This window comes from Oncorhynchus clarkii, chromosome 1 (genome assembly GCF_045791955.1).
Source record: "Oncorhynchus clarkii lewisi isolate Uvic-CL-2024 chromosome 1, UVic_Ocla_1.0, whole genome shotgun sequence".
Classification (NCBI taxonomy): domain Eukaryota; kingdom Metazoa; phylum Chordata; class Actinopteri; order Salmoniformes; family Salmonidae; genus Oncorhynchus; species Oncorhynchus clarkii.
Window position 1 is genome coordinate 11251662 of NC_092147.1, and position 72089 is coordinate 11323750.

Here is a 72089-nt window from a genome sequence, read left to right on the forward strand (position 1 = left end):
TTTTGTGCAAATTTAAACTTTTCTGGGATCTTTTATTTCAGTAGTAAAAAAAATCATAAACAAGCTGCTTTTGACACAGAACATACAGGGTTTTTGCTGCATTTCACCATGCTATCATGTACAAAGCCAGAGCCAGCCTCTCTATAGTCTAGGAAACAGTCGTCTTGCCACGCCCAAGATTTAAATGACTGGAGTGGCAAGGGGTGGAATGTAATAGCTGAACAGAGACGGCAAGCAGGCAACCGAAGGTAGCCATGATTGTCGTTGACGGGGAAAATGGCGGAAGTGGATGTTCTGTTTCAATCATATGGCATGTCGAGTGGAAAGGAGATTGAGAAGAATTGGATTACAATGGCAAATGAAAAAAGAGATGTATTGTGGTAGTGGTAACTAGTAAATCCAAACTTAGTTCTGAGTCTTTTTTTGTTGCAATAACGGTTTTGGATCGATGTTTTTAACTGGGAGATCCATTTGAAGTGTCTATTAAAATTGTGGATGTGTTGGATGAGGTGGCATCGATGAGAATAACAAAAAGTAGGCTTTTTTTCTTCTTTTTTCTTCTTCTATGGAACGGAAGGAGTATGGTTTGCGCCTCAAGAAGATGTTGGATTGGAATGTGTCATGTGTGGATCTTCGAAGCAGGGTGCCTATCAAGGGTGTTATCTCTGGGTTGACACTAGTAAGTAAATTCAAAGGATATACAGTACCAGTCAAAAGTTTGGACACACCTACTCATTCATGGGTTTTTTATTATTTTAATATTTATTTTAAAACTATTTTCTACATTGTAGAATAATAGAGAAGACATCAAAACTATGAAATAACATATCGAATCATGTAGTAACCAAAAAAGTGTTAAAAAAAATCGAAATATATTCCATATTTGACATTCTTTAAAGTAGCCCCTCTTTGCCTTGATGACTGCTTTACACACTCTTGGCATTCTCTCAACTAGCTTCATGAGGAATGCTTTTCCAACAGTCTTGAAGGAGTTCCCACAAATGCTGAGCACATGTTGGATGCTTTTCCTTCACTCTGAGGTCAAACTCATCCCAAACCATCTCAATTGGGTTGAGGTCCGGTGATTGTAGAGGCCAAGTCACCTGATGCAGCACCATCACTCTCCCTCTTGGTCAAATAGCCCTTACACAGCCTGGAGGTGTGTTTTAGGTCATTGTCCTGTTGAAAAACAAATGATAGTCCCACTAAGCGCAAACCAAATGGGATGGTGTAACGCTGCAGAATGCTGTGGTAGCCATGCTGGTTAAGTATGTCTTGAATTCTAAGTAAATCATTGACAGTGTCACCAGCAACGCACCCCAACACCATCACACCTCCTCCTCCATGCTACACGGTTGTCACGCCCTGACCTTAGAGATCCTTTTTATGTCTCTATTATGGTTTTGTCAGGGCGTGAGTTGGAGTGGGCATTCTATGTTTTGTGTTCTATGTTTTCTATTTCTGTGTGTTTGGCCGGGTGTGGTTCTCAATCAGAGGCAGCTGTCTATCGTTGTCTCTGATTGAGAACCATACTTAGGTAGCCTTTTCTCACCTGTGTTTTGTGGGTAGTTGTTTTCTGTTTTTGTGTCTTTCTGCACCTGACAGGACTGTTTCGGTTTTCGTTAATTATCTGTGTTATTTTTGTTATTTCAGTGTTCAGTTCTAATAAAAAGCATGAACACGTACCACGCAGCACCTTGGTCCTCTCCTTCCAACAGCCGTTACAACGGTGTGAAGTAATAGAGATGGATTAGGGGCTTGATGGCACACAGTGTGTTGTGAAATCTGTGAATATGTTGTAATGTTTTAAAATTAAAGTTAGATTTACCTGAGTCACAAAGACATGGCGGTTGGAACCAAAAATCTCCAATTTGGACTCATCAGACCAAAGGACAGATTTCCACCAGTCTAATGTCCATTGCCGTGTTTCTTGGCCCAAGCAAGTCTCTTTTTCTTATTGGTGTCCATTAGTAGTGGTTTCTTTGCAGCAATTTGACCGTAAAGGCCTGATTCACGCAGTCTCCTCTGAACATTGGCTGTTGAGATGTGTCTGTTACTTGAACTCTGTGAAGCATTTATTTGGGCTGCAATCTGATTTTGCGACTGCACTTGAAGATACTTTCAAAGTTCTTAATTTCTGTATTCACTGACCTTCATGTCTTAAAGTAATGATGGACTAATTTGTCTTGGTTTATTTGAGCTGTTATTGCCATAATATGGACTTGGTCTTTTACCAAATAGTGTTGTCTTCTGTATACCAACCCTACCTTGTCACAAAACAAATGATTGTCTCATTAAGAAGGAAAGAAATTCCACAAATTCACGTTTAACAAGGCACACCTGTTAATTGAAATGCATTCCAGGTTACCTTATGAAGTTGGTTGAGAGAATGCCAAGAGTGTGCAAAGCTGTCATCAAGGCAAAGGGTGGCTACTTTGAAGAATCTCAAATATAAAATATATTTTAACACTTTTGTTTGGTTACTACATAATTCCATATGTGTTGAATAGTTTTGATGTCTTCATTGTTATTCAACAATTTAGAAAATTGTTTTTTTTTAAATGGGAAAAAAATGGAATGAGTAGGTGTGACAACTTTTGACTAGTACTGTACCTGAAGAATTGGATCAAGCGGTTGGTGCACAATGACTGACCTGCATGGTAAATTGAGTGCTGAAGCCACTCCATCCATTCTATTGTTTTTTGATGAAGCATCTCTCCCATCTCACATGTATTTGGGTTATATGAGATTCCCTGTGAGAGCCTTCATGCCCAAACCTATGCAGTGTGATAAATGTAAATTATCATGTGTCAAGTGTACACAGTAGAAGTATTATATGTCAGCTGAGCCTAAATCCTGCAATTGTGGTGGTGAACATGCACCCTCATTTCTGAAGTGTCCTGTTAAGGTGAAGGAGACGGAGGTGGCAAGAATAAGGGCTGTCCAGCATGTCTCCTATCTGGAGGCGTTGAGAAGAGTGTAAGAAAGGAGTGAAGTTGAAGTAAGACACAAGATGGTTCCTTGTCAACAGAGGGATCCTGACATGTTGCACGAAGGTGGACGTATTACTTTGGTTATCAACTGCACAGTGCATACAGAGAGGACATTTTAGAAAATAGGTGGCATTGTGAGTGTGGCTGAGCGTTTTTTGGGACTCAGGGACTTCTGCAGAGGCATTACAAGGAATACTGTCGATGAATGAACCGCTTCCCGTTACAGTAGGTGGCGGCAATACACCAATAGGTATAGTCTGCCATAAAACATTGAAGAAGAAGAAGAAGCGGAAGCAGGAGGCATGACGCATGACGAAGCCTATCTTGGTCCAGCAACACGCATGCACTGTAACCATAGAAACAGACCATACTGTTAATTATTATCGTTGTTCTATACTGTGCTGTATGTAGCCTGTCGCTAGCTGGTTAGGTAGCTAACATTTTTTTTGTGGGGGAATTTGTCGTTGATGCCACAAGTTATGGTTGTACGAGTAGAAGAAGTTGCTGCATCGCTTGTGCGAGAATTTCTCAGTCGGAAGGTAGGTGGAGAGCTGTTCACATTTGTAATTGGAATAAAATGAAAACGCTATCTTTCAGCTGGCTAGACTGGCTGAGTAACGTTACTAACGTAAAGCTACAGTAGAACGCACTACCGTTCAATCTGTGATGGTAAAGATGTCCTTTCAGACAGAGAACATTAACACAGATCTTTGACATTAACGTAGCATTATTAGTAACAACTTGAAGTCAGTTCAGCGTATTGATAGAATCTTGGATGTTTTAACTTTACGTTAGCTATACCTTACAGGTAGCAAACGTTACATTTCGCTAGCTAGTCTGATTGTGTTACAGGCTAAGTCAATGTTTGTTTACCTGCACACACTACAGGGACTCAAGAGAACGATTGCCTGCATGGATGAAGAGCATCCCCGTACAGATGCCAGCATCAACAATAGATCCGATCTGCGACAAATTCTTCATTTGGAAGGTCTATATAAAAAGAACAAGGTAGCCTAATCAAAGAAGAGGCAGATGAGTTTGAATGCATTGAAAGTAAAGTGCCCCAGCTTTCATTTATTAACACACAGATGCTTGTTATGTTTTCGTGATAGGCCCAAGACTGTCCCCTGAAATCAATGTTGGAAATCATTGTAAGACATCACATTGAAGGACATAAAGAGGACAGGCCAGGCTTCAACAGTGATGTCATCCAGACCGTATCAACTACACAGAAGTTGGTGACAAACTCTCCAATATTGACACCAACAGTGTATGACCACAGCAGGGCAGAAGATAACACTACTGGATTTATTTTCAACAAAACTGACATGTCAAGGCTTTCATCATAATCATCTAAATATGATTCATGTCAGGTTATTTTCAAAAGGCTTGTTTTGATGTGTATTGTGAATTATTTCTGTTCCAGGTCACTTTCAGAGGTTGTCTGTCCACCTCATGGTACATTGTCATCATTTGAAGTGTCAGATACTCCCCAGAGAAGTTTCTGGAGCCATAGCCTTTCCTCAGAGGGCCAGCAGGACCGACAGCCTGTACCCTCCTCCCTAGACAATGACAGCGCCGCTAAACGGGAGTCCTTTTCAGACAAAAACACGGTCGTCACCACAGAGAGTACTCATAAGAACAAAACAAGTCGCCTCAGACGAGGCATGATGGCAGGTCCCATAGCTAGTTCCCCCCAGGTACAGTTTGACTCAATGAAACTGGTGTCGTATTCATTCGTACACACTGTAGTAAAACACTTCTCAATGTATTTTTATTTTTTTGGACAAGCTCAGATCCCTGTTTGGTGCGGAATGAATACGACCCTGTATTGTTATGAGAGATGTTATATTCATAGTCATGGATACAAGATCTTCACTAAGCTGACTCTTGTGGTACATACAAATGAACAGCTCGCTTTGTTCCCTTATTTGGTGATGTGAATTGTGTTCTCTCTAAGGAATCGAATAGAAAACGTCAGACTCGACGGTTGGGAGGCCCTAATCTTCTCCTGGCAAATAATGAAAACCACAAAAACATCAGCGATGGGCCTCTGTTGACTACTGTCCAGTCACAGAGAATGGTTAAAGGGTTGACAGAGCTCTCCACTGCTGACCCCATGAGAGAAAGCCAACAGCCGCGGCGCAGCACACTGGGAAAAGGATTTGATGAAGATGGCTATGGGTTTGAGAGAGTAGGAAAAGACAAGCACAAGACCAGCAGGTAAGTAGAGTTGAGTTTCCTTCAACCATTTTACTGACTAGGGAATTTCTGATTTCTTACTGTAACCTATTTATTTATTTAATTTATTTAATATATATTTATTTTATTGATGTATATTTTTTTTAGAACAAAATTAATGACCAATCAAAATGTTGATCTGCACATGTCGGAGATGATTTTGGGTAATTATTACATTTTATCAAGCTGAATGCAACATTCACTCAATGTCTATAATTGTTATCATTATGACACCTCTTTTGCAGTATTGGATGACATGGACCATGTACTTTGTTGCAGATGACATTGATGATGATGAGGAGTTGCGTGAGCTCTCCAGAGTGTCCTGCCACTCCTCCAGTTTGCCTCCAACCAATTCTGATAGTCAACCCATGGATCAGCATACTGCCATTGTACGTTTTTAGATGTGTCAAACTCTAGTGTCGGCCCTCCTTGGATTGAGTTGAAATGGGGCACTCCGTGAATGAAAAGTAGTGCACTATATAGGGAATAGGGTGCCATTTGTGACTCCGCCATGATTACTGAAGCTCAGATATTTTGCCTGGTTTGAGTTAAAATGCTGTGATGTCCTGTGATGTCTGTGTGTTTTTACCAGGCCCTGAAAGAGCTCATCCTTGGCTCCAGCACCAGTTGTTTCAGTGCCGAGTGGAGGAGTCAGAGTTTCACTTTCTCCGATGCACCTGATCTGAGATATGGGCTTGTTCAGAAGAAGGTAGGGCCAATACACCTGATCTGAGATATGGGCTTGTTCAGAAGAAGGTAGGGCCAATACACCTGATTTGAGATATGGGCTTGTTCAGAAGAAGGTAGGACCAATACACCTGATCTGAGATATGGGCTTGTTCAGAAGAAGGTAGGGCCAATACACCTGATCTGAGATATGGGCTTGTTCAGAAGAAGGTAGGGCCAATACACCTGATCTGAGATATGGGCTTGTTCAGAAGAAGGTAGGACCAATACACCTGATCTGAGATATGGGCTTGTTCAGAAGAAGGTAGGACCAATACACCTGATCTGAGATATGGGCTTGTTCAGAAGAAGGTAGGGCCAATACACCTGATCTGAGATATGGGCTTGTTCAGAAGAAGGTAGGGCCAATACACCTGATCTGAGATATGGGCTTGTTCAGAAGAAGGTAGGACCAATACACCTGATCTGAGATATGGACTTGTTCAGAAGAAGGAAGGATTGGATCACCTTTGAAATGCTGTTGTTGTACCAGTCTGCAGAGACTAAAACATCAATCACACAGGAGCTGAGTCCTAAATGGCCCATAGGGCCCTGGTCAAAAGTAGTGAATTATGTAGGGAATAGGGTGCCAATTTGGGATGCATTTAGGCTCTAGAGCTCCATCCCTTGGAACAAATCATTATAATCATGATAATATTGGTTATCTTGGTTGTTATGTTCAGGTGTATGGTCATGTAATTTAGCAATGTCACTGTATTGACTTCCCAGGGTGGTCCTTGTGGAGTTCTGGCTTCAGTCCAGGCTTGTATTCTGCAGAAACTTCTATTTGAGGGGACCGGCAGCGACGCAGGGCACCAGTAAGCAGAGCATTCATTCATGTTTCTCTGTCAGATTGCCCACATGTACTAGGCTGTGTCCCAAATTGCATCTTATTCCATATTTAGTGCACTAATTTGGAATAGGGTGCCATTTGTGACGCAGTCTTTATTATGAGAAATTAAATGTTCTTCACAAACCATTAATTCACATCAATGAGTGCTTTCTTGATTTACATAAGTGAGTATTAAGTAATGGAACGTTCTGTAAGTTCCAGTGTTTAATTCCGTCTTGACTTCAGATGACTTCCATTGACTTCACATGGCATTTTGTCACCAGGAAATTAAGACCCTCTGGTGCTGTGAGAACAAAGTGCCTCACTTTAGCCACTGCTGAGATCCTGTGGAGGGCTGGGGAGGGGAAAAAAGCCACCATCGCCATGTAAGTTATAAACTCTCTCTGTTCCTTGTTGGGAACCACTTTGTAGAGAATGTCAACATGAAAATACAGGGTCATATTCACTAGGCAGAAAACGGACTGAAACAAGGAGGGACTACCCAAACTTGTCCAATAAGAAACCCTTGTTTTCCGTTGCAAAATGTTTTGGTACGGTGTGCACAAATGAATACTACCCTTGTTTTAAAAGATGTAAGCCAAGGTTATCCTATTATAAACCTTTCTGTTACAAATGTTGTCTTGCAGAACATCAAGAAGAAATCATTTCACCCCTATAGGACACCATAGATCTGAAGGAGTACTAGAAAAGGTACAGTAATGTTAGGGATAGTCTCTACCCTCGTCATCTATTTTTTGCCCTTATTTTAGCAATGACCTGGGGAATAGTTACAGGGGAGAGGAGGGGGGATGAATGAGCCAATTGGAATCTGGGGATGATTAGGTGGCCATCATGGTATGAGGGCCAGATTGGGAATTTAGCCAGGACACCAGGATTAAAACCCCTACTCAGCAATGGGATCTTTAGTGACCACAGAAAGTCAGGACACCAGTTTAACGTCCCATCCGAAAGACGGCACCCTACACAGGTCAAGGGGGATGTCAGGGGGGGGTGTCAGACAGCATCTGGTCTCCCATCCAGGGACCGACCAGGACCAACCCTGCTTAGCTTCAGCCATCTACTGTACAGTATGTAGACAGTGTGTTTTTCTAGGAGAAATTATAACATTTTAAAACATTTACTCTAATCCAATTACATTATTATTGTTCCCAGATATCTATATAATGTGACCATCAGTTATGAACTAGGTTTGAAGATGAGGTTCATGATATCTTTGATGCAATTTGTACAAATGTCTTTCCTAAAACTCTTTTGTTGTAGATTACATGTATTGATGTTGACAATCTAAAGGACCTTCAGTTGCTTGTGGAACAGCATATTCAACAGGTGAGATTACTCTATATGTATTATGTGGTCAATATCCTTATGTGTCCATGTCAAATGCCAAAGCATGCACTCTTGTCTACTTTGAGGGTTTCGGTTAGATATTTCTGTTCGATTATTTTTCTCACACTTGACTAAACTGGTGATTTCTTTCTTTGTAGTTTGAGTCGGGAGCCTTAGGGTGTATATTGCTCACCATCTCTGCTATTCTCTCCAGATCTATTGACCGGTACGATGGTAGTGTACATTCAACACATATGAACAGACAGAAAATGTATGCATGCCATATAAAGTAGCTGTTGTGATTCTGTTCCCCCTTTTCCTCAGGGTTAGAGAGGATATGGATGTCCCCAACACCACACTCATCGGAGCCCATGGCTACTGCACACAGGTATGTGTCAAATGGCACCTTATCTCCTGTATAGTGCACTATGTAGGGAATAGGGTAATATTTGGGCTCCTGAGTGGCACAGCGGTCTAAGGCACTGCATCTCAGTGCTAGAGGCGTCACTACGGACACCCTGGTTCAAATCCAGGCTGTATCACAACCGGCCGTGATTGGGAATCCCATAGGGTGGTGCACAATTGGCCCAGCGTCGTCCGGGTTATGCCAGTGTAGGCTGTCAATGTAAATAAGAATTTGTTCTTAACTGACTTGCCTAGTTAAATAAAGGTTACGTTTAAAAAATAAAATAAAATTGGGATGCACTAGGTAGGCCACCAAAAACATAGCACTGTGCCAAGTAGAATCTCCAATTCTGTTGAAAGACACTCTTCAAATTCATCAATAGCTCTTTTGGATTAATCTTGGACAATGTGGTTTTGCTCATGGGGAATAATATTAGTAAAGGAGAAAAAAATGTATACTATTTTTTTTCTTGATTTAATATCCATACTGGTAATACATTTTAAAAAGTTCACGTTAGCTAGCGGTAGTCGGCTGTACCTGCGCCAAAACTCTGGTATTTCCCATGTTCTCCATCTTCTTTTTAAATGGTGAGCCAACATCAGCACTTTTATCTCAAATGCGTTTTCTCATGGCTCTCAGCAGACATATAAACTCAGCAAAAAAAGAAATGTCCCTTTTTCAGGACACTGTCTTTCAAAGATAATTCATAAAAATCCAAATAACACAGTTTAAACACTGTTTCCCATGCTTGTTTAATGAACCATAAACAATTAATGAACATGCACCTGTAGAATGGTCGTTAAGACACTAACAGCTTACAGACGGTAGGCAATTAAGGTCACAGTTATGAAAACTTAGGACACTAAAGAGGCCTTTCTACTCACTCTGAAAACCCCCAAAAGAAAGATGCCCAGGGTCCCTGCTCATCTGTGTGAACGTGCCTTATGCATGCTGCAAAGAGGCATGAGGACTGCAGATGTGGCCAGGGCAATAAATTGCAATGTCCGTACTGTGAGATGCCTAAGACAACGCTACAGGGAGACAGAACGGATCGCTGATTGTCGAAGGAATGAGCGTTTCACCGAGGCCTGTACTCTGGAGCGGGATCGAGGTGGAGGGTCCGTCATGGACATCATCGGACTGAGCTTGTTGTCATTGCAGGTAATCTCAACGCTGTGCGTTACAGGGAAGACCTCCTCCTCCCTAATGTTGTTCATCCTGACATGACCCTCCAGCATGACAATGCCACCAGCCATACTGCTCGTTCTGTGCGTGATTTCCTGCAAGACAGGCAGGCTCATCCTGACATGACCCTCCAGCATGACAATGCCACCAGCCATGCTGCTCGTTCTGTGCGTGATTTCCAGTGAAGAGCCTGGATCTCAATCCCATTGAGCACATCTGGGACCTGTTGGATCGGAGGGTGAGGGTGAGGGCTAGGGACATTGCCCCCAGAAATATCCGGGAACTTGCAGGTGCCTTGGTGGAAGAGTGGGGTAACATCTCACAGCAAATCTGGTGCAGTCCATGAGGAGGAGATGCACTGCAGAACTTAATGCAGCTCGTTACTTTTGATTTTGACCCCCCCTTTGTTCACATTATTCCACTTCTGTTAGTCAAATGTCTGTGGAACTTGTTCAGTTTATGTCTCAGTTGTTGAATCTTGTTATGTTCATACAAATATTTAGAAGAAAAAGAAACGCACACCTATTTAGGCGAGGTGCTGGCTAGCGGAGTATAAAACTGAAAATAAAATACAAATATATAATATCCAACGTTTCTTCATCAGGGTATAATGACAAATATTTACACATGTTAAGTTTGCTGCAAATAAAAGCAGTTGTCAGTGAGTGGACGTTTATATAGTGAGCAATATGTTTGGAACATCAAATCGCATTAAAATGGCAACATCGAATCGCAATACATATTGAATCGTGATACATTCTTGTACATATTGTATTGGCACCTACAGTTGAATTTGGAAGTTTACATACACCTTAGCCAAATACATTTTAACTCAGTTTTTCACAATTACTAACATTTAATCCATATAAAAATTCCCTGTCTTAGGTCAGTTAGGATCACCACTTTATTTTAAGAATGTGAAATGTCAGAATAATAGTAGAGAGAATTATTTATTTCAGCTTTTATTTCTTTCATCACATTCCCAGTGGTACAGACTTTTACATACACTCAATTAGTGTTTGGTAGCATTGCCTTTAAATTGTTTAACTTTGGTCAAACGTTTCGGGTAGCCTTCCACAAGCTTCCCACAATAAGTTGGGTGAATTTTGTCCCATTTCTCCTGACAGAGCTGGTGTAAACGAGTCAGGTTTGTAGGCTTCATTGCTCGCACAAGCTTTTTCAGTTCTGCCCACAAATGTTCTATTGAGGTCAGGGCTTGTGATGGCCACTCCATTACCTTGACTTTGTTGTCCTTAAGCCATTGTCCATTTGGGTCTTCCAAATGGACAATGATCCCAAGCATACTTCCAAAGTTGGAAGGTTGCTTGGGATCATTGTCCATTTGGAAGACCCATTTGCGACCAAGCTTTAACTTCCCGACTATTGTCTTGAGATGTTGCTTCAATATATCCACATAATTGTCCTACCTCATGTACCTCATGATGCCATCTATTTTGTGAAGTGCACCAGTCCCTCCGGCAGCAAAGCACCCCTACAACATGATGCTGCCACCCCTGTGCTTCACGGTTGGGATGGTGTTCTTCAGCTTGCAAGCCTCCCCCTTTTTCCTATAAACATAATGATGGTCATTATGGCCAAAGAGTTCTATTTTTGTTTCATCAAACCAGAGGACATTTCTCCAAAAAGTACAATATTTGTCCCCATTTGTCCCCATGTGCAGTTGCAAACCATAGTCTGGCTTTTTTATGGCGGTTTTGGAGCATTGGCTTCTTCCTTGCTGGGCAGCCTTTCAGGTTATGTCGATATAGGACTCATTTTACTTTTGTACCTGTTTGTACTTCCAGCATCTTCACAAGGTTGTTTGCTGTTGTGCTGGGATTGATTTGCACTTATTGCACCAAAGTACATTATCTCTAGGAGACAGAACGCGTCTCCTTCCTGAGCGGTATGACGGCTGCGTGGTTCCATGGTGTTTATACTTGCACACTATTGTTTGTACAGATGAACATGGTACCTTCAGGCATTTGGAAATTGCTCCCAAGGATGAACCAGACTTGTGGAGGTCCACAATTTTTTTTCTGAGGTCTTGGCTGATTTCTTTTGATTTTCCGATGATGTTCAGCAAAGAGGCACTGAGTTTGAAGGTAGGCCTTGAAATACATCCACAGGTACACCTCCAGTTGACTCAAATTATGTTAGTTAGCCTATCAGAAGCTTCTAAATCCATTACATAATTTTCTGGATTTTTACAAGCTGTTTAAAGGCACAGTCAACTTAGTGTATGTAAACTTCTATTGTGAAACAGTGAATTAAGTGAAATAATCTGTCTGTAAACAATTGTTGGAAAAATGACTTGACATGCACAAAGTAGATGTCCTAACCGACTTGCCAAAACTATAGTTTGTTAACAAGAAATTTGCGGAGTGGTTGAAAAACAACTTTTAATGACTCCAACCTATGTGCATGTAAACTTCGACTTCAACTGTAAATATTGTGATATTATTGTATGGTGAGGCCACTGACAATCCCCAGCCCTAAATAATGTACAGTGCATTCGGAAAGTATTCAGACCCCTTGACTTTTTCTACATTTTGTTACGTTACAGGCTTATTCTAAAATTGATTAAATGTTTTTTTCCCCCTCATCAATCTACACACAATACCCCATAATGACAAAGCATAAACAGGTTTTTAGAAGTGTATTACAAATAACAAAAATATATTACATTTACATAAGTATTCAGACCCTTTACTCAGTACTTTGTTAAAGCACCTTTGGCAGCGATTACAGCCACCAACATGAATCATCTTAGGGAATGTGCCAGGTTTCCTCCAGATGTGACACTTGGCATTCAGGCCAAAGAGTTCAATCTTGGTTTCATCAGACCAGAGAATCTTGTTTCTCATGATCTGAGTCTTTTCGTTGCCTTTTGGCAGACTCCAAGCGGGCTGTCATGTGCCTTTTACTGAGGAGTGGCTTCCATCTGGCCACTCTACCATAAAGGCCTGATTGGTGGAGTGCTGCAGAGATGGTTATCCTTCTGGAAGGTTCTCTCATCTCATCAGAGGAACTCTGGAGCTCTGTAAGTGTGGCCATCAGGTTCTTGGTCACCTCCCTGACCAAGGCCCTTCTCCCCGGATTGCTCACTTTGGCCAGGAGGCGAGCTCTAGGAAGAGTCTTGGTGGTTTCAAACTTCTTCCATTTAAGAATGATGGTGCGGACTGTGTTCTTGGGGACCTTCAATGCTTCAGAAATGTTTTAGTAACCTTCCCCAGATCTGTGCCTCAAAGCAAACCTGTCTCGGAGCTCTCTAGACAATTCCTTCGACCTCATGGCTTGGTCTTTGCTGTGACATGGAAACAGGATGCACCTGAGCTCAATTTCGAATCTCATAGCAAAAGGGTCTAAATACTTGTGTAAATTAGGTATTTCTGTTTTTTATTTTTTATAAATGAACAAACATTTCTAAAACCTGTTTTCTCTTTGTCATTATGGGGTATTGTGTGTAGATTGACGAGGAAAATGTTTAATTTAATACATTTTAGAATAAGGCTGTAACCTAAGAAAATGTCTGAAGGCTTTCCGAATGCACTGTAAACTAAATGACCAAAAGTATGTGGACACCTAATCGTCCAACATGTCATTCCAAAATCCTGGGCATTAATATGGAGTTGGTCCCTCCTTTGCTGCTGTAACAGCCTCCACTCTTCTGGGAAGGCTTTCCACTAGATGTTGGAACATTGCTGCGGAGACTTGCTTCCATTCAGCCACGAGCATTAATGAGGTCTGACACTGATGTTGGGCGATTAGGCATGTCTTGCAGTCGGCATTCCAATTCATCCCAAAGGTGTTCGATTGGGGCTGAGGTCAGGGATCTGTGTAGGCCAGTCACGTTTTTCCAGACCAATCTCAACAAACCATTTCTGTATGGATCTCGCTTTGTACACGGTGGTTCTCATGCTGAAACAGGAAAGGGCCTTCCCCAAACTGTTGCCACAAAGTTGGAAGCACAGAATCGTCTAGAATGTATGCTGTAGAAATAAGATTTCCCTTCACTGGAACCAAGGGGCGTAGCCCGAACCATGAAAAACAGCCCCAGACCATTATTTATCTTCCACCAAACTTTACAGTTGGCACCTTGCATTCAGGCACGTAGCATTCTCCTGGCATCCGCCAAATCGTGATTCATCACTCCAGAGAACGCTTTTCCACTGCTTCAGAGTCCAATGGCGGCAAACTTTACGCAATTCCAGGCAACTCTTTCCATTGCGTATGGTGATCTTAGGCTTGTGTGCGGCTGCTCGGTTATGGAAACCCAATTCATGAAGCTCCTGACGAGCAGTTATTGTGCTGATTTTGCTACCAGAGGCAGTTTGGAACTCGGTAGTGAGTGTTGCATCCAAGGACAGACAATTTTTACGAGCTTCAGCACTCAGCGGTCCCGTTCTGTGAGCTTGTGTGGACTACCACTTTTCGGTTGAGCCTGTTGTTGTTCCAAGACATTCACATTTTACAATAACAGCACTTACAGTTGACCGGGGCAGCTCTAATTTTACGAACTGACTTGTTGGAAAGGTAGCATCCTATGACGGTGCCATGTTGAAAATCACTGAGCTCTTTAGTAAGGCCATTATACTGCCACTGTTTGCATATGGAGATTGCATGGCTGTGTAATGTATTGTATTTTATACACCTGTCAGTAATGCGTGTGGCTGAACTAGCCGAATCCACTAATTTGAAGGGGTGTTCACATACTGCTGGGTATATAGTGTATTACGTTATACTGTATGTTTACTGTATGAATTTAAACATAATCCACCCTGACATTTATTTTGGTTTATTATTATTCCTTAGGAGCTTGTCAATTTATTGCTGTGTGGACAGGCTGTGTCCAATGTCTTCAACAACAATATGGAGCTGGATTCAGGCAATGGAAACCTGACCCTTCTCAAGGGAATAAGAGATCGCAGTGACATTGGACTGCTGTCCTTATTTGAACATTATAATATATGCAAGGTAAAAACACATGGTTACATGACACATCACATGTGTCCCAAATGGAACCCTATTCCCTATATAGTGCACTACTTTTGATTGTAACCCTATGGATCATGGTTAAAGGTAGAGCACTATAAAGGGAATAGGGAGGGTTATTTTTGGGATGCAGACATCTGTTAAAATAGCCCAAAAATATTACAGATTGTGCCTTTTTAATCAATGTTTCTGCACTATTTTAGAACCGGAAGTAACTAGTTAGCTAGTAACATGTGCAGCACAGAGAAACACTAACCAACAATGCATATTTTAGTCAACTCTTTTTGACTCAATCGATGTCTACACTCAACCAAGACGCTCTATTTCCAGATACCTTTTGTTTCTAATGGTCATGTATGGTTTGATACATTTTGAAGGTTGGCTCCAACCTGAAGACTCCCAAGTTCCCTATCTGGGTGGTGTGCAGCGAGAGCCATTTCAGCGTGCTCTTTGGTGTGCAGGAGCTGCTGAGTGACCAGTGTGTGATCGGGGAGTTTGACCTGTACTACTACGACGGCCTAGCCAATCAGCAGGAGGAAATCTGCCTAACTGTCTGTACGTATGGATCACCGATGATGATGATCTGGGTTGGTTTGATCTGCTAGAGAACTAGACACAGATACATCCCTTTCCTATGTACTGTAGCTATTTGGGTAACTCTGTTATTGATGTGAAATGATCAGGCTCTATTCATTCATCTCATGTATAAATCGTATGTACAGTGCCTTGCGAAAGTATTCGGCCCCCTTGAACTTTGCGACCTTTTGCCACATTTCAGGCTTCAAACATAAAGATATAAAACTGTATTTTTTGTGAAGAATCAACAAGTGGGACACAATCATGAAGTGCAACGACATTTATTGGATATTTCAAACTTTTTTAACAAATCAAAAACTGAAAAATTGGGCGTGCAAAATTATTCAGCCCCCTTAAGTTAATACTTTGTAGCGCCACCTTTTGCTGCGATTACAGCTGTAAGTCGTTTGGGGTATGTCTCTATCAGTTTTGCACATCGAGAGACTGAAATTTTTTCCCATTCCTCCTTGCAAAACAGCTTGAGCTCAGTGAGGTTGGATGTAGAGCATTTGTGAACAGCAGTTTTCAGTTCTTTCCACAGATTCTCGATTGGATTCAGGTCTGGACTTTGACTTGGCCATTCTAACACCTGGATATGTTTATTATTGAACCATTCCATTGTAGATTTTGCTTTATGTTTTGGATCATTGTCTTGTTGGAAGACAAATCTCCGTCCCAGTCTCAGGTCTTTTGCAGACTCCATCAGGTTTTTTTCCAGAATGGTCCTGTATTTGGCTCCATCCATCTTCCCATCAATTTTAACCATCTTCCCTGTCCCTGCTGAAGAAAAGCAGGCCCAAACCATGATGCTGCCACCACCATGTTTGACAGTGGGTATGGTGTGTTCAGGGTGATGAGCTGTGTTGCTTTTACGCCAAACATAACGTTTTGCATTGTTGCCAAAAAGTTAAATTTTGGTTTCATCTGACCAGAGCACCTTCTTCCACATGTTTGGTGTGTCTCCCAGGTGGCTTGTGGCAAACTTTAAACAAAACTTTGTATGGATATCTTTAAGAAATGGCTTTCTTCTTGCCACTCTTCCATAAAGGCCAGATTTGTGCAATATACGACTGATTGTTGTCCTATGGACAGAGTCTCCCACCTCAGCTGTAGATCTCTGCAGTTCATCCAGAGTGATCATGGGCCTCTTGGCTGCATCTCTGATCAGTCTTCTCCTTGTATGAGCTGAAAGTTTAGAGGGACGGCCAGGTCTTGGTAGATTTGCAGTGGTCTGATACTCCTTCCATTTCAATATTATCGCTTGCACAGTGCTCCTTGGGATGTTTAAAGCTTGGGAAATCTTTTTGTATCCAAATCCGGCTTTAAACTTCTTCACAACAGTATCTCGGACCTGCCTGGTGTGTTCCTTGTTCTTCATGATGCTCTCTGCGCATTTAACGGACCTCTGAGACTATCACAGTGCAGGCGCATTTATACGGAGACTTGATTACACACAGGTGGATTGTATTTATCATCATTGGTCATTTAGGTCAACATTGGATCATTCAGAGATCCTCACTGAACTTCTGGAGAGAGTTTGCTGCACTGAAAGTAAAGGGGCTGAATAATTTTGCACGCCCAATTTTTCAGTTTTTGATTTGTTAAAAAAGTTTGAAATATCCAATAAATGTCGTTCCACTTCATGATTGTGTCCCACTTGTTGTTGATTCTTCACAAAAAAATACAGTTTTATATCTTTATGTTTGAAGCCTGAAATGTGGCAAAAGGTCGCAAAGTTCAAGGGGGCCGAATACTTTCGCAAGGCACTGTATTTCACTTCAAAAATTAATGACTTACAGCGCTAATCATAAGTTAATATCAAGTTAGTGTTCCTCATGAAGAGTTTGTATTCTTGTACTTATGTCCAGTTGTAGGTACCTCAGGAATATCTGCTGGCTGCCAAGGTGTGGACACTGATCTCATTCCTCCTCTTGAACACTGTATACGGACCAAGTGAGCCAGTTCATTTTTCTTGTTCAAACATGCATTAAAACCCCCAAGAGTCTATTGATGCACCGGTGCTTAAATATAAGTAACATAATACAATCATTCCCATCAAAATCCATCAGTTTATGCTAGTGACTTGTCTGAAGGTAACAAGTACTGGATAAAAGAGATTAATGGAAGTATGGAGCTTAGTTTTGTGCCTACTCCCCAAAAAGTGTTTAAATATGTGTAAAAAATGTGTGTATGTGTTTATATATATATATTAAAAAAAACAGGGAAAAAAATAAAGATGTGTGTGTGTGTGTATATATATATATATATATTATATATATATAATATATATATATATATATATATACACACACTGTTTTTTTTATTTTTTATATCTCCTATATATAGGACAGACACTTATTTTTGGACTGTCATTTTTGCCGTTTATGAATGTGTTAGTCAATGCGTTTCTGTGGGCTATAGTAGTAAAGACCAAATTCAATATGTTTTTATTTATCTTTTTTTTTATATACCTAAAGGGGTCCAAAATAGCTAAATAATCCATGATATGACCATCTTAAAACCTTTCCATATGTTAGCTTGAACCACTTCACTTGATTGATTGTAATTGCACTAGGATTACATTTGTATGTACTTTTATGTAAAGTGTCCTTGGGTATCTTGAAATGCCCCTGACAAATAAAACTGTGTTATCATTGTAGGATCTATACTGAGTATACCAAACATTAGGAACACCTTCCTAATATTGAGTTGCACCCCATGTTGACTCCAATGCTTCCCACAGTTGTCACGTTGGCTGGATGTCCTTTGGGTGGTGGACTGTTCTTGATACACATGGGAAACTGTTGAGCGTGAAAAACCCAGCAGCGCTGCAGTTCTTGACACATACCGGTGCGCCTGACACCTACTACCATACCCTGTTCAAAGGCACTTTAAGTCTTTTGTCCGGCCCATTCACCTTCTGAATGGCCCACATACACAATCCATGTCTCAATTGTCTCAAGGCTTAAAAATCCTTCTTTAACCCAGTCTCCTCCCCTTCATCTACACGGATTGAAGTGGATTTGACAAGTGACATCAGTAATGGATGATAGCTTTCACCTGGATTCATGTCATGGAAAGAGCAGGTGTTCATAATGTTTTGTGCACTCAGTGTATAATGCTGCCTATTTATATTGCAAGTGATACTTTGAACAACATTTGTAGTACAATGTTTTTATGGTACCGTATATACATTTTAGTTATTTAGCAGTCTTATCCAGAGCAACTTAAAATTATATCAACATTTGCATGCATTTACCATAGTCCACTCTTTGACTGTTTATTGTGTTTTGTTTTCCTAGATGGAAAGATGCCATTTTCAATTGGAATGACACCGAGCCCATACTTTGACTGGCTAGTGGATAGAAGGTGAGGACTGTAGAAGAGACTGGGCCTACCCCATGGCTGAAGACACAAAATATACTGCTTTCTTATTGCAAAATGTGCAATTTAGCAAACACGTTTATCCAAAGCGACTTATAGCCATGCATGCATTACAGATTAAATAGATTTACTTACAGTAGCTGTGCATGGGTAAAATCACTGGGGAAGCCAAGCCCCCCCCCCCAAAAGCCATATTACAACTTACTGTGTGTGTTGTGATAATTGCGTTGTTTGCTCTAGAACCTGTTAGTTCATATGCCTTGCCACTGTGATATATAGGCCTAAGGACGAGACAGTAAGAAGACATAGTGGCAGAATAAATTCAACCACACCTTTGTTTAGTCACAAAACCGGAGAGAAACCTCTGTCTGGTGAAGTCCACAAATCATATTGCTTGTAGCAAACAGTTATATGACCTACAGCATAATCAAGCAAGTTAATGTTTCTGGCTTTTTACTAAACAACTATTGATTTAGAACCACAGAGAGTTAACATAAGAAGCTGCCTCCACTATTCCATGCACCATTTCTACTTCAACATTTCAACATCATCAAGTCAAATCCCCTATGCTTGGTCTAATACAGTGACAACTAAAAGATACCAAAAACGATTTGGTCCAATCAACGTAAGCTAAATGTGATGTGGCTGTCCATGGTTCTGCTTTGTCTCTCTGTGTGTGCGCGCATTCGTGCAAGTAGAATTAACATGCTGACTCACCCTACTTGTAGAGAAACGCCAATGCCATCATCTCCTTTCATGTCGATGAAACGGTCTATGACTCTGTCATTCAGTACACACTTTTAGTTTTTGCTGTCCTAGGCTACCTGGCTAAAATGCTTGCTAGCTAGCTTAACTTACTTTCATGGGCAACAATGCGCCAGGCCAGCTTGTTAACATTAGTCTACTACGTCTAGCTACATATTGAACTTCCATCCTCTCAGGCCAGGGGCACAATGTATGAATTAATGGTTGGATCATTATCACCATTATAATCATTGGCCCGTACGGAGAATTAAAGCTGCATTGTGTAACTTTTTGGGCGTCCCAACCAAATTCACATAGAAATGGGAGTTATAGATCTGTCATTCTCATTGAAATCAAGTCTTAAGAAGTGGTAGATCTGTTCTATGCGCACATTTTTTATGCTTCCTGGTCTTAAGTTTGGTTTTTGTGTCTCTTACTTTCGGTTTTGTACACCAGCTTCAAATATCTGAAAATATTTTTGGTTATGGAAAATATATTTCATTGCGGTTTAGATAGTACAATGATCCTCTACACTATTCTTGCTTGTTTTGTCACATAAACTGAAATTAGGTCAACTATTAGACTTTTAACAACCTGGAAATGGCAGAGCGATTTCTGCATAGTGCATCTTTAAATAAAACCACAAATCCAAATCCCTATCTCCATCCATGGCTAATTTAGGAAAGGGACCAATTTACCTAACTAGCTAGCTAGCCACCGGAGGACAACAACATAACGAGATGCAACAATTCAGCAATTCAATATTAGGAAGGTATTGTTAAAGTTGCACTATGCAAAAATCGCTCCGCCATTTCCTGTTTGATAATTCTAATAGTTAATCTACTTTTAATCTATGAGACAAAATAAGATGGTACAGTGTAGAGAATCATTGTACCGTCTAAACCACTGTGAAATATATTTTCCATAACCCCAAATATTTTATTTTCAGGTGTTTTGAAGCTGGTGTACAAAACCAGAAGTAAACAATGCAAAAATAAAAGTTAAGAATGGAAAGCATAGAAGCATAGACTTGTTGTCAAGTTGAATGATAGATTTATAACCCACATTTCTATGTGAATTTGGTCAGGTCGCACAAAACGTTACATTTTGGCACTTTTAATGTAAGTTACATATTGGCACTTTTACTGTTTTGGACAGTCAGTGTATTTGTATTGTATAAAACAGGGTTCTCCAACCCTGTTCCTGGAGAGCTTCCATCCTGTCGATTTTTGCTCCAACTCTGTTCCTGGAGAGCTTCCATCCTGTCGATTTTTGTTCCAACCCGGTTCCTGGAGAGCTTCCACCCTGTCGATTTTTCTCTCCAACCCTAATCTAGCACACCTGAATTGGGTTAGAGCGAAATGGGGTCGCTCTCCAGGAACAGGGTTGGAGACCAATGGTGGTATATATATTATTTGTATGAATATTATTGTATTTCATCAACAACCACGTGTTGACACGATCATGGAGGCCGCTTTGTACATGTAATTTACATTTTAATCATTTAGCAGATGCTCTTATCCAGAGTGACTTACAGGATCAAGTAGGGTTAAGTGCCTTGCTCAAGGGCACATTGACAGGTTTTTCACCTAGTCCGCTCGGGGATTTGAACCTAGCGACTTTTCGGTTACTGTCACTTAACCACTAGGCTAGTCGCTGCCCCCAGGTAGCCTAATTGTTTTTGAATGCCTGAAGATGTTCTTTTAAGTGGTGCAGGAAATGTTGATTCATACGTCTTAAAACAAGTCTTTACCTCATCATTTTGTACATGGACATGCCCAATATAAAGAGGAGCGCCTTGCATTTGTTGTAGCCTATGACATGCAGCTTTCATGACCATCAGTCTTAAAGGTAGAGTCAGCGGTTATTTCTGCAACAGCTAAGAGCATCTTGCATCTCGCTCTTCACAATATTATCTGTGCTGCTTGTGGCAATGTCATTTAGCTCACTCTACCTTTTAACGTATGACAATATCCATAAGGTATTAATATATTTCAAACATTATTCTATTACATGCCGTATACACTACATATCTAACCATTTGATGTTATTTGTGAAATGAACGTGTGTATTTTTGACTGTAAAACATTTTTGACTGTAGATGTTTTATTTGAATGGTCAGAGTTGTCAAATAATTAGTTTTATTATTTTAAAAGTTGTGGATCACCTGTACCTTGCCTTTTTGTCTTCTGTGAATGACTGCACTTGGACACATGCAATGCCTTGATTGTCCTCTTGCTGCCACTGTTGAGTTGTATATGGATCCTGAATGTAGTCAACATTGCTCACTCTTGGTTTCCTTGACAGAAGAGAAGATATATGAAATGTTCATGTTTGCCAAATCAAAATCGAATAAAATTGTATTGGTCGCATGCACATATTTAGCAGATGTTATTGCGAGTATAGAAAAATGTGTTCCTAGCTCCAACAATGCAGTAATAATCTAACAATATACAACAATACACACAAATCTAAAAATAAAAGAATGGAATTAAGAAATATTAGGATGAGCAATTTTGGAGTGTGTGTGTGCGCGTGGGATGTATAGACATTAATGTTTTTATGAAGTTTATTTTTTCCACCAGAATATTCATTCAAGTGTTTTTTTACGTGAAGTAAATGTCAAGTTTTTAGATTGTGTAACTCCTGTAGTGCATCGACACTGCCTTTGGAAAGTATTCAGACCCCTTCCTTTTTTACACATTTTGCTACGTTACAACCTTATTCTAAAATGGATTAAATAAAGAATGATGAGCAACAATCTACTCACAATACAAATGGAAAAAGTTTGGAACTACCAAGACTCTTCCTAGAGCTGTCCAGCCAGCCAAACTGAGCAATCAGGGGAGAAGGGCCTTGGTCAGGGAGGTGACCAATAACCTGATGGTGACTCTTGACAGAGCTCCAGAGTTCCTCTGTGAACACTCCACCAATCAGGCCTTTCTGGTAGAGTGGTCAGACCGAAGCCACTCCTCAGTAAAAGACACATGACAGCCCGGTTGGAGTTGGCCACAAGGCAACTGAAAGACTCAGACCATGAAAAACAAGATTCTCTGGTCTGATGAAACCAAGATTGAACTCCTTGGCCTGAATGCCAACTGTCACATCTGGAGGAAACCTGGCACCATCCCTATTGTGAAGCATGGTGGCATCATGCTGTTGGGAAGTTTTTCAGCAGCAGTGACTTGGAGTCAGGGTTGAGGAAATGATGAACAGAGCTTGAGAGGATCTGCTGAGAAGAATGGGACAAACTCCCTTAAAGCTTGTAGCAGAAGAAGACTCAAGGCTGTAATTGCTGCCAAAGGTGCTTCAACAAGTACTGAGTATATGAATACTTGTGTAAATGTAATATTTCAGTTACATTTTTAAAATAAATTTGCAAAAAAATCCTGTTTTTGCTTTGTCATTTGTCATGTGTGTAGATTGATGAGGGGAAATAAACTATATAATCAATTTTAGAATAAGACTCTAATGTAACAAAATGTAGAAAAAGTAAAGGGGTCTGAATACTTTCCGAATGCACTGTATGTAGTTATTGTCAAGATAAGGAGCAAATAGTGGCACCACAACCAAATACAACAATATTTATGAATGTTGTGTTTCTTTCTCCATTTCGCAAGAACAATGCACAAAGGTTGAGCCCGGTTTTATTCCAATCTGATTGAATGGAAGTAAATCGCAGCTTCCCCAATCAGTTTACCACTGGCCATCTGTTGCTATGTATTTGAAGCTTGAGTGATTGCAGAAACATCTCCACCCACTCATGATAACGTTACATACTATTTGAGCATGAGCCTCTAGCCGAGGCCAAACATTTTATTTCATTGTTTTGGCTAGATTCGATTTATCCTTAACTTAGGGTCATAGTCATAGTGTTATTGAATTGCCAATGTGAGAGTGATGACTTGGTATTTTGGGCATTTTTGTAAACAATACTTTCACCTTAGCCTACATGGTTGCTTTTCCCAAATCCCTTTAAATGCATTTTCACACAGTAAATTAACATTTATTTGGGTAGCACTTTATTATAACTCGCCGTAATAAAGCATTTATAATGGGATTAGTAAATAGTTTATTCATAATGTATTAATCATTACTAATATAGGTTCAACGATGAGACAGCCTATAGGGAGTGATCAACGTGATCAAGACAAAGGAGATGATTGTGGACTACAGGAAAAGGAGGACCGAGCACGCCCCCATTCTCATCGAAGGGATTTTAGTGGAGCAGGTTGAGAGCTTCAAGCTCCTTGGCGTCCACATCACCAACAAACTTACATGGTCCAAGCACACCAAGACAGTTGTGAAGAGGGCAGGACAAAACCTATTCCCTCTCAGGAGACTGAAAAGATTTGGCATGGGTCCTCAGATCCTCAAATGGTTTTACAGCTGCAGCATCGAGAGCATCCTGACGGGTTGCATCACTGCCTGGTATGGCAACTGCTCGGCCTCCGACCGCAAGGCACTACAGAAGGTAGTGCATACGGTGCAGTACATCACCGGGGCCAAACGTCCTGCCATCCAGGACCTCTATACCAGGCGGTGTCATAGGAAGGCTCTAACAATTGTTGACGACTCCAGCCACCCTAGTCATAGACTGTTCTCTCTGCTACCGCATGGCGAGCGGTCCCAGAGCACCAAGTCGAGGTCCAAGAGGCTTCTTAACAGCTTCTACCTCCAAGCCATAAGACTCCTGGACAGCTAATCAAATGGCTACCCAGACTATTTGCATTTTTAGGCATTTTCTTAAAACTGAATTGTTGGTTAAGGACTTGTGAGTAAGCATTTCACAGTAAGGTCACCTGTCATACTCGGAGAATGTGACAAATAAAATTTGATTTTATTTAATCTTATAAACCTGAAGGTCTCAAAATGGCCCCTATAACATATGCATGGTTAAAGAATACGCACACAACACAGAATGTTATTAAAGGAAATATATTGAACATTTTGTTCACAAAAACTGTTGTGAAACAACTGTTACAAAGGACTTGAGGAAGAGCTGTAATGTGAATGTTCTGCTATAGTTGTCAACTTGGCAAATATTATTTGATCATAAAACATGGAGATGTAGACTACACACAACAGCTGGTCGGACCGGACAGTTGTTCTCTAGTGGATTTGAATTGTTTAAGGATTTGTATTCTTTCATTATTGAGTGCATTTGGAATGTTTTCAGTCCTTTTGACTTTTTCCACGTTTAGTTACGTTACAGCCTTATTCTAAAATGGATTACATTGTTTTTCCCCCATCATCAATCTACACACATTACCCCATAATGACAAAGCAAAAACTGGTTTTTAGATTTTTTTTTGCAAATGTATCAAATAAAAAAAACTGAAATATGACATTTACATAAGTATTCAGACCCTTTACTCAGTACTTTGTTGAAGCACATTTGGCAGCGATTACGGCCTCAAGTATTCTTGGGTTTGACGCTACCGGCTTGGCACACCTGTATTTGAGGAGTTTCTCCCATTCTTCTCAGCACATCCTCTCAAGCTCTCTCAGATTGGATGGGGAGCGTTGCTGCACAGCTATTTTCAGGTCTCTCCAGAGATGTTCGATCGGGTTCAAGTCCGGGCTCTGGCTGGGTCACTCAAGGACATTCATCGACTTGAACCGTAGCCACTCCTGCATTGCCTTGGTGATGTGCTTAGGGTTGTTGTCTTGTTGGAAGGTGAACCTTCACCCCAGTCTGAGGTCCTGAGTGCTCTGGAGAAGGTTGTCATCCAGGATCTCTCTGTATTTGCTCCTTTCATCTTTTCCTCGATCCTGACTAGTCTCCCAGTCCCAGCCATGGAAATCAATCAATCAAATGTATTATAAAGCCCTTTTTACATCAGCCGATATAACAACATGCTGTACAGAAACCCAGCCTAAAACCCCAAACAGGAAGCAATGCAGATGTAGAAGCACGGTGGCTAGGAAAAACTTCTTAGAAAGGCCAGACCCTAGGAAGAAACCTAGAGAGGAGCCAGGCTCTGAGGGGTGGCCAGTCCTCTTCTGGCTTTGCCGGGTGGAGATTATAACAGAGCATGGCCAAGATGTTCAAACGTTCAAAGATGACCAGCAGGGTCAGATAATACTAACTACAGTGGTTGTAGAAGGTGCAACAGGTCAGCACCTCAGGAGTAAATGTCAGTTGGCTTTTCATAGCCGATCATTCAGAGTTAGAGACAGCAGGTGCGGTAGAGAGAGAGTCGAAAACAGCAGGTCCAGGACAAGGTAGCACGTCCGGTGAACAGGTCAGGGTTCCATAGCCAGAATGTGCAGGAATGTGCAGGAAGAACAGTTGAAACTGGAGCAGCAGCATGACCAGGTGGACTGGGGACAGCAAGGAGTCATCCGGCCAGGTAGTCCTGAAGCATGGTCCAAGGACTCAGGTCCTCCGGGAGAAGAGAGAGAGAAAAAGAAAGAGCAAAAAGGAGAGAGAGAATTAGAGGGAACATACTTAAATTCACACAGGACATTGGATAAGACATGAGAAATACTCCAGATATAACAGACTGACCCTAGCTCCCCGACACATAAACTGTTAATACTGGAGGCTTAGACAGGAGGGGTTGGGGGACACTGTGGACCTGTCCGACGATACCGCCGGAAAGGGCCAAACACGCAGAATATAACCCCACCCACTTTGCCATGGCACAGCCCCCACACTACTAGAAGGATATCTTCAAACACCAACCTACTACCCAGAGACAAGGCTGAGTATATCCCATGAAGACCTTCCCCACGGCACGAACCCGAGGGGGGCACCAACCCGGACAGGAAGATCACGTCAGTGACTCAACCCACTCAAGTGACTCATCTCTCCTAGGGACGGCATGGAAGAGCACCAGTAAGCCAGTGACTCAGCCCCCGTAATAGGGTTAGTTGCAGTGAATCCCAGTGGAGAGAGGGGAACCGGCCAGGCAGAGACAGCAAGGGCGGTTCGTCGCTCCAGTGCCTTTCCGTTCACCTTCACACCCCTGGGCCAGACTACACTCAATCATATGACCCACTGAAGAGATGAGTCTTCAATAAAGACTTAAAGCTTGAGACCGAGTCTGCGTTTCTCACATGGGTAGGCAGGCCATTCCATAAAAATGGAGCTCGATAGGAGAAAGTCCTGCCTCCAGCTGTTTGCTTAGAAATTCTAGGGACAGTAAGGAGGCTTTGTAGCAGGAGGTGTTGTAACTGTAGCGTACGTATAGGTATGTACGGAAGGACCAAATCAGAAAGATAGGTAGGAGCAAGCCCATGTAATGCTTTTTAGGTTACCAGTAAAACCTTGAAATCAGGGTTAAGTAAAATGAAAACATTTGCCACCATCTACTTCCTTATGTCTGAAACACAGGCTTCCAGGGAGGGCAATTTTGGGGCTTTACCATGTTTCATCGAAATGTACAGCTGTGCATCGTCCGCATAGCAGTGAAAGTTAACATTATGCTTCCGAATGACATCCCCAAGAGGTAAAATATATAGTGAAAACAATAGTGGTCCTAAAACAGAACCTTGAGGGACACCAACATTTCCAGTTGATTTGTCAGAGGACAAACCATCCACAGAGACAAACTGATATCTTTCCGACAGATAAGATCTAAACCAGGCCAGAACTTGTCCATGTAGACCAATTTGGGTTTCCAATTTCTCCAAAATAATGTGGTGATCGATGGTATCAAAAGCAGTCCTAAGGTCTAGGAGCATGAGGACAGATGCAGAGCCTTGGTCTGACGCCATTAAAAGGTTATTTACCACCTTCACGAGTGTAGTCTCAGTGCTATGATGGGGTCTAAAACCAGAAGCGTTTTGTATACATTGTTTGTCTTCAGGAAGGCAGTGAGTTGCTGCGCAACAGCTTTTGAATTTTGTTACGAGAGGAATGGGAGTTTCGATATAGGCCGATAGTTTAAAAAATATTTTCTGGGTCAAGGTTAGGCTTTTTCAAGAGAGGCTTTATTACTGACACTTTTAGTGAGTTTGGTACACATCCGGTGGATAGAGAGAACTTTATTATATGGAAAAATAGGATGATCGAGCAGCTGAGGGCTCTTCGATACTGCTTTCCATGCTAGTCGGAAGACTTCCAGTTCAGTGTAGCACCATTTCCGTTCCAATTTTCTGGAAGCTTGCTTCAGAGTTCGGGTATTTTCTGTATACCAGGGAGCTAGTTTCTTATGACAAATGTTTTTAGTTTTTAGCAGTGCGACTGCATTTAGGGTATTACGCAAGGTCAAATTTAGTTCATCAGTTAGGTTGTTAACCTATTTTTGTACTCTGATGTCCTTGGGTAGGTGGAGGGAGTCTGGAAGGGCATCTAGGAATCTTTGGGTTGTCCAAGAATTTATAGCACAGCTTTTGATGATCCTTGGTTGGGGTCTGAGCAAATTATTTTGACATGTTGGACAAAACCCCCTGAGTTGATGATGGGTCCAAAAGCCTTTTGGAGTGGGTCTGTGGACTTTTCCATGTGAATATTAAAGTCACCAAAAATGTTAATATTATCTGCAATGATTACAAGGTCGGATAGGAACTCAGTGAGGAATGCTATATATGGCCCAGGAGGCCTGTAAACAGTAGCTATAAAAAGTGATTGAGTAGGCTGCATAGATTTCATGACTAGAAGCTCAAAAGACGAAAACGCAGTCTTTTTTTTGTAAATTGAAATTTGCTATCGTAAATGTTAGCAACACTTATGCCTTTGCAGGATGCGTGGGGGATATGGTCACTAGTGTAACCAGGAGGAGAGGCTTCATTTAACACAGTAAATTCATCAGGTTTAAGCCATGTTTCAGTCAGGCCAATCACATCAAGATTATGATCAGTGATTAGTTCATTGACTATAACTGCCTTGGAAGTGAGGGATCTAACATTAAGTACCTTATTTTGAGATGTGAGATATCACAATCTCTTTCAATAATGACAGGAATGGAGGAGGTCATAATTCTAGTGAGATTGCTATGGCGAACTCCGCCATGTTTAGCTTTGCCCAACCTAGATCGAGGCACAGACAATGGGGATAGCTCATCTGACTACACTGACTATGCCAGTGGCAGACTCCACTAAGCTGGCAGGGTGGCTAATAGCATCTCATTGCGGAGCTAGAGGAGTTAGAGCCCTGTTTGTGTTCAAAAGACATCCCCATAGCATGATGATGCCACCACCATGCTTCACCGTAGGATGGTGCCAGGTTTCCTACAGACATGATTCTTGACATTCAGGCCAAATAGTTCAGTCTTGGTTACATCAGACAAGTTTCTCAATGTCTGAGAGTCCTTTAGGTGCCTACCATAAAGGCCAGATTGGTGAAGTGCTGCAGAAATGGTTGTACTTCTGGAAGGTTCTCCCATCTCCACAGAGGAACTCTGGAGCTCTGTGAGAGTGACTATCTGGTTCTTGGTCACCTCCCTGCCCACTGCACTTCTCCCCAGATTGCTCAGTTTGGCCGGGCGGCCAGCTCTAGGAAGAGTCTTGGTGGTGCGAAACTTCTACCATTTAAGAATAATTGAGATCAATGTGTTCTTTGGGACCTTCAATGGGCCGGTTATTTTGTCATCTATTGTCGCCCTGGATGTCTGCCTAGTTGAGGGCCTCTCTTCAGACTACTCCTTTTACTTGCTGCACTGCTCCCCACTTGCCCTGGTCTGTCTCTCCCAATCTGGTACAGTTGACCCCGCCTACCCTGGTCTGTCTCTCCCAGTGTGGTACAGGTGCCTTTGCCTCTCTCTCTCTCCCAGTGTGGTACAGGTGCCTTCTCCTCTCTCTCTCTCCCAGTGTGGTACAGGTGCCTTCGCCTCTCTCTCTCTCTCTACCAGTGTGGTACAGGTGCCTTCTCCTCTCTCTCTCTCCCAGTGTGGTACAGGTGCCTTCTCCTCTCTCTCTCTCCCAGTGTGGTACAGGTGACCCACCCCTCTCTCTCTCCCTGTGTGATACAGGTGCCCCACCTCTCTCTCTCTCCCAGTGTGGTATAGGTGCCCCCGCCTCTCTCTCTCTCTCTCTCTCTCTCTCTCGCTCTCTCTTCCCCAGAGATTTGCTTGCCTACATCATACGCCCACATCACAGACTTGTTTACTGATCTGCTGTTGGACTATTTGATTAGTGATTCTTGCTGTGTTTTGTATTATTATTTAGGAATGTTTTTCATTTGAAGTTGTAGCTCATTTAATGAGGGTTTAGCGTTGTGTTTGCTACATGTCTTAGATTGTTCTGTTAACTTTGTGTGCTTAGTGCTGTGTTTTCTCTCATGGAAATTGATAGGGAAATAAACAAACATGCTGTTGTTGCTCATTTTGCTGTTGTCTACCCTTGGCTTTTACAATGTTGGCAATACTTTTAGAGCCGTTTTGCTCTGTATATTGGGAGAAACCACACGCTTGCTCCGTAAATGCACGTGAGAACTATGCACATTTCTCCCAAACAACATGGGAGAAATCGGACTCTTGCTCTTACTTGTCAGGATTGTTCTCTTGGTACTTAACCATGTATCTGGACTTCACACATCTACTGTAATATGTGACGTTAAAGACTCTGGTGACTATGGATTGTCCTTCAAGTGCTGTCTGTAAATCCAAATGTTGTAACCCCCGATCTAGACCTGCCATTATCTTGCTCCGTCTACTGTCTGGAAATGTGCAATCTAACTCAGGTCCTTACATGTTTACCCCTGCCAAATTAAGTAGTCAGCTCAAGAAATCTATTACAGACAAAAATATTGGCATAAATGGTAATAATGTTTTTAGTGCAGATGGTAAATCTAAGGGTGGTGGTGTTGCTGTATACGTAAAAGATAAGTTCTCGGCAGTCGTTCTGACTTCTGTTACTAAACATAAGCATTTTGAATATCTGTCTTTGAACATTAACCTCAGCTCCTCTTTAAATATTGTTGTATCTTGTAGTTGTAGACCTCCATCTGCTGCTGTTGGCTCTCTAGATTGTATTTTTGAATTGTTATCACAGCATGTCAACTCTGAGTTTGTCTTGATGGGTGATCTGAATCAGGATTGGTTAACATCTAGCTCTGATCAACTCAAAATTCTATGCAATACCTATAATCTCACTCAGATTGTCAACAGTGTCATTAGGTTGAATATGAAGTATCCTCTGAAATCCTCTTTGATTGATCTGATCTTAACCAATACTCTTCATCGTTTTAATGCTTCTGGTATTTTTGCAAATTATATTAGTGATCACTGTGCTATTGTCTTTGTGAGAGATGGTAAAATTCCTAAGCGATCTCCACGTGTCATTACAAAAAGAAACTGGAAGTAGTTTGATATTCAAGGTTTTTTTACATGATTTATCTGGCATTGCATGGAATATAATTTAATGAATCCCTGATATTGAACTAGCCATTTCTTACTTCCACAACACATTCCAGGATGTATGCAATAGGCATGCCCGTTTAAAAAAAAAAAGCCAGGATTAAGGGCAGAGAGAATCCTTGATTTACTGATTAACTTACTAAAATCATAGGGGAACGAAATGCTATGTGGGCTAAAGCAAGAGGGTCTGGTTCGGCGGATGATTGGATGGCAATTGGTAGACACACAGATTGTAACTGAGAGAACCTGTATTCTGAAAGCTTTAAATCAGCATTGTCGAGATGCAGGCAGTTTATTTGAAAAGGTCAAAGGTTTAATTGAGCCCCCTATGAATTTACCTGACACCCCTGTGCTCTCCTTCACTAGGTTCTCCTTCTCATCCTTATCTGTTTCAGAAGTGTGTAAATCCCTGAAACAAATTGCTGGAAAAAATCCCCTGGGCCTGATGAACTAGACCCCCGCCTCCTACACCTAGCTGCTGACATCATTGCTCCCCCTTATCATGTATTTTTAACCTCACGCTTGACGTTAAGGAAATCCCCAAGTTATGGAAATCTGCTTTTGTACAGCCTCTCCTGGAAGTTGGAGATCCTTTGCTACTTGACAACTATCCACCCATATAAACACTGTCTGTACTATCTAAGGTACTGGAGTCCTTAGTTAGTAGGCAGCTGAAGGCCTACCTCCAAGAAAACAACATATTAAATGGAATGCAATCAGGTTTTTAGGTCTGGCCACAGCACTGTTTCAGCAACGTTGAAGGTTTTTAATGACATCCACTGTGCTCTTGACAAGAAGTTACATTGTGTTGTCTGTCTTTATTGATTTGTCAAAGGCAAGGTTAAAATGCTGTGAAATTAGATTACCTATCAATAGAGTTGTGCTCAGGTGTTCCACAAGGTTCTATTTTGGTCCCATTGTTATTCATTGTGTATATCAACAACATTGGGGATCATATTGAAACAGCGGATGTTCATTTTTATTCAGATGAAGATGTTCTTTATTCAAGTGGTAGTAGTTTATCTTTAGCTTTTGAAAATGCCCAAAGAGCATTTAACACCATACTACAGAATCTGTATGATTTGAAGCTGTTTCTGAATTTGGGTAAAACAAAATGCATGGTATTTTCAAATGCCAGGCATGTTACTAATCATGCCATTGCTACATTGGATGGAAATACTAAAGATCAAGTTAAAGTGTACAAATATTTGGGACTGTGGGTTGATGACAAGCTGAGCTTCACTGTTCATGTGGAGAACTTGATAAGGAAGCTCAAACTGAGAATAGTTTTTATTGCCGCCATAAGGCTTGTTTTTCTCTGGTGGCCAGGAAGGAGCTGGTACGATGTACATTACTGGAGGTTTTAGATTTGAGGGAGGTTATATATATATACAGTTGAAGTCTGAAGTTTACATACACCACAGCCAAATACATTAAAACTCAGTTTTTCACAATTCCTGACTTTTAATGCTAGTAAAAATTCCCTGTCTGTCACGCCCTGGTCTTAATATTTTGTGTTTTCTTTATTATTTTGGTCAGGCCAGGGTGTGACATGGGTTTATTTATGTGGTGTGTTTTGTCTTGGGGTTTTCGTAGGTATTGGGATTGTGGCTTAGTGGGGTTCTCTAGCAAAGTCTATGGCTGTCTGGAGTGGTTCTCAATCAGAGGTAGGTGTTTATCGTTGTCTCTGATTGGGAACCATATTTAGGCAGCCATATTCTTTGAGTGTTTCGGGGGTGATTGTTTCTGTCTCTGTGTTTGCACCAGATAGGACTGTTTAGGTTTTCAATTTTCTTGTTTTGTAGTTTATTCATGTATAGTTTTTACTTTATTAAACAAACATGAATCATCACCATGCTGTGTTTTGGTCCGACTCTCCTTCACCTAAAGAAAAACGTTACACTGTCTTAGGTCAGTTAGGATCCCCACTTTATTTTAAGAATGTGAAATGTCAGAATAATAGTAGAGAGAATGATTTATTTCAGCTTTTATTTCTTTCCTCACATTCCCGTGGGTCAGAGGTTTACATAAACTCAATTAGTATTTGGTAGCATTGCCTTTAAATTGTTTAACTTGGGTCAAACGTTTCGGGTAGCCTTCCACAAGCTTCCCACAATAAGTTGGGTGAATTTTGGCCCATTCCTCCTGATAGAGCTGGTGTAACTGAGTCGGATTTGTATGCCTCCTTGCTCGAACACACTTTCAGTTCTGACCACAAATTTTCAGTAAGTCTGAGGTCAGGGTTTGTGATGGCCACTCCAATACCTTGACTTTGTTGTCCTTAAGCCATTTTGCCACAACTTTGGAAGTATGCTTGGAGTCATTGTCCATTTGGAAGACCCATTTGGGACCAAGCATTAACTTCCTAACTGGTGTCTTGAGATGTTGCTTCCATATATCCACATAATTTTCCTTCCTCATGTTGCCATCTATTTTGTGAAGTGCACCAGTCCCTCCTGCAGCCAAGCAACCCCACAACAATGCTGCCACCCCCGTTCTTCACGGTTGGGATGGTTTTCTTCGGCTTGCAAGCCTCCTCCTTTTTCCTCCAAACATGAAGATGGTCATTATGGCCAAACATTTCTATTTTGTTTCTTCAGACCAGAGACATTTCTCCTAAAATGACGATCTTTGTCCCCATGTGCAGTTGCAAACCGTAGTCTGGCTTTTTTTAATGGCGGTTTTGGAGCAGTGGCTTCTTCCTTGCTGGGCGGTCTTTCAGGTTATGTTGATATAGGACTCGTTTTACTGTGGATATAGATACTTTTGTACCTGTTTCCTCCAGCATCTTCACAAGGTCCTTTGCTGTTGTTCTGGGATTAATTTGCACTTTTCGCAACAAAGTACGTTAATTTTGTTAACGTTTGGAAATTGCACCAGACTTGTGGAGGTCTACAATTTTTTTTCTGAGGTCTGGGCTGATTTCTTTTGATTTTCCCATGATGTCAAGCAAAGAGATGCTGAGTTGAAGGTAGTCCTTGAAATACATCCACAGGTACACCTCCAATTGACTCAAATTATGTCAATTAGCCTATCAGAACTTCTAAAGCCATGACATAATTTTCTGGAATTTTCCAAGCTGTTTGAAGGCACTGTCAACTTAGTGTATGTAAACTTCTGACCCACTGGAATTGTGATACAGTGAATTATAAGTGAAATAATCTGCCTAACCAACTTGCCAAAACTATTGTTTGTTAACAAGACATTTGTGGAGTGGTTGAAAAATATGTTTTAATGACTCCAACCTAAGTGTATGTAAACTTCCAACTTCAACTGTATATATACAGTATATGCAGGCCTCAACCACTACCCTGAGAGCTCTTGATTCAGTATATCATGCGGCCCTCAGGTTCATTACCATTTAAAAACGTCATTATGATCTCTACAGCGCCTTAGGCTGGTCGTCATTGACCTTGCATATTGTAGGCTTAAACACGGGTATACACTGATTTGTAAGGCCATACTGGGTAAAATGCCACTTTATCTCTGTTCTTTTTTAATCAAGTCAGTAAATAAATATCAATCACGGTCCCATTCTCATTTGCTTTTAACAGTACAAAGAATTAGAACAGGTCATGGTCGAAATAGTTTTAGTTACCCAGCTCCGTGGTCCTCCATGGAATTCTCTCTTGAACAATTAAAAATGTGATGATCTAGTCACGTTGGTGGAGTTTAAACACTTGATCGTTGTAAATATCATAGAAGAGTGTAATTGTCTTTAGGACAGCTGTTTTTTAGTTATGACATTTGTGTTTTTTTAACGTAATATGTAATTGTTATACTGTATGTGTGTCTATAGTTTTGTTCAATGTTGTGTTAGTAAGTTGTTTTGTCTGAAACTTTGTTCCTGCTGCTGCTGTTGGACCAGGTCACTCTTGAAAAAGAGAGTTTATCTCAATGAGAAAAACCTGTATAAATAAACGTAAAATAAACAATAAAAGCTGCAGAAATGTTTTGGTACCTTTCTCACATCGGTGCCTCGACACAATCCTGTCTTGGAGCTCTACGGACAATTCCATCGACCTCGTGGCTTGGTTTTTGACATGCACTGTCAACTGTGGGACATTACAGGTGTGTGACTTTCCAAATCATGTCCAATCAATTGAATGTACCACAGGTGGACTCCAACCAAGTTGTAGAAACATCTCAAGGATGATCAATGGAAACAGGATGCATCTGAGCCCAATTTCGAGTCTCATAGCAAAGGGTCTGAATACTTATGTAAATAAGATTTTTCTGTTTTTTATTTTTAATAAGTTTGCAAAAATGTAAAAACCTGTTTTTTTATTTTTAATAAGTTTGCAAAAATATAAAAACCTGTTTTCGCTTTGTCATTATGGGGTATTGTGCTTCGACTGCTTCGTGGTGTGGTGAAATTAGGGGAAGGGGGATGGAGACTTCGCAAACCGGAATTTCTAACATGTATGGACCTAGAAATTGCCAAATGACGCAAGATTTTAGTCCTCGGTTAGCGATATTAGACAGCTCTAAGGAGTGACTGCAATCCACATTTTGGTTTTGGTAGAAAAGTCACCAACAATAAACACTTATGTTAGCATTTTTGGACTAAATAAGTTATTTTACTCAGCATAGAGTGTGTCTGAAGTTACACCTCACACTACAGCAGTGCGACTGTTTAGGAATAAAATGTTCAATATAATTTCTTTAACATCCTCTGTGTGTGCTTATTGTTTAACCATTGACATGTTTTTGAGACCTTAAGGAGCATCAGGTACTGCTGGAATGTCTACCAATGGCATGTCCATCTTTTTGTGAGAAAATTACTACAAGTCACTCAAAACATTGATATAAATAGCCCACACTTTAGATGAGGCCACACAAATACTTAACTCATGATCAGTAAATGGTTTATAAGGACTTACATTAAAGATCTTATGAATGATCGTATGAATCAATATTAAATACTTTTAAAGTTGTTTAAATGTTTGAATATCTAGGCTATTAATGTTTACAAATGTGGGAGTAATGATGAATAAACGATGAATAAACTATTACTAATCCATTATAAATGCTTTATGTTGAAGAATCTTAGAGTGTTACCTTTATTTGTTGTAACGCAGTTATTGATCGCTAAGCAGTTAATGTATATAGTAATTTGTCTTCAAATGTATCCATTTCTCTTTAAATAACATACGTTTTATTGTGTCACATCATCGTCATCATCCATTGCACTTCTTTTAGGGCTCAAAATGGCTACAGCTCAAAAATGCCTTGTTAATATGTTGTTCTGTAATAATGACATATGTCCCACTGCATCATTGACGAGACATTAGAACACACTGAACACAGTGCTGTGGTGTGATGAAGGCAGGGAGGTGGTGGCAAGATAGAGGCCTTTGCCAGCACCTCAAGCAACAGGAATCAAAGACACTGCAACTGGCACCGAGACAGAGAGCGGCGTCGCCTTCATTTACTGTGAAAAACGCTGCAGCATCCCTGGGGTCTTGTCCATTAAGAACCCAGCAGACCAGTGTGTTATCAGAGTAGCCATTTTGAGTGGAAGGGTCAAAACCGGTCCAAAACACTCATGACAATAGAATTGGGTGGAACAGGAAGGAATGTCTTTGTCAGTTAAAGTCTATAGTATTTGATCTTAGTTTTCTAAAATAATAATTGGGTGGGTACGAATTGGAAATGTTTTATTTTTTTTACATATTCAACTTCCCCTAAAACCACCCCCGTGTTAGGGATAAGTGCCTTGTTAGGGATAAGTGCCTTGTTCAAGGGCACATCGGCAGATTTTTCACCTAGTTACTAGTCCAACGTTTCTAACAGCTAGGCTACCTGCCAACCAATGTAAGCCTTTTACCTTTCTGTTCACATGCAGCTGGTATATAGAAAGACCTACTTCCTGTGTGCAGAGCCGTGGTTAAGTGGTTCAAACTCACGACCAGGTTTGTATATATGCTTCCCCACCGGAGACCAGTGTTTCGTACCTAAAAAGCAGAACAATACTAGACGTAGAGTGGTATTCAACTCTCCTTTAGAAAAAAAAGAAAGACCTGCTGTGAGGAACCAAAGTTTACATATCTTTTACATTTGATGAAGGTTCTGCTGATAATGCTTGATGCATTAGTCATCACCATGTAGGGATGTGTGCATTTACAAAATGAGATATGAGAGCCATGAATTAATCATAAGACCACACAAAAGGAATCAAGGGGTCCCCTATGATAGAAACGTGTGTGGGCATCTCAAATAAGAAACAAATGTGTGCAGCCGTCTTCATAAATATAGCGTTAGCTATAAATAAAGGTAGTTTGTTTACACAAAGCCTTAAGTATTATTTAATTGGATTAAAGTGTTTACTTTTGCCGCAATAAATAATAATTTTTAACATAAGTCACATGGAGCTATGTTTTGGGTTATACGTACATAATCTCTTACAGAAAAGATGGTGTAGTAGTTTGTTCTTTGCGTATCACCATTGCCATAGTGTTCATACAGAAAATGGTAACCAAGAGGAAGAGGATTTTATTAGTCCCTGCACGGAGACTCAGGTGCTATTTACCTATTCTACAGCTTTATAGCATTACTGACAATACCATTAGTGAGGGCCCAATACAGACCAAACGAATGGAAAGCCATCGCAAATAGAATCAGAAAGACTCCAAGGCAAAGTCATAAACATACTGGGCCCTGCTTTCTCCCCTCTGTGTCTGCATCCCAAACTGCACCCTATTCCCTATATAGTGCACTTGTTTTGACCACGGCCCATGAGGAATAGGGTGCCATTTGGAACACCGCCACTGTCTCTCAGCTGACCGTTGCTTCTGGCACTTCAGACAGAGGGGAAATGACCTGGCTTTGCCTCTATTTATCTCGGTGCGTCTCAGAGAAAGCTCTGGGGGATTCAGTAGAATTGCGTATAATTGTGTTAGGGCCTTCCCACACTCCATCCCCAGTGCATTTTCTGTCTCTTCCCTTAATCTGAGCGGTTTGTCTCCAGATAAGTGATATCCTCCTTGGATTAGGATCTGGTGTCCCTACCCACCCACTTGCTGAGAAAGGGATCCACCACCGTGTACCTCTGTAAGGACCAACCCCTTATTTATAGCACCCTAATCCTTTTATGGTGTTGGCACAAACACCAGACCGCTCCTGTGTTAATGTCCTGGGTGATGATGATACAGTGATGATGAGACATGTAAAGATCTTAATGATCGATAGTGCCATTGACGATCTAAACATATAAAGATCATTGATGATAAATTGTGTGGAAGCATAATTTCCGTAGTTTGTTTTTGTCTCCTTCATTCCAAAGAGTTTGTAAGCCTATTGATGGTGTGATGGGTGGCATGATTTGTGAAAGGCAGTGGTATGACGGAGGTTTATAAGCCATAAGGACCAGTAACAATTACCTCCTTTTTATATGGACTTATAATATATTTCACTAACCATGCCACTGGAGAACAATAAGAATTGTGTTCAGATGAAATGTAGTCCTAAAAGTATCACATTCATTAAAAGTTAACATCTTAAAGGTCTAAGTTGCAGGTGTTGCATTGTACTCCACTTTCAAAGTTGTAGAAGTGGAGGCCACTGTTCCACTGAGTGGGGTGTAAACGCAGTGATGAAACATGAGCTATATCGCATGATGATGTATAACACATTCTTTGTTGTGGAACCACGATGAAGTGGTAGAACGGCTTCTTTTCACATCTGTCATTGATGGAGAGGTTGGATATCTAATATCTGGTGAAATAAGGGGAGATTGCACATAGGAGAGCCTACTGATTTGTTTTGGTTAAAATGGGATTTCTTCAGCTGATGTTACAGATAATTTTAAACAGTCTATAGTGTAACTGAGGTCTCGGTGGACTGTGTATTCTTTAGGCTAGATTTGAACTTTGTGTTTTCTCCCGTGTGCTGGTAAGGTCGAGGTGGTTTAATGACACTAACGATTCACAGTGTGGGCACGAAATAGCACAGCACAGTGTATGTAGAATGGATGGGCTAAGGCACTTAGTGGTATGGCAAATATCAGCAAGGATGCACCACTGGCCTTGGCTAACACAACAAAAGCTAACTGAAGGAAATCACAGGAGCTGGGACTTTCTATTGACTTGTCTCTAGCCTTGTCTGAGCTTGAGATTGCCCAGCATGCTCTGCGCCACTTACCGGTGGGTGGCACTACAGCTCTTACATGAAGAACTTTATATCTATTTATATGATCATCTTAAATACTTCATAGCCTTTCGGACAATAGAGACATGCTGGGGTGAGAACTGTAGTGTTGTAATCTTTGGCCTAGTAAGTGTTTAAGATTCAGTCATTCCAGTCTTTCCTTATGTGTGAGGGGTTCAATGTATCAATGTATCTGTTTTTTATCACTCTCCAAAATCAAATCAATGAACTATCCACTGTTTCCCAGGCGTATGTCTGTACAAGACGATAGCAATAGGAATTTATATAGCAGTTTTTTGTGCAGTTTTTTTTGTAAGAACATTTTTGCTATAAATATTTATAAAATTACTGGAAATATGAGGTAAAATTAGTTTTGGAGTGTAATGTCCCTTAAATTTCCAGATTTATTTATATTCAAATTGTTTTACAATTCTATTTTCTTTTTAGCCTCAGTTTGTTTTTTCTTCAATTGCTAAAGTCTCTATCCCTTTTATTTGTTATTGCTTGCCCTTCTTGTACAAGATTCTTAAATGACAATTGGACCTAGAGAGGCTGCATACCCTGGATAACTCTAGAAAATAAACACTCATGTTCTTTGTAATGTTCTTGTAATGTCTGAGCACTGAGCAGGCAACTGCGGGAGCTTCTTATAACAGCACTCATCATTTGTTCACAATGCACCTGAAGGGAGGGGTGTTTCATCATTCTGTGATAACTGACTTTAGGGACTTCTGAGCCATCATAACGATATACAAATTTGAGTCCAAAAGTAAAAGTTTGTTCAGTGAATGTCAAGTTATTGTAACTGCCAGATGTCCGTGTCACTGGAGGTTTAATACCAGATGCTTGCAGCTCAAAGTGAAAGGCATCTTCAAGAAAAGGCCAGCTGCATCCTGGCCGAAAGACCAAAAAAACAAATCAGTCATGCACTAAAATTATTAAGACATCTTAGTGGATACATCTTAGTGCATACAACGTCAGTGGATGCACTATGGACTTCACCAATTCAAAGTAAAATATGTTAACAATATGTAACGCTTGTTGTTCATGTAATCAATTGTTTTGCTTCAGGCTATGAAACAGAACAGGATAGAGAAATGAGGCTCTTTTCCGGTCCATTTGGCTTTATCGAGTTTGATTGCTTCACTTTTTGTTGATCAACAGTCTAAGATTGCAATTAATTTGGGTTCTCAAGGGACTAACAGAAAAGTTTGACAGCGATTTTGAAACCAAGTACAGTGGGGAGAACAAGTATTTGATACACTGCCGATTTACAAACTTACAAAGCATGTAGAAGTCTGTAATTTTTTATCATAGGTACACTTCAACTGTGCGAGACGAAATCTAAAACAAAAATCCCAAAAATCACATTGTATGACTTTTAAGTAATTTGCATTTTATTGCATGACATAAGTATTTGATCACCTACCAACCAGTAAGAATTCCGGCTCTCACAGACATGTTAATTTTTCTTTAAGCCCTCCTGTTCTCCACTTATTATTAGTATTAACTGCACCTGTTTGAACTCGTTACCTGTATAAAAGACACCTGTCCACACACTCAATCAAACAGACTCCAACCTCTCCACAATGGCCAAGACCAGAGAGCTGTGTAAGGACATCAGGGATAAAATTGTAGACGGGTTGGAATGGGCTACAGGACAATAGGCAGGCAGCTTGGTGAGAAGGCAACAACTGTTGGCGCAATTATTAAAAAATGGAAGAAGTTCAAGATGACGGTCAATCACCCTCGGTCTGGGGCTCCATGCAAGATCTCACCTCGTGGGGCATCAATGATCATGAGGAAGGTAAGGAATCAGCCCAGAACTAGACGGCAGGACCTGGTCAATGACCTGAAGAGAGCTGGGACCACAGTCTCAAAGAAAACCATTAGTAACACACTACGCCGTCATGGATTAAAATCCTGCAGCGCACGCAAGGTCCCCCTGTTCAAGCCAGCGCATGTCCAGGCCCGTCTGAAGTTTGCCAATGACCATCTGGATGATCCAGAGGAGGAATGGGAGAAGGTCATGTGGTCTGATGAGACAAAAATAGAGCCTTTTGGTCTAAACTCCACTCGCCGTGTTTGGAGGAAGAAGAAGGATGAGTACAACTCCAAGAACACCATCCCAACTGTGAAGCATGGAGGTGGAAACATCATTCTTTGGGGATGCTTTTCTGCAAAGGGGACAGGACGACTGCACCGTATTGAGGGGAGGATGGATGGGGCAATGTATTGCGAGATCCTGGCCAACAACCTCCTTCCCTCAGTAAGAGCATTGAAGATGGGTTGTGACTGGGTCTTCCAGCATGACAACGACCCAAAACACACAGCCAGGGCAACTAAGGAGTGTCTCGGTCCTGGAGTGGCCTAACCAGTCTCCAGACCTGAACCCAATAGAAAACCTTTGGAGGGAGCTGAAAGTCCGTATTGCCCAGTGACAGCCCTGAAACCTGAAGGATCTGGAGAAGGTCTGTATGGAGGAGTGGGCCAAAATCCCTGCTGCAGTGTGTGCAAACCTAATCAAGAACTACAGGAAACGTATGATCTCTGTAATTGCAAACAAAGGTTTCTGTACCAAATATTAAGTTCTGCTTTTCTGATGTATCAAATACTTATGTCATGCAATAAAATGCTAATTAATTACTTAAATATCATACAATGTGTTTTCTGGATTTTTGTTTTAGATTCCGTCTAAAACAGTTGAAGTGTATCTATGATAACAATTACAGACCTCTACATGCTTTGTAAGTAGGAAAACCTGCAAAATCGGCAGTGTATCAAATACTTGTTCTCCCCACTGTACATGATACATGCAATTGGGGAATTCAGTTATGCCTTTATGAACACATTGAGGAGAGGATTTTGCATTTTTTTGTTGTTGCTAAAACGTGTGTTGTTTTGAAAATTGTAGTGGTTATGAGGTGCAGACAGAAAACGTATGATCTGAGTTGTCAGAGTTAAATAATTGCACTTCTAATATCTCGTGGTCTACCCAACAGTTGTGTGCGTCTATGGGCTTATAGTTTACGTCCCAAATGGCACCCTATTTCCTATGTAGTGCACTACTTTGGGAATAGTGTGCTATTTGGGATATATACCTACTTCCCTATATACCTAGCTTCCCTATTGACGGTCCCAACACCAGAAGCTCAGAGACGTTTCCCTCAACACGCTCTTCTATAATAATTGCAAATATTCTGTGCTTCAATATTTTTTATTGTTAAGTACTGCAGTGCATTATTACATTCGTCGTCATTCAACATGTTTTCATTGACTGGAATCATTCAAGTGCCAAATTAAATACAATGGAGACAAGGACAGTGAAATAAATATCTCAACGACCATGGTAGGACCGTCTCAGAATGTAATATTGACAAAGCAAATAATATTAAGTGAGATTAATTCAGACATGATGAGAAAAAAATATCTTCATTAGGTGAGAACTTTAAGAAAATAATTGTATATTTCTGAATTATTGTGATGAATTATATACATATCATTTCAATAAATTGGTGTATTCAATATTAAATTATGGTTTTCTTAAAAATACATCTTACATGAAGATAAAAAGAAAATCTATTTCATAAAACCAATAAAGGCTGACAGCATTTTCATATACATACAGTATCAACAACACAAATAAAAATACTATAAACAATTACAATAATATGTTCTTAATGTGACTGCTGTGAATTGAAGGCACTTCCTGGGCAAAACATATATCCCTCTTTCAAAATGTTGAGCCTGAAACACACAGCAAAATTCAAACATTAAACACAATTCAAAAACTAACATAAAGTTATTGTCAAAAACACAGTGGTTTATTTTTCAAATGTCATTTTGAATTCCTTACATTGTTAGTTTGAAAAATAGGCCACAGAATCTCTTGTCTAAAATTAGGTTTGAGCTGCCCTTCCGTATTTCCTTAGGGACTAAGGAAGGGCACTTCATGAGTTATTTTCTAATGAGCCGAATGAATCAATCAATGATTCAGCTAATAGGCCCTTTTAGGTCATTCTTTAGTCCCTTCCCTCCAGTGGCAGCAGCGAGACCTCTCTTTATGGTTCCGGCTAGAGCACATTGTCAGAGTAAAAAAGAATAATGACTGGAGAGACTGAAAAACTGTCAATGTGCCAGCCCCCTCAATTTTCCAATCAAATGAATTTCAATTACACTCCAACTAACGTTGTGCTTGTAATAGGCTATTCGCTAAGGCTTCATTCATGTTGGACCATCTAAAGGCCCATAGATGCCATCAACTGACATGGAGTTAGTTCTAAGTGAGCCTGAACACAAATAGGCCCAGAAATCATCATCTCTGCTGTCGTCAGCCTCATCAGGTGGAGGTAATAGACAGGTGTAACAAAGGGTTATCAACTTAACACTGATGACGGTATCCAAAATTAGCAGGATCAAGACAATCAGGTTCTTCCTGTTTCATTGTCTGACCAAGCGGTGAGCATCTAACATCGTGTGACCCCACAACTTCTTAACACACTTGGTTGCACTTCCAAACGGTCTTCGTTTTGCTCACATTCTTAAGCTGGTGCAAGGCTTGCTGACATTTAAAGGTTTTACTTTCTACATACAGGAGAATGCTCATTGCCCGTACAGTGCATTCCACATTTTGCTACGTTACCGCCTATTTTAAAATTGATTAAATCATTTTTTTCATCAATCTACACACAATACCCCATAATGACAAAGAAAAAACCTCTTTTAGAAATTTTTGCAAATGTATAAAAAAAACTACTGAAATATCACATTTACATAAGTATTCAGACCCTTTACTCAGTACTTTGTTGAAGCACCTTTGGCAGCGACTACAGCCTTGAGTCTTCTTAGGTAGGACGCTATAAGCTTGGCACAACTGTATTTGTGTAGTTTCTCCCATTCTTCTCTGCAGATCCTCTCAAGCTCTGTCAGGTTGGGTGGGGAGCGTCGCTGCACAGCTTTTCTCAGGTCTCTCAAGTCAGGGCTCTGGCTGGGACACTCAAGGACATTCAGAGACTTGTGCCGAAGCCACCCCTGTGTTGTCTTGGCTGTGTGTACTTAGGGTTGTTGTCCGGTTGGAAGGTGAACCTTCACCCCAGTCTGAGGTCTTGAGTGCTCTGGAGCAAGTTTTCATCAAGGATCTATTTGTAATTTATTCCGTTCATCTTTCCCTCGATCCTGACTAGTCTCCCAGTCCCTTCCAGTGAAAAACACCCCCACAGCATGATGCTGCCACCACCATGCTCACCGTAGGGTTGGTGCCAGGTTTCCTCCAGACGTGACACTTGGCATTCAGGCCAAAGAGTTCAATCTTGGTTTCATCAAACCAGAGAATCTTGTTTCACATGATCTGATAGTCCTTTACTTGCCTTTTGGCAAACTCTAAGCAGGCAGTCATGTGCCTTTTACTGAGGAGTGGCTTCCGTCTAGCCACTGTACCATAAAGGCCTGATTGGTGGGTGGAGTGCTGCAGAGATGGTTGTCCTTCTAGAAGGTTCTCCCATCTCCACAGAGGAACTCTGGAGCTCTGTCAGAGTGACCATAGGGTTCTTGGTCACCTCCCTGACCAAGGCCCTTCTCCCCCAATTGCTCAGTTTGACCGTGCGGCCAGCTCTAGGAAGAGTGTTGTTGGTTCCAAACTTCTTCCATTTAAGAATGATGGAGGCCACTGTGTTCTTGGGGGACCTTTTAATCTGCAGAAATGTTATGGTCTCGGAGCTCTACGGACAATTCCTTCGTCATCATACCTTGGTTTTTGCTCTGACACGCACTGTCAACTGTGGGACCTAGACAGGTTTGTGCCTTTCCAAATCATGTCCCATCAATTTAATTTACCACAAGTGGACTCCAATCAAGGTGTAGAAACATCTCAAGGATGATCAATGGAAACAGGATGCACCAGAGCTCAATTTCGAGTCTTATAGCAAAGGGTTTGAATACTTAGGTAAATAAGGTTTTTGTTTTTAATTTTTAATACATTTGCAAACATTTCTAAAAAACTGTTTTTGCTTTGTCATTATGAGGTATTATGTGTAGATTAATGATGATTAAAAAAAATCTACTTTAGAATAAGGCTGTAACGTAACAAAATGTGAAAAAAGTCAAGGGGTCTGAATACTTTCCAAATGCACTGTATGTAGGCCCTAACTTACCGCTGACATGTAACTTTCTCATGACATTCGACTTAAAATGATTTCAGCTAGTCAAATACTTGTTCTCATCTTTTAGATTTCCAAAAGAATGAGCTAGACTGTAAATAATCATGCGTAAATGTATTTTGATGACCGTTTGTTAAGGTGCTGTATATTACATTAGGATCTTGTCTTTGATGGAATAGAGTTGGAACGAAACAAAAGAGCCTAGTAACATTATATTTCAGAACATGTAGGACAGAAACTGTGGGGACACATGGATCTGATTATGTGAACATGAGTTATTTTCAAATCCTTTCAGATTACTTACAGATGTCACAGACACAAATTAGAATAGCGTTGACCCACCAACAACATCATTCTCTCTTCCTGTGATTGGTATCACACATAATCAAGATGGCTGGGTTGAAAACACAGCTATAATCTGGTGGAGCTGTACAGCATGTGAATCTCCATCAATAATAGATATGTATCTTCAATACGTAGTTACTAGGGAAATGTTACAGGATTGCCACTTGTCAATCTTTACAGTTAATTATTCACAATATAAATAAAATATTGTAAATCATTTCTATGTAGCTTTACCTCTAGAGCAAGGAGTCATACAATGTTAGGCCAAGTGTACTAATTAACATAAAGCTTGATTATGCATATGTGCCCCTTTGACAGTTTAACCCCTTAAAATAATTCATACTCACATGCAATGTCTACGATTGTGAGCAAAGTGGACTCATCGCTAGCCGTGTTAGCAATCTTGCACATCTTTTGTAGTCTGGAAAATGATAAAGAAAACAGTTCATCGCTATTTGTTTCTTGTTCCCATTTTCTAACTGTCTTTCTATACTAAATATGAGCACGTCATGAATTACTCTCAAACACTTGACAGGTACAGACAGATACAGTGGAAGGACAGGAAAGGAGAGTAGAAGTGTGTATCAGGGTCAGACCCACAGCATATGCAGTAGAAGTGTGTATCAGGGTCAGACCCACAGCATATGCAGTAGAAGTGTGTATCAAAACCACAGCATATGCAGTAGAAGTGTGTATCAGAACCAGAGCATATGCAGTAGAAGTGTGTATCAAAACCACAGCATATGCAGTAGAAGTGTGTATCAAAACCACAGCATATGCAGTAGAAGTGTGTATCAGAACCAGAGCATATGCAGTAGAAATGTGTGTCAACGGCATCAGCATTAATCACTATATCAGCCCAGGCCACAATACTTTTATATTTATTTGAAAATAATACCATTTAAATGTTCTACTGTATGTTAATTCAGCTGTTCTGAACACAGACACAAAGTGTGTAAATATTGTACTGTAGATGTGTTGAGTACTACATTTGTATTATAATTTTACTCCATTGAGCTTCTGTTTTCATTTGTTTTATGACATTTTTTTGTTCTATTCTTATTTTTGTCGTGAACCAGCAAGTAAGCATTTCATTGTGTTGTGTACACAGTGTATTGTCTTGCCCAGGACCCACATGTGCCTGAGTACCACCATGGAAGCCAGGAGAACAGGGGACTGAGTACAACCCTAGAGGCTAGGGGAACAGGGGACTGTGTACAACCCTAGAGGCCAGGGGAACAGGGGCATGAACCACCCTAGAGGCCTGGGGAACAGGGGACTGAGTACCATCCTAGAGGCCAGGGGAACAGGGGACTGAGTACAACCCTAGAGGCCAGGGGAACAGGGGACTGAGTACAACCCTAGAGGCCAGGGGAACAGGGGACTGAGTACAACCCTAGAGGCCAGGGGAACAGGGGACTGAGTACCACCCTAGAGGCCAGGGGAACAGGGGACTGAGTACAACCCTAGAGGCCTGGGGAACAGGGGACTGAGTATAACCCTAGAGGCCAGGGGAACAGGGGACTGAGTACCACCCTAGAGGCCTGGGGAACAGGGGACTGAGTATAACCCTAGAGGCAAAGGGAACAGGGGACTGAGTACAACCCTAGAGGCCAGGGGAACAGGGGACCGAGTACAACCCTAGAGGCCAGGGGAATAGGGGCATGAACCACCCTAGAGGCCTGGGGCACAGGGGACTGAGGACAACCCTAGAGGCAAAGGGAACAGGGGACTGAGTACAACCCTAGAGGCCAGGGGAACAGGGGACTGAGTACCACCCTAGAGGCCAGGGGAACAGGGGACTGAGTACAACCCTAGAGGCCAGGGGAACAGGGGACTGAGTACCACCCTAGAGGCAAAGGGAACAGGGGACTGAGTACAACCCTGGAGGCAAAGGGAACAGGGGACTGAGTACAACCCTAGAGGCCAGGGGAACAGGACCTGAGTACCACCCTAGAGGCCAGGGGAACAGGGGACTGAGTACCACCCTAGAGGCCAGGGGAACAGGGGACTGAGTACCACCCTAGAGGCCAGGGGAACAGGGGACTGAGTACCACCCTAGAGGCAAAGGGAACAGGGGACTGAGTACCATCCTAGAGGCCAGGGGAACAGGGGACTGAGTACCATCCTAGAGGCCTGGGGAACAGGGGACTGAGTACCATCCTAGAGGCCTGGGGAACAGGGGACTGAGTACCACCCTGGAGGCCAGGGGAACAAGGGACTGAGTACCACCCTGGAGGCCAGGGGAACAAGGGACTGAGTACCACCCTGGAGGCCAGGGGAACAAGGGACTGAGTACCATCCTAGAGGCCAGGGGAACAAGGGACTGAGTACCACCCCGGAGGCCAGGGGAACAAGGGACTGAGTACCACCCTGGAGGCCAGGGGAGCAGGGAGGCCTGATATAAAGAGTACACTAAACTGAGTTTCAGTAGTGTACAAGGCTGTTGTGGTTGTGTTTCTCTTTATTGACAACACAAAAAAGAAGACTGAGAAAGTCCATGCTCTAATTCACTGGTCCACAATGGAGGCAGGGCTGCTGCTTAGACACCTCAGTTCAGGCAGCCATCTTAGAAACTGACATACTGTCTGGGGACATACTGAGGGCATTCCCTACCTACTGTAGGATGTCATCGGTCCCTTTTCCAATAAAAACTACAACGACAACACGATTGTTCATTACATCTGCTAAACTAATGTTTACGTCATTTAATGGCACATGATGTATTACACTGACTTGTTACAGGGATTTGATTCAAGAGTCCACTTATTGCTTCCATTCAAAGACAAGCGACTCTATTGTGAAGTTGATTGAAAAAACTGTGGATATGAGGTCATCAAAGACTGTGACTAATGTTAGAGCAAGACACCGTATTACACCACCTACGCATTCAATTAATTCATAATGAGTATTTGGGTTCTAGCACAAACAGATCTGGGACCAGTACAGAATAAAGTTTCCAAAGGCAAATGGCCTTGATGAATGTCTGCTTTCTGTCTGTGGTCATTAATTTACTTAGAGTAAGACCTGTGGCAAAGAAAGTCGTTGTGGGCAAAATGTTGGCAGTAAATAAATTTTCCCACAGCATAATATTGGCAGTGGAAGGAACATCATTGCCATCATGTAGTCAGGGACCACAGTTGTAAATTAGTGGTTAGCTAATGAATAAAGTGGTGTAAATGACTATCAGAAACCAAGATTACTGATCATAAATATAGATGAACACAGTATTATGACATTAAAAATGTATACATACATGCTGGTCTTGAACAATCCCTTGTGTTGTGATAGAGTCTATGAAAATGTGTTCTACATTCTGATGAGAACTTGACTGGTCCTGCTTAAAAGAAAAGCTCTTATCAGGAAACTGAAAACAAATGTTAATGTGTTCCATTTCCTTTCCTTCTTTTGAACATCTCCATAACAGAACTGAAGTGGATCCCATTTGACATTAGCAACAACGTCAAAAGAGCAACAATATTTTCGGACATGGGTGCAAAACATGATCTTGCTGTCAAGATACTCTTTACTAAGGCAGAGCTCCAACCAAGGCAGAGCTCCAACCAAGGCAGAGCTCCAACCAAGGCAGAGCTCCAAACAAGGCAGAGCTCCAACCAAGGCAGAGCTCCAAACAAGGCAGAGCTCCAAACAAGGCAGAGCTCCAACCAAGGCAGAGCTCCAACCAAGGCAGAGCTCCAAACAAGGCAGAGCTCCAAACAAGGCAGAGCTCCAACCAAGGCAGAGCTCCAACCAAGGCAGAGCTCCAAACAAGGCAGAGCTCCAACCAAGGCAGAACTCCAACCAAGGCAGAGCTCCAACCAAGGCAGAGCTCCAACTATGCATATGACTAACTATGCAAATGACACTCTATTACCAAAGACATTGAAATGCATATTTATAGATTTTGTGGTATGCCAATTTGTTGTTTAATGACTTAGCTATGACTTATTGATAATGCACTGTCCTTATAGTTAGGCTGATCATATATTACACTTCGGTTTTATATTGTATGACATCGTACTGAATACAGTGAGGGAAAGAAGTATTTGATCCCCTGCTGATTTTGTACGTTTGCCCACTGACAAAGAAATTATCAGTCTATAATTTTAATGGTAGGCTTATTTGAACAGTGAGGGACAGAATAACAACAACAAAAAATCCAGAAAACGCATGTCAAAAATGTTATACATTTATTTGCATTTTAATGAGGGAAATAAGTATTTGACCCCCTCTCAATCAGAAAGATTTCTGGCTCCCAGGTGTCTTTTATACAGGTAACGAGCTGAGATTAGGAACACACTCTTAAAGGGAGTGCTCCTAATCTCAGTTTGTTACCTGTATAAAAGACACCCATCCACAGAAGCAATCAATCAATCAGATTCCAAACTCTCCACCATGGCCAAGACCAAAGAGCTCTCCAAGAACGTCAGGGACAAGATTGTAGACCTACACAAGGCTGGAATGGGCTACAAGACCATCGCCAAGCAGCTTGGTGAGAAGGTGACAACAGTTGGTGTGATTATTCGCAAATGGAAGAAACACAAAAGAACTGTCAATCTCCCTCGGCCTGGGGCTCCATGCAAGATCTCACCTCGTGGAGTTGCAATGATCATGAGAACGGTGAGGAATCAGCCCAGAACTACACGGGAGGATCTTATCAATTATCTCCAGGCAGCTGGGACCATAGTCACCAAGAAAACAATTGGTAACACACTATGCCGTGAAGGACTGAAATCCTGCAGTGCCCGCAAGGTCCCCCTGCTCAAGAAAGCACATATACATGCCCGTCTGAAGTTTGCCAATGAACATCTGAATGATTCAGAGGACAACTGGGTGAAAGTGTTGTGGTCAGATGAGACCAAAATTGAGCTCTTTGGCATCACCTCAACTCGCTGTGTTTGGAGGAGGAGGAATGCTGCCTATGACCCCAAGAACACCATCCCCACCGTCAAACATGGAGGTGGAAACATTATGCTTTGGGGGTGTTTTTCTGCTAAGGGGACAGGACAACTTCACCGCATCAAAGGGACGATGGACGGGGCCATGTACAATCAAATCTTGGGTGAGAACCTCCTTCCCTCAGCCAGGGCATTGAAAATGGGTTGTGGATGGGTATTCCAGCATGACAATGACCCAAAACACTCGGCCAAGGCAACAAAGGAGTGGCTCAAGAAGAAGCACATTAAGGTCTTGGAGTGGCCTAGCCAGTCTCCAGACCTTAATCCCATAGACAATCTGTGGAGGGAGCTGAGGTTTGAGTTGCCAAACGTCAGCCCTGAAACCTTAATGACTTGGAGAAGATCTGCAAAGAGGAGTGGGACAAAATCCCTCCTGAGATGTGTGCAAACGTGGTGGCCAACTACAAGAAACGTCTGACCTCTGTGATTGCCAACAAGGGTTTTGCCACCATGCGTTTTTCTGGATTTAGTTTGTTTGTTGTTATTCTGTCTCTCACTGTTCAAATAAACCTACCATTAAAATTAGACTGATCATTTCTTTGTCAGTGGGCAAACGTACAAAATCAGCAGGGGATCAAATACTTTTTTTCCCTCACTGTATATATCAAGATATAAATATACACAGAGTATATAAAACATTAAGAACACCTGCTCTTTCCGTGACATAGACTGACCAGCTGAAATCAGGTGAAAGCTATGATCCCTTATTGATGTCACTTGTTAAATCCACTTCAATTAGTGTAGATGAATGGGAAGAGACAGGTTAAAGAAGGATTTTAAGCCTTGAGACAATTGAGACATGGATTATGTATGTGTGCCATTCAGAGGGTGAATGGGCAAAACAACATTTTAAGTAGCTTTGATCCGCGGATGGGTTTTTCACACTCAGCAGTTTCCAATGTGTATCAAGAATGGTCCACCCTCCAAAGTACATCCAGCCAACTTGACACAACTGTGGGAAGCATTGGACTCAACATGGACCAGCATCCCTGTGGAATGCTTTCAACACCTTGTAGAGTCCATGACCTGACAAATTAAGGCTGCTCTGAGGGCAAAAGGGGGAAGGGGTGCAACTCAATATTAGAAAGGTGTTGTTCATGTTTTGCACACTCAGTGTATATAAATGTTCAAATAAACCTAAACCTAGCTACTATCAGACTCATTAATCATTGTTCTACTGGTCCATGCTATTACATGATATGACATCACAAAAGGACTCAGACTTAGAATGAAAGGGACAATCTGCAGTAGGTACAGTACATCCATTTGTTTTACTTATAAATTAATGATATTTACCCATTGTTTCTTGAAGAATATAACTTAGAAATGCTTTCATGAACTTAGTTAAACTGTCACACTACATGAGAACCAAAAATATCTTTGTAAACAAAGTAAATGTAAACAAACTCTATATAGCCTCAAAACATGGTTTAAACTATGTTGTTAGGATGGATGGTCAGTTCTTGCATCCATAGCTCGGTCTATGGATTTGACAGTGGTTACATTTCTCCAGCCCCATTCCTCAGATTTTTTTAGCAAAACAGTGGAGGGGAGTTTGTTTTATTATTGTTTTAATTAGCTGATTGCCTCTTTAATGATCACACCTAAGTACTTCTGGGCCTTTAGCGAGCTTCTGGATAACAGATTTTCACACCAATTACTGAAGTCTGTTCAGAGGTCCTGCTACAAATAATCAGCTTAACCTTACGTTGCCTTCAACTTTACCCCGCCTGTTTCTGCCAGAGTAATGTGCTCACCTTCTCTCCCCTACTAGCCTCATAAATGAATTTAATGGCAACTTTGTCCAGCACAACTTTGAGGTCCATCCCAGGAAATGACATAGTTTTAGGGATTTGGTTCTCGTCTAGGAATAACTTTGAACTGTCACACCATGGCTGAACTTTGGAAAGTTGAATAAAAATGCTCCTTGATTACAAATTAAAGAGGCGGGAATCAGCTCACAGAGCAGAGTCTTCGTCTGACAAATTAAAAAAAATTGTTTTATTTTTTTTAGCTGATATAATGTGTGCAGGGCTGTATGCATCAACTGTCTCAGAGTAGAAGTGCTGATTTAGGATCAGTTTTGCCTCTTAAATCACAACGAATAAGATTACATGGACAGAGGCGACCTGATCCTAGATCCGCACTCCTACTCGGAGAGGCTTGATACACATGGTCCCAGATGTAAGGTGAGATTGATCCCGAAACAAATGGGGAAAATATTGAGCGTTGATTAAATACTCTTTGATAGCATTTGTCTTACCTGTGAAATGCTTTATGAACTTGTCTTTCAGGTTTATATCTCTTGGGACATTATCTACAAAAAAAAGGAAAAAGAGAAGTTACCAATCAGTGAAACCTCTTACCATTAAAGATGAAATCCTTAATGATGAAATGGCCACGCCCACCATATTTCAACAACAAAGAAGTTACTTCAACAACAGTCACAATGTTTTTCTCTCTGACATCATGGCATGCGCGATAGAACACTAGAATAGGTACTGCGCTCCTCTCCTCCATTTCATCAACAAAACAAAAACAATAACAAAGGCGCTGGGGCGAACATTGGCACTGTTTCCCCTTTACGGATTTCAGCTTTAAGATAACCCTTTGGAAATAGATAAATGTGTGTAAATGTTACAAAGTTACCTAGAGCATGTAGATACCAACAAACACCCGCCTCACCTGTGCCAATGCAGTAAAGAAAATGCTATCAGAGAATTTGCCTAAACATGTTTTTTTTTCTTGGAACAGAGCTGATGGGAGGAAACAACTATGAGTCCTTAAGTATGTCATAAATGTTTTTTATATCAAAACTCACAGATTGTCTCACAACTGAGGACACGCCAACAGGTTTATAGGCTCCATGTACACATTCTGTATCTCAGCCAAGCCCATCCACTCTCCAAACATGCAAAGCACACAGGTGTCAGACGCGGCTTTCAGGCAAACGGCATAAGGAGATTATTTCCCAGCATTTATAATACTTATCAATGTCATGAGAATAATTCCGTGCCGCTAGCTGTGGTGCTTATTTTACCAGAACGGACCGAGGAATGAGCAGTACTCTCTGATGCAGAAATTGCAAAAGATGATTGGTTCAATTACAAACCACTAGACTAGAGTAAGCCAAGGCAATGTGTTTGATGTTCAGACATACCACTGGGCATTAAGGAAAACAACGACCCATCACTCCAGTATAAAGAGATGAACAGGCTATGGGTCTTATCTAAAGGGAATAAGGGTTCTGAAACCTTAACCTGGCTCCAGACTAGATCAGACGTGAGTTATGTAAGTGTGAAAGCGGCAGGTAAATGGTAACACTAGCAGGCTGGATTACCCCAAATCCAGAAATATTGTTTTGGCTGCTGGAGTCTGTACATCGGTCATGAGACCAGTGGTGGTAGTGGAGGGTAAACGCAAGTAAACACAGTTTACCCGTCTTTTTTTGGGGGGGGGGCCAACAGTTTACCCACCTTTTGTGGAGAAATGCATTGAAAGAATAGGAAGTGTTACTTTTTTTCAGCAACCGACAATCAGAATTTACCCACTTATTGTTTACCACTACATAACTGCTGACTATCCACTGATATAAGGGAATAACACTGTTTTGACGGAGGCACCAAAGGGACTGACTAATGCAACATACAGTTTGTTTGGAGTGTTTTTCAGTTTGTTAGCATGATCACTTTGAAGAAGAAGACTTCAGATATACAGTACCCCATGATCCTGACGATAAATCAACTGGCCCTGCTCACGATAAACGTGGTATATTTCTGTCAGTCTATTTCTTTGAGTGTCACTCTTCTGCTTCTGTTTAGCAGGCAGGGACAGGTACATAGAACAATATGGTAATACACAAGCATCTCAGAACAACTCAGGTTGTTGGTGGTAAGAAAAGAGAGATACCTATAGTTTATGCTTTGGCAAAGATAATGGAAACTGTGTACAGGAGCTATTTCTCTTTTTTTTCTGTGACTGTGGGTCTTAAGGAATGGTGCATGCACTGCTTACTAATGTGCAGCATTTTGACTTCCTCAAAAGGTACATTCCGTCTGGCCAGCGACCTGTATGGTTCTCTGCCTGTTACACAGTGGGTCTGAAACACTGCCTGGACAACATTGGAGGGAGGTCAATACAAATAAAGCCTCTGACTAAACCTTGACCCAACGTTTGACCGAAATGTTGGAACATCTTTAAAACCAATATGTTGGATGGTAATATTGACAGTCTGAGGGAACGTGTACCATTGCACAGATGAGCATTAAGGAAGGACTAGTATGGTTCAGTTTCAGTCAGTTCATATGCTATTATGGAATGACTAAGGCACAGTAACGCCATACTCACTTTGACTTGACAATGACTCCAAGGATATATCAAAGCCATAGATAACATTTCTTTCAGAAGCAATAATTCATGCTTTTGCCAGTCATGGAATTGGACAAGATTACTACATTTACTAATGTAACAAAAAGATATTAGAGTTCAAAGTACTCAAGGTTCCAAATTCCAACAGCAATAGTCTGGATTATATTGTTCCACTTGAGCATAAAAACGTTTATATTAGTATAGTCTTTTGATCTCACAGGTGAAATGAAGTCAGTGAATGTGGTAGCTTCAAGTTCCTTGGTGTCCACATCAACAACAAACTAAAATGGTCCAAACACATTAAGACAGTCGTGAAGAGGGCACGACAAAGCCTATTCCCCCTCAGGAAACTACAAAGATTTGGCATGGGTCCTGAGATCCTCAAAAGGTTCTACAGCTGCAACATCGAGAGCATCCTGACTGGTTGCATCACTGCCTGGTACGGCAATTGCTTGGCCTCCGACCGCAAGGCACTACAGAGTAGAGGTCGACCGATTAATCGGAATGGCCGATTAATTAGGGCCAATTTCAAGTTTTCATAACAATCGGAAATCGGTATTTTTGGGCGCCGATTTGCCGATTTTTTAAAATGTTATTTTATTTTAAATGTTTTGTTGTTGTTGTTTTTATACCTTTATTTAACTAGGCAAGTCAGTTAAGAACACATTCTTATTTTCAATGATGGCCTTGGAACGGTGGGTTAATTAACTGCCTTGTTCAGGGGCAGAATGACAGATTTTCACCTTGTCAGCTCGGGGGATCCAATCTTGCAACATTACAGTTAACTAGTCCAACGCAATAACGACCTGCCTCTCTCTCGTTGCACTCCACAAGTAGACTGCCTGTTACGCAAATGCAGTAAGCCAAGGTAAGTTGCTAGCTAGCATTAAACTTATCTTATAAAAAACAATCAATCATAATCACTAGTTAACTACACATGGTTGATGATATTACTAGATATTATCTAGCGTGTCCTGCGTTGCATATAATCTGACTGATCGGTGGTAGGCAGAAGCAGGCATGTAAACATTCATTCAAACAGCACTTTCGTGCATTTTGCCAGCAGCTCTTCATTGTGTGTCAAGCATTGCGCTGTTTATGACTTCAATGGTGGCTGTTGTCGTTGTGTTGCTGGTTCGAGCCCAGGGAGGAGCGAGGAGAGGGACGGAAGCTATACTGTTACACTGTCAATACTAAAGTGCCTATAAGAACATCCAATAGTCAAAGATTAATGAAATACAAATGGTATAGAGGGAAATAGTCCTATAATTCCTATAATAACTACAACCTAAAACTTCTTACCTGGGAATATTGAAGACTCATGTTAAAAGGAACCACAAGCTTTCATATGTTCTCATGTTCTGAACAAGGAACTGAAACGTTAGCTTTCTTACATGGCACATATTTTACATGGAACATATTGCACTTTTACTTTCTTCTCCAACACTTTGTTTTTGCATTATTTAAACCAAATTGAACATGTTTCATTATTTACTTGAGGCTAAATTGATTTTATTGATGTATTATATTAAGTTAAAATAAGTGTTCATTCAGTATTGTTGTAAAAAAAATATTAAATTAAAAATTAAAAATTTTAAAAATATTAAAAATATTAAATCGGCCGATTAATCGGTAAAGGCTTTTTTGGTCCTCCAATAATCGGTATCGGTGTTGAAAAATCATAATCGATCGACCTCTACTACAGAGGGTAGTGCGAACGGCCCAGTAGATCACTGGGGCAAAGCTGCCTGCCATCCAGGACCTCTACACCAGGCGGTGTCAGAGGAAGGCCCTAAAAATGGTCAAGGACCCCAGCCTCCCCAGTCATAGACTGTTCTCTCTACTACCGCATGGCGAGCGGTACCGGAGTGCCAAGTCTAGGACAAAAATGCTTCTCAACAGTTTTTACCCCCAAGCCATAAGACTCCTGAACAGGTAACCAAATGGACTGCTGCACTCTGTTTATCATATATGCATAGTCACTTTAACTATGCATTCATGTACATACTACCTCAATTGGCCTGAATAACCAGTGCTCCCGCACACTGTCTAACCAGGCTATCTGCAATGTGTCCCGCCAACCCCTCTTTACGCTACTGCTACTCTGTTTATCATATATGCATAGTCACTTTAACTATGCATTCATGTACATACAACCTCAATAAGCCCGACTAACCGGTGTCTGTATGTAGCCTCGCTACTTTTATAGCCTCGCTACTGTTATTTTTCACTGTCTTTTTACTGTTGTTTAATTTCTTTACTTATCTATTGTTCACCAAATACCTTTTTTGCACTATTGTTTAGAGCCTGTGAGTAAGCATTTCACTATAGGCGCACGTGACAAATAAACTTTGATTTTATTTGGTAGAAATGTTTACGTGTTCATGGCTGACTAAACTGTGTGCCACGTGAGTGTCCTGTGTCCCACGTCACCTGTGATGCGTTCCTATGACGCTCGCCATTGGCTGGTCAAGGCACTAGAGGAGGCTGATCATTCAGCAATGTATCCTGAATTGAATGAATCACTCACAAGTTTAGTATGTTAATGATGCTCCGCCCCCTTGGCATCTTAGTTGGTGATGGTCAGCCATTGATAATATTTTCACGACGCAATGATACCTCACTAGTCACGTGAGAGGGTTGATTGTGGATTTTTCAGGGTGCCAATGGTGTGCTGGAATTGGAATATAGATCACCACTTTACACACTATCACACCAGTGATTGAAATAGAGTTCATTACCCCAATTGTTGCTGATATTATCTCACCCCCAAACAGTGAAGCGTACTTACATCGATTGCATTTATACTCAGATTTTTTTGTTCTGTTTATAACATAGTAATAATGTATCGCTTTTTTAAACTAACATCTTGGCAGCTCTCAACCTCCTCAAATCACAAAGTGTGACATTTCGTACATAGAAATGGACATGGAAGCATGCACAAAAGGCTAGAGTAGTAAAGATATTGATACAGACCAACGGCAGCTGTCAAGCCCTGGTCAAGCCCTAGTAAAATAGGGATTACAGTTTCATCATGGCCTAAAAATAAATCTTATCAGCTTACCTATGGGTTTGCTGTTATCCAGCCTAGGAACATATAAAGGCTTTTCTCCAGAGGAGAACTTCATGTCTTGGGCTGCGGGGAAGAGGCCACTGTTATAGCGACTGGAGACTGAAGGCTTGTCCCCCCGTTGGCTGTCTCCGTTAACCTGTAAGACATGGTCGAGCAGGATCCTTCTCTCTTTCTGCCTCACCTCCTTGCTGTCCATGCACTGGCCCGAGCTGATCAGCAGAAGGAATAAACTGGACAGTATGTGGCATTTCCTTACTGCCTGCATGGCTATTCTAGCTGGGCAAACACAAATCAAGTTTAGACACAGTGTTGGAAAGAAACAAATGATGTCTGTGCAAAGTGACTTTCTATCACCCCCCAAAATATGGGTATCAAATTAATTGTGATGGGAACAGTGTGAAGTAGCTTATTAAATGAAGCACACAAGTGAACAAACAATCTAATTGACACGAAACAGGGTAACAAATGCAACTCTGAGTAAGATATTTTTTACTTAAAATGATCAAATTTAGAGGGAATGAAAATGTTGCCAACAAAACAATTGGCAATGCCTCACATTATGTTTAACATACCGCTATACAAAGCTACAGCAATGCTGATATATTTATCTAATATAACACAGCAATAAAACAAGGTGTCTTGACTTCATTTCAATCCAAGCAGGTATGAGAACATTTGCTTTGATGGATAGTAACTTTCAAGTGTTGATGACAGTAGGCTACGTTTTATCTCTACAAAGCAGATGACAATAACATGGACATAGACATATAATCTAAAATTTACTTGGAAAAAAACTACAACTTACTTTAATGTATTAAAGGAGGCTTATGTCCTAAAAAGTGGACGCGAGTTGTCTGTGTCAAATCTCTATAGACGTTGTCGGTTGTTTTGCTTTTTGGGAGAAGATTCCTTTGTCTTCTGAGTCTTCTGAGTCTTGAAATCATGCGTCCCGTTTTATACGTTCAGCGAGCTTCTTGAAGGTAATACAATCGATTTCGAGTGGGTGGAAGGCAACTGTTGACATCTTTGGTTTAATTTCTTCCACTGCTGTTCGCTCCGTTTGGCATGTGCCCCTCCTTGCAACCTCAACCATCCGTTACGTCTAAAACCATCACTGAATGTGGGATAAGAATACCACTTTACTCCTTATACCTGTTTAGGAAAAACAATGTTCCAATGTCGAATTTGGATAGGAGAGAGTAATGCTGAGGTTTCCATTTGGGGAAAGGTAGGTTATCCAATGCGCGCAACTGAATGTGAACTAAGTTACCAAAGTTGCGAGGCCTGTTGAAGGTAGAGGTGTTTCTCAGTGGCCTATGGGCTAGAAACTGACCTGTGTCGGCTAATTGCCGTGCGGATGTTTTTGTACATGGATGTCCAAGTCTTGTGACCGCCTAAGCCCGGCAGAGAATGCGCTTTCAATAACAGCCCTCGGACTGTTTCCGGCACTTGAGTGAGTTCAAAATCGAATATATTTCCCGGTATGGATTGTTTATCACATACAATTAGATGGTTTGGTTGTCACTCTAGGGCAATTGTAGTTCAAATAGACAAGAGACAGTTTTGATACAGGCAAGTAGGCTAGCCTAGACTATAGGCTGTGTGTTGTTCTTATGAGTTATAGCATATGCCTACACATGTCAGGAGACAGCTCAAACCTTTATTGAAAGATGTTTTGTACACATGCGTGTCGTGACGTGCAGTTATCAGTGCTTCATTTGTAAATCGGGAGGTAATGGAACAAAAGGTGAGCGCGAGAGTGGGGTGACCTGGGAGTTCTAAGCTACCTGAACGCATGAGAAAGAAAATCCCCTTTATAATAAAGCATTGCATGCATATCATCACATTTGCGTAGTGGCATAGAGCAGTAGACAAGAGTCACTTATAGAAGGTGCACGCACACATGGGAAAATTTTTAGAAGCCTAGGGTCCGGGAAATGTTTGGATTTTTATAAACGCATTTCATGCAATTCAGAACCTTAGACCAAGTGGCGCAGCGGTCTAAGGCACTCCATCTCAATGCAAGAGGCGTCACTACAGTCCCTGGTTCGAATCTAGGCTGTATCACATCCGACCGTGATTGGGAGTCCCATAGGGCGACGCACAATTGCCCCAGCGCAGTCCAGGTTTGACCGGGATAGGCCGTTATTGTAAATAAGAATTTGTTCTTAACTCACTTGCCTAGTAAAATAAAAATACATGTTTGGCAGAATATTTTTTAATACCGCACAAATGATCGAAATGGGAGGCTACTTTGACACTGACAAACTGAGAATAAAAACGACCTTGCTTTGAATCCATCAATAGCCTAGGCCTAGGTGTGTGGAGACATATTGTATGCTACTAAAAAGGCTTTCGAGTTTCAATGACTGACCCAATGATGCGCAGCTCACCTGATGCGCTCGTGCCAAAAGCCTATCTCTCTCTCGTAAAACAATATTTGGAAGTTGATCAAATATGTTGGTAGCCTACAGCATTGAGTCATTTCTTTTCAGAAGGAGCCATTTGCTTTCCAATCTGTGTTTTTCCTTGATTGTATTTGAAATATTGCGAAAGGCCTGTTTTGTCTGCGTGCTGTTTTCACTGACAGATTTGCCGCATGTTCGCGACTGCAGGCTATTCCTTGTTATTAGGCTACAATCCACAGCTCTGTCGCTAGATTATAGGGATTCTCATGGTGTAATAGGATATTCTGAATGATTTAATGTATTTCTGAACAGAGCAGTAATTCTATAACTTTGTAAAATGTATTTACATCGCGTGGCTATGATTATATAATGAAATACATCGTTGGAGGGATGAGAGTTGCAGGCTCGAGAAAGAGATCACAGAAAGTGATGTGATACATATTACCGCCACGCGTTAGTCTCAAATTTAGGTTGCGACGTTGCGCAAACCATAAACCCGGGCCGGCCCAACCCAAATCAACTCTTAGAATATTAGGCCCAGGCTGAAAATCTACTTTTTCACATTACGCTATTTTTGTGGGGCAGGATAAATAACTAAGAGGCAACTCGCATGAACTTTGATCAAGTGTATTAGAATCTTTATATTTAAAAAAGTGAACATGATTTGTCATTACAGGAGAGTTACCGGATCCGGCCAAATAGGTTCCGGTGTTGTGCCAAAAATCTCCCACCTTCGCGTGCGACTTGCTTGCTAGTTGAGATTTCTGCTATTCACTCCGTTGTCAGTTTAGCTTACATTCCACTGATCTTAGTAGCAGAAAACATTTTTTTTATTTATGTCCTTCAAGGCAGCTGTCAATGATCACGTTAGGCTGTGTTTCATTTTTTTTTATTGCGGTTTGGTCCCGGGGGAGGCACTAGTAATGTCTGCAGTTTTCGGTTTGGCTATTTGTTGCAAGTGTATTAGTCTATAAATAAAAATCTTTGCCAAAATTCGTCATCTCTCCCATGTCTTATTTGACTAGTAGTTGTTCTGAAATGTTTATTGCTTGCCTACATTTTACTCCCTCCTCTATGTTTAATATAACAAACATACATAAATTATCAATTTCGGTTAAGTTTGTTCTATAGAAATTATTTGACTCTTGCCACAAAATTAAGGAAACTAGAAGGGGGGAGGGGGGGGGATTTCGGCAAGGATATATTCTTGCCTGCAGAAATCCCTCCACCCTTCTAATTTCCTTAATGTTGTGGCTAGAGTCAAATACTTTCTATAGGACAAACTTCATGTCAGGATAGGCAACCGAAATTATTATGAAGTGTGCCAGGCTTTGCAGTCCCAAGATAGAAGGGGGGCAAGAAAATCGCCTTGCCGAAATCCTCCCAACCTTCTAATTTCCTTCGTTTTGTCACCCCTCTTATTGTCAGACAGAACATTTTGCCGTTTTAAAGCTAATTTCCTGCAATTCTACATATTTTGCCATGTCTTGTGTGTTCATATGATACCTGAGTGATCAAAATCCCATGCACCCTTCAAAGCAGCACACAGAACGGGGTTGGCTGTGGGCGGGGTCGGTTCAGGCTGGCCACAGTCACAACGCGTTTTTATTGGTTGAGGCGCATTTGCGTCACACCATGCTCGACACAACGTGGTGATACGTCAGCAGTCAGCGCGTCTCTCCGCCTTCACCATGGGAGTCGTTGTCCACATAGCAGCATGGCGGGCTGTCTATTTCCCGCCTATCCTTTCTTTGGATTAGTGGATACTACTGTCCCCAACAAAAACAAATATTGGTCGACCAAGAGTTGTCTGTTCTTTCAACCAATCGATTGGTCAACATTTGTAAATGTGAACATTTTTCCATATGTAGACACATCATATTTGTTTTAAAGAAATCAACTATATGCACTGAGCTTGTCTGATGATTTAATCAAACTGCTTGATGAAATTTTGTCTATGCCACTACGACATTGCTTATCCTAATGTTTATATATTCCTTATTTCCGTTATTTTACTTTTAGGTTTGTGTGTATTGTGTGTTTGTTGTGAATTGTTAGATATTATTGCACTGTTAGAGCTAGAAACACAAGCATTTTGCTACACCCGCAATAACATCTGCTTCACATGTGTATGTGACCAATAGCGTTTGATTTGATTTGATTTAAGACACACAAATGACTAGAGGGAGTCCGACCGCAATTGATTTGATTGTGCCGGGCCTGGTAAAAAAAAAATGACGAGTGACTGTGTGACTAGCACCCGTTGTGTCTCTCACCTCCCTGCTGCAGTGATCACCACAGAACATCAACAGTGTGTATCGCGCTGCCTGTGTTACTGAAGTTATGTTACCGGAAAGTTACGTTACTGAAACCCCTAATTTGTTTAGGATAGATATTCCCTATTCCCTATGCTCTCTTTAAAACTCTGAACACCATAAATCAAATCAAATGTATTTATATAGCCCTTCTTACATCAGCTGATATCTCCAAGTGCTGTACAGAAACCCAGCCTAAAACCCCAAAAAGCAAGTAATGCAGGTGTAGAAGCACGGTGGTTAGGAAAAACTCCCTAGAAAGACCAACACCTAGGAAGAAACCTAGAGAGGAACCAGCCTATGAGGGCATGGTCAAACAATAATAATCACAGTAGTTGTCGAGGGTGCAACAGGTCAGCATCTCAGGAGTAAATGTCAGTTGGCTTTCCATTGCCGATCATTGAGAGTATCTCTACCGCTCCTGCTGTCTCTAGAGAGTTGAAAACAGCAGGTCTGGGACAGGTAGCACGTCCGGTGAACAGGTCAGAGTTCCATAGCCGCAGGCAGAATAGTAAATGTGACAGCAAAATGGATGCAGAAGACGTAACAAAAAAAATAAAATGGGGCAATGTTTACTGGTTGTTCAGAAGGTAAAGAGGAATTTGCATGTGCGGAATAAATTTGACTAGTTGTGGAAAATACTGGAGATCGAGAAAAACAAGGTAATGAGCAAGCTCTGGGTGCATATTATGTGTGTCAAACAGGTGCAGTTAGATAACAATATCATTTTTTTGACATTTGGAACAATGTAAACAAGACTAAATAAATTATAAGCATGCCAGAGAGTCAGTTGTACCATTTTTTAGTTTTTTTTTGTAAAGCAGCAGACTAAAAACAGTAGCAATAATTTGTTTGCTTTGTTATGTGATTTGTAAAACAAAATGATTAATTGCATTTCCAATCACGAATGGCTCGTATGCTGTGTGATGACATGAACATATACATTATAGATTGATACAGTAGCCTATGTAAGTATTGAAAAATAGGCCTCAGGCCTACAGGTCGACGATGGTGGTTATACAAAGCTGCTATACTAAGCCTACTCATGATAATGACATGTCTTTTATTATTATGATGATCATAATAATAACAATAAGAAGGAGATCAAGGAAAATGAGGGTTAGTATTATTATTATAAATATAATTTTTTTGACCATTTGGAACAGTGTAAACACTAAATAAATTATAAGCGTACCAGAGAGGCTAGTGTAACGGAAGAAAGTTTAAAGCCTTTATTACAGCACAGCAAAGATTAAAAACAGACGAATTTGTGAAATAATTTTGCTTATCCGACGTGGTTGCATAAGGCTTGGTGCTCACAGAATCAGTAGGCTATTAACCAAACACTAAAACAGGCAACAGAAGCAGGAACGGTCTTATTTCTGTAGATATATATGGATGATTTATAAAGCCAGGCACATATAACTGTTAGGCTGTTGATTATAGACCTAATTAAGTTGTGGTTTCCCCTCTCCTCACTTTTCTTAGACAAGGGCTGTTCTCTCTTCTCCTAACTCCACTGGTAGCTCCGCCGCAATTATTCTCAGCACAATATGCTGGTTAACTTTGTTATTGTGCACATAGCAACATGGTCTAGGAAAAGTCACCAATTCAACAGCGCACTAATGTGTTTCAGAACCTCGGACAGCAACCAATATCCAACACGGGAGAAACCGCATTTGTTCTTACATAATATAAACATATAGAATTTCAGAAGCACATGTCTTAGAGTGATGGACTGTGCCATCTCACGGCCTGAGATGGCACAGTCCACTCAGACAGGTGCCAATCAAACAGGTGTCTTGTACATCATGATAAAAAATAAATGTGAAATATATATATATATACAGTGGGGAGAACAAGTATTTGATACACTGCCGATTCTGCAGGTTTTCTTACTTACAAAGCATGTAGAGGTCTGTAATTTTTATCATAGGTACACTTCAACTGTGAGAGACGGAATCTAAAAATAAAAAAAAAATCCAGAAAATCACATTGTATGATTTTTAAGTAATTCATTAGCATTTTATTGCATGACATAAGTATTTGATACATCAGAAAAGCAGAACTTAATATTTGGTACAGAAACCTTTGTTTGCAATTACAGAGATCATACGTTTCCTGTAGTTCTTGACCAGGTTTGCACACACTGCAGCAGGGATTTTGGCCCACTCCTCCATACAGACCTTCTCCAGATCCTTCAGGTTTCGGGGCTGTCGCTGGGCAATACGGACTTTCAGCTCCCTCCAAGGATTTTCTATTGGGTTCAGGTCTGGAGACTGGCTAGGCCACTCCAGGACCTTGAGATGCTTCTTACGGAGCCACTCCTTAGTTGCCCTGGCAGTGTGTTTCGGGTCGTTGTCATGCTGGAAGACCCAGTCACGACCCATCTCGAATGCTCTTACTGAGGAAAGGAGGTTGTTGGCCAAGATCTCGCGATACATGGCCCCACCCATCCTCCCCTCAATATGGTGCAGTCGTCCTGTCCCCTTTGCAGAAAATCATCCCCAAAGAATGATGTTTCCACCTCCATGCTTCACGGTTGGGATGGTGTTCTTGGGGTTGTACTCATCCTTCTTCTTCCTCCAAACACGGCGAGTGGAGTTTAGACCAAAAAGCTATATTTTTCTCTCATCAGACCACATGACCTTCTCCCATTTCTCCTCTGGATCATCCAGATGGTCATTGGCAAACTTCAGACGGGCCTGGACATGCGCTGGCTTGAACAGGGGGACATTGCGTGCGCTGCAGGATTTTAATCCATGACGGCATAGTGTGTTACTAATGGTTTTCTTTGAGACTGTGGTCCCATCTCTCTTCAGGTCATTGGCCAGGTCCTGCCGTCTAGTTCTGGGCTGATCCCTCACCTTCCTCATGATCATTGATGCCCCACAAGGTGATATCTTGCATGGAGCCCCAGACCGAGGGTGATTGACCGTCATCTTAAACTTCTTCCATTTTCTAATAATTGCGCCAACAGTTGTTGCCTTCTCACCAAGCTGCTTGCCTATTGTCCTGTAGCCCATCCCAGCCTTGTGCATTTCTACAATTTTATCCCTGATGTCCTTACACAGCTCTCTGGTCTTGGCCATTGTGGAGAGGTTGGAGTCTGTTTGATTGAGTGTGTGGACAGGTGTTTTTTATACAGGTAACAAGTTCAAACAGGTGCAGTTAATACAGGTAATGAGTGGAGAACAGGAGGGCTTCTTAAAGAAAAACTAACAGGTCTGTGAGAGCCGTAATTCTTACTGGTTGGTAGGTGATCGAATACTTATGCCATGCAATAAAATGCTAATGATTTAAAAATCATACAATGTGATTTTCTGGATTTTTGTTTTAGATTCCGTCTCTCACAGTTGAAGTGTACCTATCATAACAATTACAGACCTCTACATGCTTTGTAAGTAGGAAAACCTGCATAATCGGCAGTGTATAAAATACTTGTTCTCCCCACTGTATATTGCTGCTACTGCTCGATTAAAGACATCTCGGTTGACCAAGAGCCTTTCCACCAAACAATCGACCAGTCGATTAAATGGGGTCAGCACTAGTGGATACATCTCATTATTGTAATCTTTTTTGAATATTCGATGAGGGTTGTGACGTCAGCCGCCGGTATTCAATGGAGAGAGATGCTGTGCTACTATCTTAATGACATGAATATGCAAGGCCATCTCAAGACAATGCTGATATAAAGTGTTTTTTCTCAAACTTGCCTTGATGTCACTTATCCCGCTTATATCAGTACACCCCAACAACTTAACCATGACGAAACTACTATTTGTTCAAATAAACCTCACGTAACACATAAGTCATACAGTTTTCAGTTGGCCAATTGAACTCCATGCAAAAACTCATTTCTTGGTGGGCGAAACAACAAAAAAACGTTACCTGCTGGAGAGGAAATTGTCAAGGAATAAGGAGTGCATGGTGACAGTATTGGAGGAAACAGCTATACCGTCAAATATGGATAACATAATTGCTTCTGACAAACATGTAAGTCTACTTATTTCTTAGGGCTCGAACAAAGCCCTCTTTTTAGTATATTTGCCTACTCAACTTTCAGCACCGGGCGCTGTCCATATTGATTTGAGAAATAGTGATCTACATGCGAGTGGTGGCTACATCTCCACTCTTTTTTTTCTAATTTATCCAATTATACCGAACAAAAAATATAAACGCAACATGCAACAATTTCCAATATTCATATAAGGAAATCAGTCAAATTAGGGTTAAGGTTAGGTTTAGGTTTAAAATACGATTTTAGGACTGTGGCTGTACCAGCTAGTGACCACTCCGCAGAGCTGCCCCCAGAACAAGATTCAGGATGAAAAACACCAACCTGCCACAACCAAGGGGACTCTCATCGATTTTGAGAAGCCCCCCTGTTTCGCCTGTATAAATGTTGGGGCATAATGTGCATGTTATAGCATAGACAATGTTGGTGCTCTGAATGGTCACGAGTTGTGGGATAAGCCTGGAGCTTTGTGGATGTGACATTTTGAATGTGTGGAAGTTGTCTATAGTACTGTTGTTCAATTGGTGGTTTAGGAGTAGGTTTATTGGAACATTTTGCATAGACTAAGAGATCCCCTAGGTTGGGGTTTCTGCGAAATGCTGATATAGGTCTGAATTCCTGGAGTGGGGGAAATATGCGTTGTGTTTGGTTAGGGTTGGGGTTAAGGTTAAGGTTAGGGCTGGGTTTAAGGTTGGGGTTGGGATGAGGTTTAGGGTTGGGTTTAAGGTTGGGGTTAAGGTTAAGGTTAGGGTTGGGGTTGGGGTTGGGGTTAAGGTTAGGTTTGGGGTTAAGGGTAGGTTTGGGGTTGGGGTTAGGGTTGGGGTTAAGGTTAGGGTTAAGGTTAGGGGGATCACACAATCTGTTCTGGGTGAGGCCTGCCAGTGTGTTTGCCTTTATGTACCTCAATGACCGCTTTGAGTATCCCCTCTTACCCAGTGCACTTAATAGGGACTGTGTGGCTCAATGAAAGTCTTTCTGTTGTGTACATACTCTATGGATTCAAATGAGTTCTGATTTGACAATGACAAGTGAATGTATGTTTTGGGTGATAACTGGACTGAAGTAGGGCTGGGTGTCTGTGTCCTCGAAATATACTTTTGTTTGTAAGGAGACTATGTGCGTGTCAGTATCTGGAAAAAGTATTGTTCTGTCCAAGAAGTTGATTGTATGTGGGTGGATGACATATTTAACTGTTACGGTAGGATGATGGTTATTGAGTATTTCAATGAATGTGTAATAGCGTGTGTGTAGGTGGCAGGGAGTCAGGCACAGGAGAATCGAACTTGGTATAAATGGAGTTGTTTAATAGACTTAACAAACTCCATAACCAAAATTACAAGATAAATAAAAGTGGGTACAATAACCCGTCGCGCACCAATACATAATACACGAACATACAAACAAACAATCTCCGACAAGGACATGAGGGGAAATAGAGGGTTAAATACACAACATGTAATTGATGGGATTGGAACCAGGTGTGAAGGAAGACAAGACAAAACCAATGGAAAGTGAAAAATGGATCAGTGATGGCTAGAAGATCGGTGACGTCGACCGCCGAACACTGCCCGAACAAGGAGAGGGACCGACTTCGGCGGAAGTCGTGACAGTACCCCCCCCCCCCCCCCCCTGCGTCGGCAACGACCTCGGGGACGACCCGGAGGGCGGGGCGCAGAGCGATCGGTGGAAATCTAGCAGCATGGACCATACCCCTCCCAGTCCACAAGGTACTAAAGGACCCTCGTCCGACGTCTTGAATCCAGTATGGTACGAACGGAGTACGCCGGGTTCCCCTCGATGTCCAGAGGGGGTGGAGGAACCTCCCGCGCCTGAGGAGAAACACTTGGAACGAGGGGTTCATGCGGTAATCGGGTGGAAGCTGTAACCTGTAACATACCTCGTTCACTCTCCTCAGGACTTTAAATGGCCCCACAAACCGCGGACCCAGCTTCCGACAGGGCAGGCGGAGGGGCAGGTTTTGGGTCGAGAGCCAGACCCGGTCCCCTGGTGAAAACACTGGGGCCTCACTGCGGTGACGGTCTGCGCCAACTTTCTGGTGCAGTACGGCGCACTGAAGGTGGACATGGGCGGCGTCCCATGTTTCTTCCGTGCGCAGGAAGCAGTCGTCCACACCAGGAGCCTCGGCCTGACTCTGATGCCAAAGAGCCAGAACCGGCTGATACCCCAATACACATTGAAAGGGATAAAGGTTAGTGGAGGAGTGGCCCAGCGAGTTCTGGGCCATCTCTGCCCAGGGCACGAACGATGCCCACTCCCCCGGCCGGTCCTGGCAATAAGACCTCAGAAATCTACCCACATCCTGGATAACTCTCTCCACCTGCCCGTTACTCTTGGGGTGAAAACCTGAGGTAAGGCTGACCGAGACCCCCAGATGTTTCATGAATGCCTTCCAGACCCTTGACGTGAACTGGGGACCCCGATCAGACACTATATCCTCAGGCAGCCCGTAATGCAGGAAGACTTGTGTAAACAGGGCCTCCGCAGTTTGTAGGGCCGTAGGGAGACCGGGCAAAGAGAGGAGACGACAGGACTTAGAAATGTTATCCACAACGACTTACCTCTGGGCAGGTGTCTAGGAGCCTTGCACTGGGCGCACACCAAGCAGAAGGAAACATAAACCCTCACGTCCTTAGCTAAAGTGGGCCACCAGTACTTCCCACTAAGACAGCGCACCATCCGACCGATCCCAGGATGACCAGAGGAGGGTGACGTGTGGACCCAATAGATCAGCCGGTCGCGGACAGCAAACGGAACATACAGACACCCAGCTGGACACCGAGGGGGAGCGGGCTCTGCATGTGACACCCGCTCAATGTCCGCGTCCAGCTACCACACTACTGGCACCACCAAACAAGAGGCGGGGAGTATGGGAGTGGGATCCATGGGCCGCTCCTCTGTGTCATACAGCCGGGACAATGCATCTGCCTTAATGTCCTGGGAGCCTGGTCTGTAAGAAAGGGTAAACACAAACCAAACACAATATCTCCACGCCTTCAGGGCCCTGACGACAGCCAACAACTCCCGGTCCCCCACGTCATAGTTTCGCTCCGCCGGGCTGAGCCTCTTCGTGAAGAAGGCACAAGGGCGGAGCTTCGGTGGCGTACCCGAGCGATGAGAGAGCACAGCTCCTATCCTAGCCTTGGACGCGTCCACCTCCACTATGAACGCCAAAGAGGGATCCGGATGGGCCAGCACGGGAGCCGAGGTAAACAAAGCCCTCAGGTGACTGAAAGCCCTGTCCGCCTCAGCTGTCCACTGCAAGCACACCGGACCCCCCTTCAGCAGTGAAGTAATGGGAGCCGGTACCTGACCAAAACACCTGATGAACCTCCAGTAGTAGTTGGCAAACCCTAAGAATCTCTGCACCTCCTTTACCATAGTGGGAGTCAGCCAATTACGCACGGCTGCAATGCGGTCACTTTCCATCTCCATCCCTGACGTGGAAATGCGATACCCTAGGAAGGAGACAGACTGTTGGAAAGGGATTTCTCAGCCTTGACGTACAGGTCATGCTCCAACAGGCGACCAAGCACTTTGCGCACCAGGGACACATGCTTGGTATATCAGTATATCAAAATGTCATCAATATACACCACTACACCCTGGCTGTGCAGGTCCCTGAAAATCTCGTCTACAAAAGCTTGGAAGACTGATGGCTCATTCATCAACCCATATGGCAAGACGAGGCACTCGTAGTGCCCTGAGGTGGTACTGAAAGCCGTCTTCCACTCGTCTCCCTCTCGGATACGCACCAGATTGTAAGCGCTCCTGAGATCTAGTTTTGTGAAGAAGCGCGCCCTGTGCATTGACTCTATCGCTGTGGCTATGAGCGGTAGCGGGTAACTATACCTCACCGTGATCTGATTTAGACCCCGGTAGTCAGTCAATACACGGACGCAGACCTCCCTCCTTCTTCTTCACAAAAAAGAAACCCGAGGAGACGGGTGAAGTGGAGGACCGAATGTACCCCTGACGCAGGGATTCGGAGACATATGTTTCCATAGCCTCCGTCTCCGCCTGTGAGAGAGGATACACGTGACTCATGGGAAGTGCAGCGTCTACTAGGAGCTCTATCGCCCCGTCGATGAGTTGGTAATTGAGTCGCCTTCTTTTTAGAGAAATCGGCATATTCAGGGGGAATACGCACGGTGGAGACCTGGTCTGGACTCTCCACCGTAGTAGCACCAACGGAAACCCCAAAACACCTACCTGAGAACTCTCACCACCCTGTGAGAGTCCTCTGTGGCCAAGAAACAGTGGGGTTATGACAAGCTAAGCAGGGTGGGCCCAGCACAACAGGAAACGCGGGAGAGTCAATAAGGAAAATACACATTTTCTCGGTGTGACCCCCCTGCGTCACCATACCCAAAGGAGCGGTGACCTCCCTAATTAACCCTGACCCTAATGGTCGACTATCTCAGGGGTGTACGGGGAAAGACACATCCACGGGAACAATGGGGGTCCCTAACGCTCTATCAATGAAATTCCCAGTCCCGCCTGAATCTACGAGCGCCTTATGCTGGGAATGCGGGGAAAACTCAGGAAAAGTGACAGACACAAACATATGTGCAACAGAGGACTCTGGGTGAGAATGGTGCCATCTCACCTGGGGTGACGCCAGAGCGCCCTGCCTGCTGCCTCGATTCCCAGAGGAACCAACCCGGCACCGACCAGCAGTCTGACCTCTGCGGCCACAGATGGTGCACGAGCGGAAACCCCCTTTGGTCTCCCGGCGCACCGCCCCTCCCAGCTCCATGGGTATCGGAGAGGGGGTGCGGGAGGATGGAAGCACTAGACCCTGATCTGGACGTCCGCGAGTAGCCAGCAGGTTGTCCAGCCGGATGGACAGGTCCACCAGCTGGTCAAACGTGAGGGTAGTGTCTCTGCAGGCCAGCTCCCGACTGACTTCCTCGCGCAGACTGCAGCGGTAGTGGTCGATCAGGGCACTGTTGTTCCATCCCGTGCCGGCAGCCAGGGTCCTAAACTCCAGGGCAAACTCCTGTGCGCTCCTCGTCTCCTGCCTCAGATGGTAGAGGCACACTGCATTGGCCCACTCCAGGGCTTTCCCTGTGAGGCACGAGACGAGGGCGGACACCTTCTCACAGTCCGATGGAGCTGGGTGGACCGTGGCCAGATAGAGGTTTAGTTGGAGGAGGAAACCCTGGCAGTAGGCAGCACTCCCTTTGTACTTCTGGGGTAAGGAGAGACGGATCCCACTGGGTTCAGGTGGGAAAGGGGCGCTCAAGATAGACCCCGGTTGTGCTGGTGGAGGCGCTGGAAGAACTCCCTGTCTCTCCCAGCGGTCCATAGTCTAGACAACGCGATCAATGGTGACGCCCAGATGGTAAAGCTTTACCGGATGATCCTGGACGCGCTCCTCCACCTCCATGGCCGGGGTACCTTCTCCTGCTGACTCCATAATAGGTCGCAGATTCTGTAATAGCGTGTGTGTAGGTGGCAGGGATGTCAGGCACAGGAGAATCGAACTTGGTATAAATGGAGTCGTTTAAATAGACTTTAAAAAACTTCATAACCAAAATTA

General features: G+C 42.1%; 2 protein-coding genes across 5 annotated transcripts; one reads left to right on the top strand and one right to left on the bottom strand.

Annotated features, from left to right (window-relative positions):
• The first annotated feature begins 3257 nt into the window (after positions 1-3257).
• Positions 3258-21931, top strand: LOC139421427 (MINDY lysine 48 deubiquitinase 4). Of its 3 annotated transcripts, none has more exons than XM_071172519.1 (18): positions 3258-3532; positions 3882-4001; positions 4106-4227; positions 4420-4693; positions 4954-5216; positions 5343-5398; positions 5514-5626; positions 5830-5946; positions 6693-6781; positions 7080-7181; positions 7443-7506; positions 8077-8142; positions 8301-8368; positions 8467-8530; positions 14549-14710; positions 15106-15283; positions 17173-17257; positions 18607-21931. In XM_071172519.1, the coding sequence occupies exons 1-18, from the start codon at positions 3461-3463 to the stop codon at positions 18653-18655; spliced, it is 2064 nt and encodes a 687-aa protein (XP_071028620.1). In that variant the 5' UTR covers positions 3258-3460; the 3' UTR covers positions 18656-21931. The 3 variants fall into 3 exon arrangements, with proteins under 3 accessions (XP_071028620.1, XP_071028454.1, XP_071028538.1); XM_071172353.1 differs by having other exon boundaries at positions 3286-3532; positions 4106-4329; positions 18607-21808; XM_071172437.1 differs by having other exon boundaries at positions 3326-3532; positions 4106-4263; positions 18607-18859.
• A 20652-nt stretch (positions 21932-42583) lies between these two features.
• Positions 42584-59095, bottom strand: LOC139415065 (protein ALKAL-like). Of its 2 annotated transcripts, XM_071162832.1 has the most exons (6): positions 58591-59095; positions 57777-58061; positions 52608-52661; positions 48643-48723; positions 45734-45807; positions 42584-42633 (listed from the first exon to the last, which is right to left on the bottom strand). In XM_071162832.1, the coding sequence occupies exons 2-5, from the start codon at positions 58048-58050 to the stop codon at positions 45743-45745; spliced, it is 474 nt and encodes a 157-aa protein (XP_071018933.1). In that variant the 5' UTR covers positions 58051-58061; positions 58591-59095; the 3' UTR covers positions 42584-42633; positions 45734-45742. The 2 variants fall into 2 exon arrangements, with proteins under 2 accessions (XP_071018933.1, XP_071018942.1); XM_071162841.1 differs by lacking the exon at positions 48643-48723.
• Positions 59096-72089: the final 12994 nt, after the last annotated feature.

Excerpts from the sequence above, each read along its gene's own strand:
- LOC139415065 (XM_071162832.1), bottom strand. The coding sequence starts at position 58,050 with ATGCAGGCAGTAAGGAAATGCCACATACTGTCCAGTTTATTCCTTCTG. Across the intron at positions 48,724-52,607 it reads GTTCATAAAGCATTTCACAG|GACCAGTCAAGTTCTCATCA; the intron begins GTAAGACAAATG and ends TCTTTTAAGCAG. Across the intron at positions 45,808-48,642 it reads GGATTGTTCAAGACCAGCAT|ACTACAAAAGATGTGCAAGA; the intron begins GTATGTATACAT and ends ATCATTTTCCAG.
- LOC139421427 (XM_071172353.1), top strand. The coding sequence starts at position 3,461 with ATGCCACAAGTTATGGTTGTACGAGTAGAAGAAGTTGCTGCATCGCTT. Across the intron at positions 5,217-5,342 it reads GACAAGCACAAGACCAGCAG|AACAAAATTAATGACCAATC; the intron begins GTAAGTAGAGTT and ends TATTTTTTTTAG. Across the intron at positions 8,369-8,466 it reads CTCTCCAGATCTATTGACCG|GGTTAGAGAGGATATGGATG; the intron begins GTACGATGGTAG and ends CCTTTTCCTCAG.